Source organism: Zingiber officinale, chromosome 1B, assembly GCF_018446385.1.
Source record: "Zingiber officinale cultivar Zhangliang chromosome 1B, Zo_v1.1, whole genome shotgun sequence".
Classification (NCBI taxonomy): Eukaryota; Viridiplantae; Streptophyta; class Magnoliopsida; order Zingiberales; family Zingiberaceae; genus Zingiber; species Zingiber officinale.
Window position 1 is genome coordinate 153,418,506 of NC_055986.1, and position 72,089 is coordinate 153,490,594.

Consider the following 72,089-nt stretch of genomic DNA (forward strand, 5'->3'; position numbering starts at 1 on the left):
GGTGCATCCGAGGGACGAGGTGCTGCAGAAGAGTACATCGGTGGACGAGAAGGACGTGCGTGACTTTCGAGGGACAAGAAGCCGGGGAGAAAGCCTGCTCGAGGAGAAAATCGGAAGATGGGTCTGGGTGAGCCCAATTCCGGATAGACGAAATCACCCAGGCAAACGGAGCAGTAGAAGAGCAAAACAGAGCTGTTAGAGTTACAATAGGCGCCTCCAACGCTACAGGAGGCACTCTCGCGCCTTTCTGGTGGAAGACGCCTTCAAACTATTGAAGGTGCCTTCAAGCCTTCAATCACTTGAAGGCACCTTAGACTGGCAAAAAGTGGTCTTTAGCAAGGATAAAGTCTTATCCTCGCTTGCTTCGCTGAAGGCGCCTTCCAGCTTGTTGGAGGCACCTTCCAACCTCAGATAGAATTTTCCAGGAGCTATAAAAAGACCCCTGGAACTAGAAAATCAACAACAACTCTAGTATTAATTTCCTAGCACATTTCTGTGCATTCAACGAGCATAATAGGCTTCTCCACCTACACGAAGGAGATCTTTTCAGTGCTCTTTTCTATCTTGGATTAACAACCACCTAGGTTGTAACCAAGTAACTCCTTAGTGTCTATAATTTATTAGTTGTTTATTTTTTTTAAAGTATGCTACTAATCTAAGTTGGAAGATCGAGAAAGGTACATGTTGTTCTTGACAGGCAATTCACTCCCTCTTGCTGACCGCACGGGTCCTAACACAATCATGTGTCGAAGTTCTCGAGTAGGGTTAAGTTGTATAAATGTGGTTGATAAAAATTTTAAATTATATTTAGCCTATTACTTTAATGCATTTGTCAAGCAGTAAAAAAAAAGCTTTCTAGAAAATTAGAGAAGCTCAAAGTATATAAAATATGATCAAGCATGAAAAGATGATAGATAAGAGATAAATGAAAGATGCAAAAGCATTGGCAAATAGAACATGTCAATAAGTGGGGAGGGGGAGCTCAGAGGGGGCTAATAAAAGGGGGGAACCGAATACCCATGTAGTGTGAGAGCGATGAGAGTCTTAAACGATCAACCTTTGTTTGAAAAGAGTGCTAGGATAAAGATAGTTTGGGGCGAGATGTTGAAACGTGCTTGCCTAACCCGTGAGTTGACAGGGGGGGAGGGGGGTGCCCAGCCCAACCCACGTTCCAACAGCTCTCCCCAAACTATCTTTACCCTGGCACTCCTTCCAACTTCCAATCAAAGGTTGATCGTTTAAGATTCACACTATATGAATTTCCCCGCCTTTATCAATATCTTACGCCCTTTTTTTTTTTGCATCTATGCGCGACCGAGCCGCCTAAAATATATTCCAGTGCCTCAATTATAAAAATCAAATTTTTTTTTCCCTTTTTTGATTTTTATGAGGTGCCTAAGATTGATCTCGGCGCCTCAGTACATGTAGAGATTTTTTTGTTTATTTTTTTAGCTCCAGGGTTAAGCTAATTAGAATTTATCTTTAGGGTTTAAGAGTTAAATTATAGTATTTAAGTTAAAAATTTTAAAACAAATAAAATTTTAGGTGCTTATGGGGTATAGTATATAGTTTTTTTTACAATATGTAATTTTTTTTATTTTTTCTAAGCTTTTGGGTTTTGGATTTAGGATTTGGGATCTAGGAATTAGTATTTAAAATATAGTATTTAGAGTGTCTATTATCTTTTTTACGATTTAGGATTTTGAATTTTAAATTTGGGGTATAATATTTAGGTGACGTTTGGTAAGGTGTAATGTGTCTTATAATGTAATCAGGATTACATTATAAGGCTGATTATTTTGTTTAGTTTACTTTTAAACTTGCAATGTAATGTAATCTCAATTATAAAAAGTAATGAAGTTTTGTAATCTAGATTATAAAGCAAATACTATGTAATCTGATTACATTACGAGGTCATCGTTTAACCAAAATTTGAATATTAAATATATCCCTAGTCCGCCGCCCGTTGGTCGTCGCCCGTCAGTCGTCGTCCGACTACCGCCCGCTCGTCGCCACCACTGCCGGTCGACCGTCGGCGCCCCTATAGCCGCCATCGGCCGTTATCGTCGCCCGTTGGCGACAGCCGAAGGTTGTCGGCGGCGACGGCCGAAGGTTTGTTGGCGGCGACGGCCGAAGGTTGTCGACGGCGACGACTGACGGTTGCCGATGGCGACGACCGACGGTTGCCGATGGCGGCGACCGCTAGTTGACGATGGCGATCGCAAGCTCCAGCAAAGATGCAACGACGACCACCAGTAGAAGTCACAGGATATTTTTATCATTTTATAATAATACGAATTACATTTCTTATAAAAAATAATAAACATCAAATAAAAGAATGTAATCACCCTTGTAATCAAAGATTACATACATTACATTACCAAACGTAGTAATGTAATCAAGATTACATTACATTACATTATAAATTTGATTACATTACAAGCTCGATTATATTACACCCAACTAAACGAAGCCTTAGGGTGGTAGGATTTAAGGAATTTAGGATTATTTTTAAAAAAAAAATACTCTAAACTAAAACTCAAAGCGCCTGGATCAATTCCAGATGCCTCAAGCACATGTCGTACACATACGCGGATGAGCAATCACGCAACAAATCACTCCTATATATATATATATAGAGGAGTGATCTCCTGCGCACTCGCACAGTGCGCGACTGTGCGCGCGCACAGGAGATCGCTCGTTTTTTTTTTTTTTTTGATTTTTTTAATATTTTAAATTTAAAAAATCAATTAAAAAATTTAACATTTCCTTATATAAATTTTTAATACCTTAATATATTCCCTCAACATATTACAATACTCAATAAATACTTAAATTAATTTTATTTTAATTTTTTTTAAAACCAAACACTATAACCTAATTGGGAAGCCTAAACTCTAGAGGTAAAATCTAAAAAAAAAAATAACTTTAACACTATAACCAAAACCTGAACCCTATAAATAAACTCTTAAAAAAATATTTTATTTTTTATTTTTTATTAATTATTTTTTAATTCATAAATTTAAAAAAAACATTTGTTATCCTGCGCGTTGGATCATAAGACCTGAATATATATTATATATATATATATATATATATATATATATATATATATATATATATATATATATATATACACACACACTTAGTGGATCTACCACCTCAGCGCCCCCTAGAGTCGACTCCAGGGGTATGGAGAGAAGTAAATTCAGGTACACAAGTAGGAGATGCATGATCAAATGAATTTTAGGTTGTGAGTTCTTGCGAGATTCGACCTTTGGTTATTACACCAGAAATAGAAATGATACTCTAAGGATCTTATGTCGCACACCCCGTGAGCATCATAATTTTTTTTATTTAATTTTTTCTTTAATGTTATAACTTAATCTCTAAATTCTAAAAATAAAATCTTAAGTATGCAGTGGACCGTCCGCATCATAAATTTGAGAGAGAGACTTTTATTATTCTACTCATCTATCTATCAACAATTCACGACCCTTCGTGTTATTTTTTTTTTTATTGAAATTCTCATGTAGTTTCTTTAGTGTAATTTTACCCCTACACTTTATAAAGTGTTGTTGAAAGGTCCTCTGTATTATCATTTTACCACACCCCCATATTTCAATAAAACGGGAAACAAAATAATAGTAGTAAGGGTTGTTTGATTCTTTTTTAGGAATAGGAATCGGAATGAGAATCATAGTATTGTAGAATGGGAATAGATATGAGCATAAATATTACTCTTAAAAATAATATTTGATTAGTTGAATATTTTCTATCGAAATAAATTAATTTTTTTTTTACCCTTAAAAGAAAATCAGAGAAAAAAATAGATGTGAGAGAAAAACATGATGAAAGAGAGAGAATGATGAGAGAAAAAGTGTGATGGAAAAGAATGAAGAGAGAGAAAGTATGATGAGAGAAAATGAGGAAAAAGAGTGTGATGGGAGAAAGCATGATGATAGAAGATGAGAGAAAAAATATGATGAGAGAAAAAATATGAAGAGAGGAGATGAAGAGAGAGAAAGTGTAATGAGAAAAAATGAAGAGAGAGTGTGTGATGGGAGAGATTGAGGAGAGAGAAAGTATGATAAGAGAGAAAGTGTGATGAGAAAAAATAGGAAAGCGAATGTGATGGGAGAGATTGAGGAGAGAGAAAATATGATGAGAAAGAAAGTGTGTTGAGAAAAAAGGGAGAGAGTGTGATGGGAGAGATTGAGGAGAAAGAAAGTGTGATGAGATAGAAAACATGATGAGAGAAAAAGTGTGATGAGAAGAAAGAGAAAAGAGAGTGTGCATATTTGAGAGATTGAGGAGAGAGAAAGTACGATGAGAGAGAGTGTGATGAGAAAAAAAATAGGGAAGAGAGTGTGATGGAAGATATTAAGGAGAGAGAAAGTGTAATAAGAAAAGAAAATGTGATGAGAAAGATTAAGGAGAGAAAAGTGAGTGATAAAATGAGGATAGAGAAAATATGATGAGAGAGAACAAGGAGAGAGAAAGTGATATGAAAAAATAAATAAATAAATATATTTTGATATTTGATATTAAGGGGAAAATTTTTAATTTTGGATCAAGAGTATTTTTGAAATAAGGGAATATTTTGATTGTTGAAAACAGAGTAATGACTCATTGAAGGAGGGAGACATGAGAATAAATCATTATCCAATAATAAGAATTCATTCCCTTATTTGTATTTCCATTCTTATAATCCAAACATCAACAATGATAATCAATGATTGTTATCCTCATTCCCTACTTTTATTCTCCTAAACCAAACACCCCCTAAATTTATCAGAGACATTTAAAAAAAACAGTAAAAACCTTCTATTAATATGTTCAAATGAGCAGGACCTTAATTCATAAGTCATCGTAATTTATTTTTAAAAAAAACTCCTTGATCCTTGTCACCGCATAAGCAGAAAAGAAAGGGCAAAAAAATCAAAAACTTATTAGAAAATAGGGTTTTTACACTGCCACAGACTATGCATATGACTATAAGGTAGACGGTAATTTAAGACTGATGCTTTACAAACTAAACTCAGAAAGCAACAACTGTCTCAAATTAAATCTCTCATTCCCTTTAATCGTCAAGTATTTCCTCAACTAGAGAATAACTGAATAAAACAATAGCAGGACCTGTGAATTGAAGAAAATGAAGACTGCCCTGTGCTAGTGAAATGGATGCTTTGCTAAATATACAGGACCAGTACATCTCCATAAGATTTCAAATGATTACATACACCAGCTTGACTGAAATATGAATGCAGGAATTCTGGTACGCCCTTCCGTCACATATACAACGCCCGGTTGCAACATAAAGTTGCTGCCAAGACTAAAGTGTAGAAAGGCTTCCATCTGGAGATCAAGTTGACCTTTGGCCATTCCTCTCACTTTCAAACCCCATCCTACCTCTTCGTAAGGGATATCAGATAAAAACATCCCCCATTTTAGGATGCCTGAATTTGACTTCTGCACCTCCAACCAAACCCCTAGTTTGGTGCTGTCGTCGACCTCTGAATCTAGCATTATTGCAATTGCTCCTGGTGACTTTGTTAATGGAGTGTCAACTGATTCTTTTTTAATCTTAGATGCTTGAGCAACGCCACTAGATCCAGTTTGTTGTCTCACATTGTTGAGTGGCACGGCAAGTGTGCCAAACTTCATAAAGCCAGTTGCTGGACTTTGCCAAAGACCGGAAATGTTTACTCTCACCTCCTCATATGGTTGATAAGAAACTCTTGCAAATGTGCTCAAGAAAGTCCTTTCACTAGAAGAATCATGTGGCATTGCAATGCCAGAAAACAATTCAGCAAAAGAAGCTTTTATCTTTGATCTTTTAAATGATATACCAATAGCACCATCATGATGTTGGTCAAATAAAGGTGGCCAAGATGGAGCAAAACCACTACGACAATGAACCTGCACAAAGCATACACTGTAGTGTTAGCACAGATGTCATTAAGAGTGCTCTGACAACCTTTTTTTTCTCAATATCCTTCACATTTTAGATGTCACCTGCTTATGATTTTGATGGCCGGTGGCAAAGTGACCACCTTGTGCGCCTAACGCAATGAAGATTGAAGATGCTAATTTTCTAAGATGCGTTGAGTACATCAGATTTTCCAACGCCAGAGCATGACCATGCCCAGTCACAAACTCTGCAATTAGAGAATCTTTATGCCGGACAAATGTCTCAAATATTAACCTTGTATTAATGCCTGTCTTTATTCCAGCTCTATGTAGAACCTCAGATGATTGTTGGACATCATTTTCCCCAAACATCAAAAATCCAACCACATCAATTATTCCTTTCACTTGTGTAGTTCGTTTTAGGGAAGGCCATCCTTTGCCAAATTTAAAGGGAAGCATGTCTTCAATGTTGCCCTGCTTGTCGGCTAACTTCATTATTTCAGAAATTGCTTCTTGATGTAAATTCTTTACTTCCTTTATCTACAAAAGTTTCATTCGTGCAAAAATGGAGTTATTTTACTGACATAAGTATAAGGCAACTCAGTAGTTATATAATATAGAACTAAAATTTGTTAATATTGCATGGGAGAAATAAGAGGACCTGCTCAAATCTCTGATCATTAAAGAGGCTAGAATAGTTTGGTCTAGTGATAATCATGCTAGATATGGTGGCTTTTTGCCAATGTTGGGGGTTCAAATCCATAACAACATTGGCAAACTAGTGGAGAATGAGAAAGTCACACATCAATGTGACATAGGGACACCTCATAAGCAAGCTCAAAAGACAAAAGAACACCACTTTTATGGCCATTGATTGTAAATATCTTGCTTCATTGTAAGGATGGTTTAACATATTTGTACAAGCACTAAGCAATATTTGTTAGTGTAATCGTGCCCTTAGTGATTAGGACCGATCATGAGTTTAATGTTTGGACAAAGAGTTTAAGTTAAAATCATATTTGTATCTAATATGTGTATGAAATCGTGCAGAATTTGATTGAGATGCACATGGAGATTTGATGTGGCCAAAGTTGTTTATAACTCAATGACTCGAGGTCCATTGGAGATAGGAAAAGGATGGTATAGGGACATTCAAGGGGCCATAAGATGAGGAGAATCAAAGAGCAACTGAGTTGGAGGAGGCAAACTACAAGTGAAGCATGAAGGATAATACGAGAAGCAAGTTGAGGGCTCGGTGCATTCGAAGGATGGGTAGCCTAATAAGAGATGGCTCATTCTCTTATATAAGTTGTGAGTTGAGAGACTTATACCAAGGAGAGGATAGGAGAGGGTAGTATTCAATTTAGGCGAAGACTTGACTTTAAGATGGTCATAGTTGACGATCCAGCCGACTAAAGGTTGTCTTCAATTCAATTGGCGATTGAGTCAACCAGTAGTTAACTCAAGTGCATTGAATAAAATATTTTTATTAGTGGTTGAGTTAACTAGATAATCGACTGATCTGTTATTACCATCAGTCAAGAATTCCACTTGACTGATGGTGATAAAGTAGTTCAAGTTGATTAGTCAACAAAATATTTCTATTCATGGTTGGTTGATTGATCTAGCATCAGACAACTAATAATGAATTGCAAACGACTAATGACATAGTAGAACAACTACAATAAGCAGTAGATCTGACAAGGCAAAACATCAACGATTTCATAACCGAAAGGTTATAGTGGATGAGTCAACCAAAGGTGGATCTCAGTTGGCTAAAGTAGTCATTAGCAGATTACAAGCTAAAGTGATTGAAAAAAAGTATAGTGATGGTGGATCTAATCGATTAATCAGCATCAGCACACTAGTGTACAGGAAAGTGAAGCTGAAAAGGATTGAAGCCTATAAAAGGGACCAAGGGGAGCATTTAAAGGTTAATGTTCCTAAGATACGATTCTTGAGATACTATTCTAATTATTTAAGCTTTTTTATATATTCTTTCTCTTCATCTTTTAAGATTCAAATTGTAATTTTGCAAAGAGCTTTAAGAAATTTCTCCACCTTTGGAAGAAGTCGGAGAAGGAGAAAATTTAGTGTTTCTTTCGGGAGCGACATGCTGACAGAAGCTGAAAAGGCTATGCAGTAAGAAAGGTTTCAAACAATATTATTTCAAGGTGTTAGCATTTGTGTTATTATTTATGTAATTTCCATTGCATACTTTATAGCATATTGAATTTGTTGGAAAAAGATGATAAAGATCACTGAAAATAAGGAATAAAGATCATGATAAGGACCATTGGAAATAAAGGTAAGGATCACTGAAGATAAGGATAAAAATCATCTAATTAACCATGATGTAAATTAGGCCTAATTCTTAGACTTAATTTTAGGGATTTTTTCCTAAAGTTAGAGATAAGATAAAGATCATAGAGTTGTATATATATTTGTATTATTTTTCAATGGAAATACAAATTTCTTCATAATTCTTTTCTGATTTCATTGATTTTATGGTATTAGAGCAAGGTACCGATCATACCAAGAGTTCGATCATGGATTCGTCAAAGTTCCTTGGAACCATCATTGCAACATAGAATATGAATCATTCTCTACAGATTATCCAACACATACGAAATGGGTTAAATTTCAAAGAATGATTTCAGTCCATTCTTTTGGTGATTTGAGGAAAAGGAAAAGTGGGTTATCTAACTAGTGAGACGTCAATACCAAAAACCAGTAATGCAATGTACAACGTATGGGAAGCCGAAAATTACATTGTCATGGCTTTAATTCAATGGAGCCTCAAATTGGAAGGACTTACCTATTCTACAAAAATGGCCAAGAAATCTTGAATGTGGTCCAAGAGATGTACTCGGATTTTCAAAACACATCTCAATGTTTTGAAATCCGATCAATTCCACAAAACATGAAGCAAGGATCAACGTCCATGATTGAGTATTATGATTGGCTAAATGATCTATGGCAAGAATTGGATCTGTTTTACATAATTCCATGGAACTGGGTTGAGGATGGAGTGTTGTATAACAAGGCCTTTGAAAAAGATGGTATATTTGACTTTCTTCAAGGCCTCAACAAAAACTTAGATGAAGTACGAGGTCACATTCCAGGAGTCAAACCTCTTCCTTCACTCAGTGAAGCATTTTCTGAAGTTCCACTAGAAGAAAGTAGGAAGAAAGTTATGTTGAAGCCTTCCACTGTCAACGTCGCAGAAGAGCAAGCACAAGGATCTGTGTTAGCAGCCACTCGTCCACAACTCCATAAACAGAGGGAAAACCAATTATGGTGTAAGCATTGTGAGAAGCCAAATCACACCAAAAAGACATATTGGGACATTCATGGAAATCCCCTAGATTGGAAGCCACAGAATCAAAGGAAAGGCAAACCATCAACCCACATAGCATAATCTAGTGAGCTAAAGAAAACTCCTCCAGCACCTTTTACTCTGGGACAAATGGAGATTTTGAAGTCCATATTCTATAAAAATTCTGAAATTTTGGACTCCACTCCTAAGGCTGCAATCACCCAACGACGTAATATCTCATCAACCTTGTTATCACAAAGAAATGATAAAGATAAATGGATTATTGATACGGGTGCATCTGACCACATGACGGGGCAATGCATAGCTTTTTTGAATTACAAAATATGCACTGATGAAGTGAAAGTTTTAGTGACAAATGGAACTACAATTACAATGGCAGGGATTGGAGATATTCTTGTTCAAGGACATCAATTAAAATCTGTCTTACATATTCCAAGTTTAAAATTCATCTTATCTGTTAGCAAAATAATTAAGGATCAAGACTTGAAAGTAACATTTCTTAATGATTGTTGTGTATTTCAGGATTAATCTTTGAGAAAGATGATTGGCAATGTTGAAGAATGAAGAGGTCTCTACTATCTCACTAGTTCTTCCTTGAAACCAAAGCCACCAATTACTCTCTCTATATCTAGTTCAATAAATTTAGAGGTGCTCTTACTACCTAGACGTTTAGGACATCCGAGTTTTCAATATTTGAACAACTTGTATCCAAAATTATTCATTAATAATGATTCATCTTTTCCACGGTGAGTTATGTATCCATGCTAAGCAAACCAAAAAAAAAATTATCCAATGCACAATTATCAATCTTCTAAATCATTTCACCTTGTTCATAGCGATATTTGGGAGGCAGCAAGGGTGAAGGATTTAGCAGGCAAGAGATGGTTCATCACATTCATAGATGACCATACTTGTGCTTGCTGGGTCTATCTCCTTAAACATAAATTTGAAGTTGAGTATGTATTTCTGTAATTTCATATAATGATAAGGAATTTATTCCAATGTAACATCCACATATACCTCACAGATAATGGAGGAGAATACTTAGGGATTACCTTCTTCAAAATGGCATTTTTCATCAAAGCTGATGTCCATCTACACCTCAACAAAATGAGATTGCATAACGAAAAAATCGCCATCTATTAGAAGTGGCAAGATCTCTCATGCTCACAAATTTTGTCCCTCATCGCTTTTGAGGTGATTCCATCTTAAAAGCAGCCTATCTCATTAATAGGCTTCCATCAAAAGTTTTTAAATTCAGCACATCAATCAATTATCTCCAAAAAAAATTCCCTCATATTCGTATTTTTAACTCTCTCCCACCAAAAGCATTTGGGTGTCCAATGTTTGTACATGACAACAGTCCTAAACATGGGAAACTTAACCTAAAAGGCCTCAAATGCATCTTCATTGGCTACTCACCCACTCAAAAAGGATACAAGTGCTACAATCCTATCACAAGAAAAGTCTATGTACATTCTTGGAGAATGAGTCCTTCTATTCCAATGATTCTTTTCATTAGGAGAATTTAAGGGAAGCTAATCATTGGGACCCTTCAATCTCGTTACCTCTGTCACCCTTACTCATTGGGACTCCCCCACCTTCTTCATCATATGATGTAATCACATAAATTAGTCAAGGGAGAGAACCTTTAGAACCTTTGCGGCTTTTACAACAACCAAATGAACCAATTCTTTACTTAAGGAGGCCCGAGTTACTCACCAGGTCCAATCATCATAACTGATGACGGATCCACCACAAGATCCGGAAGGAAATATTCCTATAGATGATCTGATGTTCCCATTGCTCTAAGGAAAGGGACAAGGACGTGTACCCACATCCAATTGAAAGGTATGAATCTTACGACCGGTTTGTTGGATCGATGCGCCAGGAGAGTGAATAGCGCTCATGGCTTTTCATGTTCGTTTAAAATTCAGAGTAAAATGCAGCGAAATAAATAAAGAACAGAAGTAAGCTAACAGGTTTGTTTTTATTTGGTTCGGAGTCTTTGATGACTCATACTTCAAGGCCCGCGATCGTCGATCGCTTTCGTTGAACAATCCACTATCAGTTTGAATATTACAAGAATATTTGAAATACAATATCGATACAAATATTTTTGACTTCAGTTGTCAAAGCAGCGTTTGGGCATAGTCGAGCCGTTTCTGGAGCAACGCACAAGAGCGAAAGTCGTTCGAATTGTTGTCTTGAAGTTGCTGGTCGAACCCTCCTTTTATAGCCCACTCCGGGTGCCTGGATCCACCTCCGGGCACTCCCACTGGGCTGACATGGGTACACCTCATCAAAACTTCATCCTAGAAGTTTATTCATGTCCGAGCGCCCGGACCGTTGAAGTGGGTCGGCCAGTCGACGCATGACACTGCAGCGCGAACATGAATTTTACTGGTCCGGACACCTGGAGCAACTCCGAGCGCATGAACCGTCTGAGTGCCCATAGTGACGAAGGGTGGCCAAACTGTCCCGAGCGCCTGGTTCCCTCCCTGGGCGCTCAGACGTCCGGGCGCCTGAAGCCCTATTTTCCAGCCACCTTGCAATCTTAATCACCTGCACCACAGAGTTAAAAACAAGCAATAATATGTAAAGCAAGGTAATATTTGGCAATCTCCGGACTGTCAGGTCTTGACTTTGAATTTCACTGAAACTCTAGGTCAGACTGACACCTACTGTTCCCTGTTCAGAGAACACATCCTCTCCTACTCCTATCAGGAGAGATTATCTTTTGCCAAACCGGTCCTCAGACCATTTGGACTTTTGCTCAGCATCCGAGACTTCAGGACTTTCACCTAGTGTTCTCGGCCCTAGGATTTCCCACCTAGTGTCCGCAACCCCAGACTTTCACCCAGTATCCTCAACCCTAGGATTTCGCTCGACGTTCTCGACCTGCCAAGACTTTACCCAATCCCACGGACCAGGACTTTGTTGCCTAATCACAACTAGGACTTTCCACCTGCCTAGCCTCAACTAGGGCTTTCACCTTGCCTAAAATCACTTAGGACTTTCCTGCACACTTAGTAGATCTTGTTAGAACAACAACACAGCTTAACTTTGAACGTTTACCAATATCAAAACTCATGTTCGATTATCTGGTGCTCCTTGCACCAACACAGTTGTCTAACAATCATAAGGCATTTGTTACTCAACTTGATCATGTGGAGATTAGTACAAACATATACGATGCCTTAAACAATTCAAAATGGAGGGTTGCTGTTTTTGATAAATGATAATGGCACATAGAAAATAGTAAACTTGCCCAAAGGAAAGAAGGTAGTAGGTTGTAAATGATTTTTTCTATCAAAATTGGGCTCGAAGGCAAGATAGAAAGATACAAAGCACGTTTGGTGGCTCAGGAATGTACACAAACATATGAACTTGACTATGAGGAATCATTTGCACCCGTTACAAAGTTAAATTCTATAAGGGTGTTTATTTCCATTGCAGCAAACTTAGATTGGGAATTGCATCAATTAGATGTTTCAAATGCATTCTTAATGGGACTCTTAATAAAGAAGCCTATATGAAGATACCAGCTAAGCTCGAGAACAAGGAAAATTTAAGAAGTTCCTGTATGGATCAAAACAATCTCCAAGGGCATGGTTCACTCTATTCAGTACTATCATGAAAAGCTTTGGGTACACACAAAGTCAATCAGATCATTCTCTCATTGTCAAACCATCGAGGGATGGGAAAAAATTTATATTTATTGAGTATGTTGATGATATAGTGATCATGGGTGATAATAATAATGAGATTGTAAACCTTAAAGGGTTGTTACAATCTAAATTCAAGGTAAAAGACCTTGGAATACTTCGATATTTCCTTGTAATAGAAATAGCTCGAAAACAAAACTGGGATTTTTATTTTTTTAAAAGAAATATACTATTTATCTATTAAAAGACTATCGTCTAGTAAATACTCCAACAACAATCAAGTCTTATCCCACTAAGTGGGGTCGGATATATGAATCCTTTTACGTCATTGGGTTATACTTAAATAAATTTTATCTTATTTTATTATTGCTTGATATAACTCCGGATCAGCTCCAAGCCAATGAGACAGGACTACAAGTCGAGATGTACATCCCGAACCAAGAGGAGCATGAAGGGGACTTGCACGTGCTGAGCCGATAACGAAAGCAGAGGTCAAGCAAGTTCAACGTGTTGTACAAGCATTGACATCTCGTATCTTGGAAGGGCAGGCTATGGAGTCACAGTCGATGCCATGATAAATGATCAATTTTATACAAGTCGACCCTAAAATGGGTCAATCAGCTACGGAAGAGTGAAATATCATGATGCAACATATTCCTAGTCAAACACCATACTAGAATGCATATTGTTAGGTGGGAAAACACACCATTCTGGTTGGAATTGGTGTGTCATTTAATGCCACCTACATTTTGGACGAATTCTCAAGTTGGAGAACAGCTAGAGGGAGTGTGCATGAAGACTTGCATTCATTATCTTCTCTTTCCATGCCTTGGAAATTATCATTTTCAGTTCTATATAATGTCTTGAGTAGATATCAAAGGGGGCAGCCAACATTATATCTTGAGAGAGTTTTTCTCCTTGCTGTTCTTCAGCAACTCTACAAGGATTATGGGTGAGCACTTGTAATTCTCAACACTCTTATAATATTGGTTCTTGGTTCTGTTATAACCATTGGGTCGATATTCTCCATTTTCTCATAATATTGGTTCTTGATTCTCTATAATCAACGGGTCAATATTCCATCTCTTCGAAGCCTCTTTGGACGATCACGGAACTGAGTTCCAAATCTTATTGTTGCTGGGTCTCGCGGCATTGTTCGTCGAGGTTCGCATCATCTTTGGTATCAGAGCTTCGCTCCAAATCAGGTTTATCTATCTTTCCTAGTGTTTATATTTTTTTTATCATCACAATCAGTCTATACTCATCTTGTTACCTTCATCTACTTTCTAGTTTTGTTGCAAAAAAAAAAAAGGTAAAAAAAAGGGAAGAACAGGAAAAAAAAAACACAAAAAAAGGAGCAGAAAAGACAAGGAAGAACAAAGATCGTTTGATTTATTTTGATTGTATCTCGTGATATACATCCAGTACCATCTAAGGCTGCCGTGATTCCATTTGCATTTTTTTGCTTCTCAACACCGTTTACCATCTCCATTGTGCTGCTTTAAATTGATTTGCTTTATCTTATCATCAATTCTATTTTGCTTGCTTCATATTTTCTTCCATCATTCCGTAATTGACATCGTAACCTCGATCCAACTGAGCGTAGAAATCGGTGTTCTGAGTTTATTTGGCTGAATAAGTGATTGCTTGTTTTGACTTGCTTAGTTTCTCTAGAACTTTTTGGAGGAAAATAAGTGAGCAGAGAGAACTCAATTTTCTAAGTGAAACACGAGTGTTTGTGTGACATCCAACTGAGTACAAACACGTAAGGGAGTGAGTGAGGATCCTCCTTTGTTCGTAATATTTCAGTTGCAGCTCACTATGTCTCGAGAGCGCGGTGGCAAGGTTGATCCGAGTGATGGAGGAGGGGCTGATCAGACTACGATCATGCGGGTTATGCAGCAACAATTTGAGTGCATGAATGTCGTGTTCAATGAGATTCGAGATCGGCTGGATAGGCATGAGGATTGGCTCGAACAACTTCAGCAAGAGCCATTACCTAGGCATCGGAGACCCGACCAGCGGTCACATTTTGCTCCAAATGTCCCAGATGATGACTATGATGATGGGGAGCAATGAAGTGGTCTCCAATGTTACTTGGAGACGGGCTAGGGCTATCAGACTCGAAAGGCCAAGGCATGTTCAAAGGCAACACCGAGAAAGGGAAGTCGTAGATCGTAACATGGTCACCATCAAGCTGTCTATTCCTCCATTTCAAGGTAAAAATGACCCTGATGTTTATATTGAATGGGAGAGGAAAGTTGAGTTGGTATTCGATTGCCACAATTACTAGGAGGAGAAGAAAGTGAAGCTTGTTGCGGTGGCTTTCACCGACTATGTCATTGTATGGTGGGATCGGCTGACCCTGAGTAGACGTCGGAATCGTGAGCTTCCCATTGACAATTAGGAGGACATGAAAGTCGTTATGAGAAGAAGGTTTGTTCCATCTCACTATTATTGGGACTTACATTTGAAATTGCAAAGTCTGAAGCAGGAATCCATGACTGTGGAAGACTACCATAAGGAGATGGAGATAGTCTTGATTTGGGCTAACATTGAAGAGGACCGAGAGGCGACCATGGCTCGGTTCATTTGTGGCCTGAACCGTGAGATTGCCAATATTGTTGAGCTGCATCACTATGTGGAGCTTGACGATGTGGTGCACATGGCAATAAAAGTTGAAAGACAACTCAAGAAAGGAGTGCGATCATCTTCCAAGTATGAGGCTGCGAGTTCATCTCCTTGGAAGCGGAAGTGGGGATCATCAAAACCAACTGAGAAAGCAATTTCAAAAATCGAAGGGAGAAACGAATGTGGCCAAGACCCAATCTAGCAACAAGGATAAGGGTAATTCATCTTCCCAACCTTAAAGAAATCGTGACATCAAATGTTTTCGTTGTTTAGGATCAGGTCATATTGCTTCTCAATGCCCGAACAAGCGAGCAATGATCATGTTGGATAATGGGGAGATCAAAACTGAAGAGGAAGATGAAGGAAATAAGTCCACTCCATCAGTTGAAGATACTAGTGATGTTGAGCTTGTTGTTGATGGCCAAGCTCTTGTTGTGCTGAGAGCTCTTCATATGCAAGCCAAAGGAGATTATGACGGGTTGCAAAGGGAGAACATCTTCTACACCCGCTGCCATGTGAAAGATTAGGTATGCGGTTTGATTATTGATGGCGGCAGCTGTGTTAATGTGGCAAGCAAGTTAATGGTGGACAAGCTTGGCCTACCTACCTTGAAGCATCCAAAGCCGTATAGACTCCAATGGCTCAATGACAGTGGTGAGATGAAGGTAACCAAGCAGGTCCTTATTTCATTTACGATTGGAAGGTACACGGATGAGGTTTTGTGTGATGTTGTACGCATGTAAGCTAGACATTTGCTTCTTGGAAGGTCGTGGCAATTTGATAGACGGACCACACATGATGGGTACAAGAACCGTTACAGCTTCATCAAGGATGGTAGGAACATTACACTTGCACCTTTGACACCTCGTCAAGTATTTGAGGAACAGCTCCAGATCAAAAAGTCCGTTGCAACAAGAGGAAAAAGTGTGGCTAAGATAGAAAAAGAAAATGAGAGTAAAAATGAGAAAAAAGATGGTGGACTGAGAATGAAAAAAAAGAGTGGAAAAAAGAAAAGATTGAGAGTTCATCCGTGAAAAAGAAAGAAGAAAGAAAAATGAGCTTCTATGCAAAAGAAAGAGAGATCAAAAGTGTCTTTAACTCTGATAGACTGATGATCTTATTTCTATACAAGGAGGCTTATCTTTCTTTGGCTGACCATAATGTTTCTTTGCCTAATGATGTGATGTCTCTTTTGCAGGATTTCAAGGATGTCTTTTCCGAGGATATGCCACCTGGGTTACCACCCAAAAGAGGAATCGAGCATCAGATTGATTTCATTCCGGGGGCTTCCATTCCAAACCGACTAGCTTATCGAAGTAGTCCAGAAGAGACCAAAGAGCTTCAAAGGCAAGTTGAAGAACTTTTGACCAAAGGACATGTTCGTGAAAGCATAAGTCCCTGTGCTGTGCCTGTACTGCTGGTTCCAAAGAAAGGCAGGACTTAGAGGATGTGCGTGGATTGTCGAGCTGTAAACAAGATAACGGTAAAGTATCGTCATCCTATTCCTCGCTTAGATGATATGCTTGATGAATTGCATGGATCCATTATGTTTTCTAAGATTGATTTGAAGAGTGGGTATCATCAAATTCGAATTAAGGAAGGGGATGAGTGGAAAACAGCTTTTAAGACAAAACAGGGGTTGTATGAATGGTTAGTGATGTCATTTGGATTGACGAATGCTCCTAGCACATTTATGCGTCTCATGAATCATGTGTTGCGTGCATTTATTGGAAAATTTGTTGTTGTTTATTTTGATGACATTCTGATCTATAGCAAGAGTTTGCATGACCATATTGATCATTTGAAATGTGTGATTGAAGCTTTGAGGCATGAAAAATTGTTTGCCGACCTTAAGAAATGCAGCTTTTGCGTAGATAGGGTTGTTTTTCTTGGATTTGTTGTCAGCTCCAGAGGCATGGAAGTTGATGAGGAGAAGGTGAAAGCTATCATGGAATGACCTACCCCTAGCACCATCACTGAAGTAAGGAGTTTTCATGGTTTAGCCGGGTTCTATAGGAGGTTTGTGCCAAATTTCAGCACCATCGCTGCCCCTTTGACGGAAATCATCAAGAAGAATGTTGGATTTAAGTGGGGAGAGGCACAAGAGAAAGCTTCAACACATTAAAAGAAAAGCTAAGCTCTGCTCTTTTACTACTTCTACCAGATTTTTCTATGGCTTTTGAAATCAAATGTGATGCTTCTGGTATTGGTATAGGTGTTGTTCTTATGCAAGAAAAGAGGCCAATTGCCTACTTCAGTGAGAAGCTCAATGATGCAGCGTTGAACTACTCAACATATGACAAGGAGCTCTATGCATTGGTGCGAGCTTTGGAGACATGGCAACATTACTTGTGGTCCAAGGAGTTCATCATTCACACGGACCATGAGTCACTGAAGCATTTGAAAGGCCAAGGTAAATTGAATCGTAGACATGCTCGTTGGATTAAATTCATTGAAATGTTTCCTTATGTGATCCAATACAAGCAAGGAAAAGAGAATGTGGTAGCAGATGCTTTGTCACGCAAGTACACCCTTATCTCTACCTTAGGGTCAAAGTTTCTTGGATTTGAGCATCTGAAGGAATTGTATGTGAATGATGCTGACTTTGCTGATATCTTTAAAGCATGCGAAAATGGTGCATTTGATAAGTTCTATATGCTTGATGGTTACTTGTTTCGAGAAAATCGACTTTGCATTCCCCAAAGTTCTATGCGTGAGTTGCTTGTTAGGGAGTCACATAGGGGTGGATTAATGGGGCATTTTGGAGCTGTGAAAACCTTGGACATTTTGAAAGAACATTTCTTCTGGCCTCGTATGAAAAGAGATGTTGAAAGGATTTGCATTAGGTGCATTACAGGTAAGAAAGCCAAGTCTAAGGTGCAACCACATGGACTTTATATGCCTTTGCCTGTGCCTAGCCACCCTTGGACTGATGTGTCAATGGATTTTGTGTTAGGTTTGCCTAGGACTAGGAATGGCCGAGATACTATTCTTGTGGTTGTGGACCGATTTTCGAAAATGACACACTTTATCCCTTGCCATAAAACTGATGATGCTACACATGTGGCAAATTTATTCTTTAGGGAGGTGGTCCGTTTGCATGGGGTCCCTAGGACAATTGTTAGTGATCGGGATGCGAAGTTCCTCAGCCATTTTTGGCGAGTCTTGTGGGGGAAACTTAGGACAAAGTTGTTATTCTCGACCAATTGTCACCCACAGACTGATGGGCAAACCGAGGTCGTTAATCGAACCTTGGGAAATTTGTTGCGTTCTACCATTGGGAAGAATTTGAAAGCTTGGGAAGATTGCATATCATTCATTGAATTTGCATACAATAGGGTTACGCATTCTTCTACTAAGTATTCACCTTTTGAGATTGTCTATAGTTTTAATCCATTAACTCCATTGGATTTAATCCCATTACCTGTGGATGAGATTGCTAGCCTTGAAGGTCAAGCGAAGGCTGATTTGGTGAAAAGGATCCATGACAAGTCAAGGCAACACATGCTGAGGAGGAATGAGACTGGGTCTGGGTTCATTTTCGAAAGGAGTGATTTCCGAAACGAAGGCAATCCAAGCTGAACCCACGTGGTGATGGACCATTTCAAGTTCTGGAGAAAATCAACGATAATGCATACAAGTTGGATCTTCCAGGTGAGTATCAAGTGAGTTCAACCTTTAATGTTTCTGATCTTTCCCCTTTTGTTGTTGTTTTAGATTCGAGGGTGAATCCTTTTGAGGAAGGGGGGAAGATACAACTCCGGATCAGCTCCAAGCCAATGAGACAGGACTGCAAGTCGAGATGTACGTCCCGAACCAAGAGGAGCATGAAGGGGACTTGCACGTGCCTGAGCCGATAACGAAAGCAGAGGTCAAGCAAGTTCAACGTGCTGTACAAGCATTGACATCTCGTATCTTGGAAGGGCAGGCTATCGATGCCATGACAAATGATCAACTTCATACAAGTCGACCCTAAAATGGGTTAATCAGCTGCGGAAGAGTGGAATATCATGATGCAACATATTCCTAGTCAAATACCATACTAGAATGCACATTGTTAGGTGGGAAAACACACCATTCTGGATGGAATTGGTGTGTCATTCAATGCCACCTACATTTTGAACGAATTCCCAAGTTGGAGGGCAGCTAGAGGTAGTGTGCATGAAGACTTGCATTCATTATCTTCTCTTTCCATGTCTTGAAAACTACCATTTTCAGTTCTATATAATGTCTTGAGTAGATATCAAAGGGGGCAGCCAACATTATATCTTGAGAGAGTTTTTCTCCTTGCTGTTCTTTAGCAACTCTACAAGGATTATAGGTGAGCACTTGTAATTCTCAACACTCTTATAATATTGGTTCTTGGTTCTGTTATAACCATTAGGTCGATATTCTCCATTTTCTCATAATATTGGTTCTTGATTCTCTATAATCAACGGGTCAATATTCCATCCCTTCGAAGCCTCCTTTGGACAATCCCGGAACTGAGTTCCAAATCTTATTGTTGTTGGGTCTCGTGGCATTGTTCGTCGAGGTTCGCATCATTGCTAAACCAGTCTTTTTTTGTCTTCCACTTCCTCATTTAATGTGAATATTTATCATAATTTCACATCGCCTAATTGAAGCATTTATTGGTCGCCTAAGTACATATTCGTACCACCTTAAACGTGTCTCTCAGAATTTTTCCTCAATAGATATAACTTCAACTTTCTTTCTAATACTTTTATTTCTTATTCTATTTATCCTCGTATGTCCACACATCCACCTTAGCATCCTCATGTCTATAACTCGCATTTTCTGCTCACGTGCTCCCGTCATAGTCCAACATTCAGCGTCATATAACATAACTGGTCTAACCACCATTTTATAAAACTTCTCTTAAAATTTTAGAGATACTTTACGATCGTATAAAACACCCGACGCTCTCCTTCATTTTAACCATCCTACTTGTATTCTATATAAGACATCTCTCTCAATCCCTCCATCATGTTGCAAAAATAATCCTAAATATTTAAAAGCTCTCAGTTCCAGATAACTCGTTATCTCTTATCTTAACAATCGTCTCATTACATCTAATATTGCAAAATTTAAATTCCATATATTCTATTTTTACTCTGCTAAGCCTAAAACCTTTCACTTCTGATCATAGTTGTCAAAGCACAAGGCGCAAAAAAACGCTCAAGGGTCTTAGGAATTAAAGCGAAAAGCGGTAGGCAAAGCGCGAGCTTTACGGAAAAAAACCTAATAAACAAAAGGACTATTATATCTATTAAAAGTCTTTGAAAATGTCTTAAAAAATCCAAATAACCATAAACAAAATATTCTTTGATAAAGCTATAAATTATTTAAAAAATAAAATAAATCAAAAGTCTTTGAAAATGTGATAGATGAAATATCAAATATCAAAATGATCATCTTCTTCATCTTCATTGTTCAAATCTACGTCATCATCAGCTCCATCGCTTGATTTGTATCCATCGGTATCTTCTTCTTAGTTTCATCATTAAGGTTAATCTCTTCTTCATTTACAAGACTAGTTTGAGCTGAAAATTGCTTTCTTTTTGCTGAAGTAGGTGATGATGCTCCTTTTGAAGAAGACGCATTTCGAGATCGAAAGTCATATGCACTTTCACCAACCCTAGATGCTTGTGCTACATCACTCCAACGCAAATCTTCACATTCATAGACAAAATCATTATCATTGTCTTTACCACTGTCATCCAATTTTCCTAACAACCATTCATTACTATCATCTATCTCTGACAAAGTAATAGGATCAATCTTATCACGTATGTCATATCTTCGCCTCAATGTTCTATTGTACTTGATATATACTAAATCATTCAATCGTTGTTGAGACAACCAATTTCTTTTCTTAGAATGTATCTAAAAAAAATTAAAAAGTAAAAGGTTATGTCCATAATATAAATTTTAATATGTATTAAAAAAACTCCAACTTACATGTTCAAAAACACTTTAATTACATTCACAGCATGAAGAAGAGCATGTGAGGTTTAAAATCTTCATTGCAAATGTTTTTAATTCAAGAGTTGATGTACTATAAGAAGACCACCAATCAGTTTGAAATACAAAAACATATAAATTATAAGATTAACTTTATTACCATCCAATATTGATAGTGTACAAATTTACCTGGTGATTTTGAAGTTCTTTGTCAGGTAGTCATTGACAAACCAAAAAGTCCTTCTGCTGTCTTGTATTTTTCTAATTGATTTGTGATCTTATCTTGTAAATCCTCATCTCTCACCGATCTAGATATGCACTTATACAAACCCTCCATCATTTCTGTATCATGTTCTATGTCAAGGTTTGAGTAAAAATACCCTGGATTCAAGAAATATCCGGCTATGTGCAAAGGTCGATGGAGTTAAACATTCCATCTTTTGTCAATGAATTCAAAAACGCTACGATATTTTTCTTCATTATTGTTAAATGACGTAGCGATAGCTTCTTTAGCCCTATCATTGACTCATAAATATAACTCATAGGAAACTTTTTTTCACCATCTACCAGCCGCAATACTTTCACCAATAGGCCGCCAACTTTTAATGCAAAAATCATATTTTTCTAAAAAGAAGGCATCAACATCACTTCTGCTTCACGTTTTCTAACCGCCTCTTTAGAAAATCGACTATTTGTCCACTTTTCAGATGTAAACATCTTTCTTAGATTTGCTTGTTGTACATGAAACCGCTTTAAAGTCAAAAAAGCGATTGTGAAATGTGTCTTTGAGGTTCTTACCATGTCTCTTTGTCCAGTAAACTCTCTCATCATACTCAATACTTGTAGTCTATTGTAAATATAACTATTCACCATCAATATCCGTTCATGCAATTTTCTAAGATGAGGAATTTTGAATATATCCTCAAGCAACAAATCTAAATAATGAGTTGCACAGGGAGTCCAGTACAAGTGTATAAATTGGTTTTCCAAAAGATGACCTGAAAAAAATAAATTTAGACAAAAAAATTAAAAATATGATCCAATTATTAATTGGAAGTAACCAAAATTTAAAATATTACCTGCATTGACATTGCAGCTTGCATTATCTGTTACAATCTAAACCATATTTTTTTCTCCAATACGAAACACAAATTTAGAAAGTAACTCAAAAGCTGTGTGGGAATACCCTGAAGCATCAACTAATTCAACAAATACACTTCCTTTGGGACCATTCACCAAAAAATTTATAGGAGTCCTACCCTTTTTATCTGTCCATCCATCTGCCATGATTGTGCACCCAAACTTAGCATGATCTTCTTCACGGGATTTGAGAAGCAAGTTCATATTTGCCAACTCCTTCAAATACTCAACTCTCACTTCATGATATGATGGAGGTTTTATCCTTGATCCAAACTGTCCAATAGCTTCAATACAAGGCTCAAAAGAATCATATTTAACAGCATTGAAAGGAATTTCAGCATCATACATCCATCTTACAAATTTCTCAACCCCATTATCTCTTAGCTTCTTTTTATTTTTATCAAATTGTCCTTTATTTTTTGCACGCCTTTGTTTGACAATTTCATTGACATCTTTCATAAAATAAAGATTAATGGGTCCAGTTTGTTTACACTTTTTACCTTGGATCATAGGATGGATGCTTGGATCAGATATTGGTCGTTTTCCTTTCACTTTAGTTTGATGATCATCCTCATGTTCTTCCAAATTTTTCAAATCATCAATATCATCAGAATGAGGAATATCATCCATTTGATTCTTCAAATTACTCTCTTTTTTTTTGCATAAACTCTCTAATTTCTTCTTTAACATGCTTGGGACATTTCGGACAAGCTTTCACATTTCATTGCCCCAACTAAATGTACCTTGTGTTGATAAATTCCCCCATTTGTTATTTTACCACAAAAAATATAACTGACAATATTTGAATTTTTAGGATCCAAACATGTTGCATAATTCCAAGCAATATCTTTTCGAATAGATGGAATTGTTATATTTGACATGGTTAAGAATCAAGAGTCAAGACCGTTCCAATCAATAATAAACAATCAATAAGTAAAAAAAAATATAATAAAAAAAATTATCAAAATATAAATCTGATTTGTATGAATTAATTAAATTAATTAGAATTTTTAATTTTAAATATATATTTTTATATATTTAAATCTGATTTATATGTATTAATAAAATTTCTTAGATTTTTTTATTTTAAATATATTTTTTATATATTTAAAATTTAAATAATTAAATCTGATTTAGCATTAATAAATTTATTAGATTTTTTTAAAATATTTTTTCATATATTTAAATTTTAAATAATTAAATCTGGTTTAGAATTAATAAAATTTATTAGATTTATTAAATATTTTTTATATATTTAAAAATTAAATAATTAAATCTGATTTAGAATTAATAAAATTTATTAGATTGTTTTATTTTAAATATTTTTTTATATATTTAAATCTGATTTATATAAATTAATCAACTTTATTAGATTTTTTTAAATTTTTAATCTATTTTTTATATCTTTAAATTAAATTTATATGAATTAATAAAATTTATAAATTTTTTATATTTTTAATTTTTTATATATTTAAATTTGATTTTCGTGATTTAATAAAATATATTAAAAATTATTTTAAATATATTTAAATTTGATTTTCATGAATTAATAAATTTATTAGATTTTTTATTTTAAATATGTTTTTATATATTTTATTGGGATAAATAAATTAGGCTTTCTGAAAGGTTGTTTGAACTACCCATTTAAATTGGGAGTTGATTGAATTAATTAAATGCAAAGTTTGAAAATAAAAAAATCGCAATTCTGCAGCTCACGACCATGACACCGGAGGCATCTCCGACGCCACCAGAGGCGTCCCGAAACCCCTCCTAGTGCTACGGAGGCTTCCCGCAGCGCCTCCGATGCCGCCGAAAGCGGTCATAGGACGCCTCCGACGACGCAAGACCCATAATTAATGTCTATTGTCTAACCCATATGTTGCAATTAAAGACAAAATGAATTTATATAGTGATAGTAAGGCAGCTATAGCAATGGTTCACAATCTTATTCAACATGACCGAATGAAGCATGTTTGTATCAACGGGAACTTTATAAAATCTGAGATCGAACAAGGGAAGATCCATCTTTGTTATGTTCCTTCATAATCACAAGATGCTAAGTTTCTTACTAAACCATTACGGAAGAAAATGTATCCAAATTGGGAATGATCAATATCTATTCACCAACTTGAGGAGTGTTGGAAAAGGATGATAAGGATCACTGAAAATAAGGAATAAAGATCATGATTAGGATCATTGGAGATATGGATAAGGATCACTGAAGATTTGGATAAAAAACATATAATTAATCATGATGTAAATTAGGCCTAATTCTTAGGCTTAATTTTAAGGATTTTTTCCTAAGTTAGAGATAAGAGAAAGATCATAGAGTTGTATATATTATATATATTTGTATTATTTTTCAATGGAAATACAGATTTCTTCATAATTTTTTCTGATTTCATTGATTCTTAAAAAAAGATGGATCATTATTAATGAATAATTTTGGAAACAAGTATTTCAAATATTGAAAACTTGGATGTCCTAAACGTCTATGCAATAAGAGTACCTCTGAATTTATTGAACTAGACATAGAGAGAGTAACTGGTGGCTTTGGTTTTAAGGAATAACTAGTGAGATAGTAGAGGCCTTCTTGTTCTTCATAATTGCCCATTATCTTCCCCGAAGATGAATCCTGAAATACACATTACTTCAAGGCGTTAGCATTTGTGTCATTATTTATTTAATTTCCATTGCATACTTTATAGAATATTGTATATTGAATTAACCTTAATAAGTCATTAGCAAGTTCTTAAGCATAAATTATTGTAATGCCCATTATTCACTCTCCTCTGGCTTGTCCAGCATTATGCCAATTCTAACAATTGGCAAGTGGTAATAGAGCGAGGTAACTTAATTGGACTAGTCCTTAATGGATCATTGGATAGAAGAATACCCTCCGATTACCACTCTAACAAAGTGACAGCAAAACAAGGACACTATTGAAGGACTAACTGTTGAGAAATTTTTCAAAGCTTGAGGGAAATTTCAGCTCATAGAAGAGGAAGATGGCTCTCCTCTTTTGACTTGACATTGGCATGGCAATAGTCGTAGAAAAAGGATTAGTTTCTCACTAGATATTTTTGGAAAATTATTGTCAAAGAAGCAAAAGGAAGAGCTTGTCTTGGATACAAAAGTCAAATTGGCTCTTGCAAACACACTTTCCTATCAAGAGATGAATAAGATCAGAAAGTTACAAATGCTAAGGAATTCTAGGGAAAAGTGATAGCAATGCATGAAGGACATCTGAAGCTAGGATTCTAAGGAGAGATATCCTACTAACACAATTGAGCACCTTCAAGATGCAAAAGGAAGAAAAGTTAGCTCAAATGCATGCTTGATACAAAGAGCTTGTACATGGCGTATTAGCACTAGAGAAGTTTCGAATCTGGATCTCCTTCACAATGCACTCAATGCTAGAACCTATCCACCGTTGAGAAGTCAACCCTAATGGATTTTCCTAAAAACCTATTTTGTATGATTGACTTAATATTTTGTTTGGATTATAATAACATAATCACATAGCAAAGTAGGATTGCCTCATTTAATATCTCACACAAATTTAGATTGAACTTGAAATTTTGTATTGAGAAACTAAGATATCAAATGAGATGTATAAGATGATACCACATGGTTCATAATATTTATTATGATGCATTGAGTTGTACTATAGGTTTGTAGTAATCATTGATCAACTATGGGAAAGGTATATTCATTAGTATACATTTGACTTATAGATTATAGTTGGAAATTTCATTTTGAAAATATAATTGCATGTTTTAGAACCTGTGAGCAAATTATGTTTGTTTGTGTGTGGTCAAGATTGACCAATGGTTGATCCAAGCTAGTCAAGATTGATTGAATGCTTGGAAGTAAGTGAAAAAGAGTGAGAAGTTCAAGGTTACCTAGGCAAGAGAGAAAGGGAAAGTTTAGACAGGTCAAGACTAGATGTTTGGCAAGTGAAAAGCCCAAACATATCAAGGGTGACTGGATGCTTTGCAAAGGGAAAATCCTAGAAGACTAAGCCTTAGGTAATAGAAAGACTTAGAGAAGTGAACTCTGAGCAAAGAGAAAACCCTAAGGGAGTGAATCTTAGGTAGTGATAAGTATTGAAGAAGTGAACTCTAAGTAAGTGAAAAGTCTTGAAGGAGTGAATTCCAAGCAAATAAGCCCAGTAGGTCAGGTAAACTAAGTACTAGGCTTGTATGTTGTATGCATTGTGACTGTCTTGTAAGAAGTTGGAGCTAGATGAAGACTTAAGGATTCGGGAAGGTTCAAGGTGACCTGAGCATGTCCGGGAAGGTTCAAGGTGACCAAAGCATGTCTGGAGTCCAGAACAAGTCCAAGCGACCCAAACAGATCCGGTCTATAGGACAATGTCCGGCCAACCTGAACTAGTCCAGTTGATTAAACCATGTCTGGCTGACCTGAACTGGTCCTGTCAATCGGACCATGTCCGGGAAACCCGAACTGCTCTAGGCCACCGAACCATGTCTGGACAGCCTAAACTAGTTCGAGTAATCAGAACATGTCTGATCGACCGAAAAAAAGTAAGATTTAATTGAGCCCAAGAGAGGCGGTCAACGGATCAGGTTTGACCAAGCTTCAAGCGACCGGAAGTTGCCAAATCAACCTAATCCAAGTTGAAGTGGATCGAATTTGCCTCCGAGTCAGCGAAGGACCAGAGCTTCCCAACCAAACAAGTGTCGACAGGGCTCTATAAAAGGAGGGTTGAGGCACCTATTTCATAATCAATCAATTCCAAGATACTCTCATTCTGTGTTCAAAAGTCCTTAAAAATTCTTCTAGTAAGATCCAAGAAGCACCGAGAAGAGTGTCACCGCATTGAGGGCTTCCAAACTGGATCTACACTTTGTTTGTGACTATTTATTATTGTGGCATTGCTATTTTAAATGTTTATTGTGCTTGTAATTGTGACAAGTTTGTAATAAATTTCTCCACTGTCGGAAGGTGTCCGGAAAAGGGAAAACAATAGTGGACAGTGTTTTGTGCATAGCCTTAGACATAGCAACCCTAAGGGTAGTGAACCAAGTAAAAATAGGTATTTTTCTTGTCTCTTTCGTTATCTATTTATATTTTCGTTGCATATTAATCGTGTAGATAAGAACAACAACAATAAAAAATGAACACTATTCACCTCCTCCCCTCTAGTGTGAAGTCCGTCCTACAAAAAGTACATTAGATAAACCCATATGCAAAATTTTATAATTTTTAGAACGGCAATTTACCAAAAGGCATATTTAGGTTTTCGAATTTACCAAAACGCGCATGCTACTTTGTTATTTACCAAAGGGCGCACCTTTTTACAGTGTTTCTCCCATTCTACCCTCCTAACAAATTTGACTGCTTTTCTTTTTATTTTCTCTGTTATTTCTCTCTCTCTTCTCTTTCCTCCTATGCATGCAATATCTCTTCTCTTTCTACTCCTCTTTTTTCTTTCCTCTCTTTATAGTGCTCTTCCTATGCATGCATACATGATAACGTGAACTTAAAAAGCCTCCTGAGAAGCTGATTCCTTAGCCGATTCTTCTAAAGATATTTTAACATCCCTAAGAAGCAAAAATAAGCAATAGATAACACCGTTTAACTCTTTGCAACCCGAGAAATCTACAAGAACTAAAATGGATTCAATCAGAGCTCTCTAGGTCCATCAGTGGGTTTCGACCAAAATCCACTGATGGACCTAGAGAGCTCTGATTGCACCCATTTCAGTTTCTGTGGATTTCTGGGATTGCAAGGAGTTCAAATATGCTATCCATTATTTATTCTGAGTTCTCAGAGGTGTTAAAATGTAATAAGAAAGAATCGCCAAAATTCTCTACGTTAGGCCTGATATGATTCCATATCAGGCCCAACGTGGAGATTTTTCGTGATTCTTCCTTATTACATTTTAACATCCCTGAGAAGTCGAAATAAACAATGGATAACATATTTGAACTCCTTGCAACCCCAGAAATCCATAGAAACTAAAATGGGTACAATCGGAGCTCTCTAGGTTGATTAGTGGATTTTGACTTCTAGGGGTGTTAAAATGTAATAAGGAAGAATCACCAAAAATCTCCACGTTGGGCCTGATATGATTCCATATCAAGCCCAACATGGAGAATTTTGACGATTCTTTCTTATTGCATTTTAACACCTAGAAGTCAAAATAAACAATGGATAGCATATTTAAAAATAAACAATGGATTTTTACCAAAATCCACTGATTGACCTAGAGAGCTTCGATTGCACCCATTTCAGTTCATGTGGATTTCTAGGGTTGTAAGGAGTTAAACGGTACTATCCATTGCTTATTTTGGCTTCTCAGGGGTGTTAAAATATCTTTAGAAGAATCGGCGTGCAAAAGAGAGGAAAAAAAGGAGAGGACAAGGAAGAGATGTTCCATGCATAGGAGGAAAGAGAAGAGAGAGAGAAATGGCAGAGAAAATAAAAAGAAAAGCAGTCAAATTTGTTAGGAGGGTAGAATGGGAAGAGCACTATAAAAAGGTGCGCCCTTTGGTAAATAACAAAGTAGCATACGCTTTTTGGTAAATTCAAAAACCTAAATACGCCTTTTGGTAAATTGTTGTTTTTAGAAGTTTGTGTATTTTTAAATACATTTTTGAATTTAGCAAAGTTTTTCAATTTAGATCTCAATCAACTATGATAGGTAACTAGTTGATTGGCATTGTACAGATAACAAGTTGATTGGCATTGTATTTAGTCAATTGATGTATGTTGACGAGTAGAATGTTCAGATATAAAACATTCAACATGATTTTGATCATGTGATGATGTGTATTACATTTAGATCTAATATGGGGATTAGAAGTACTAATTAGTTATTAATTTATAAGTTTAGATTGTAATTAATATAATCTTTTTAATATATGTCAAGAGGAAGACGAGCAAATGGGCTTAAATTATATTTTAAAACTTATTCTCCTCTAGTGGTTTTCAAAAATTCCTAACTCAAGAGGAAGCTTTATTTATGGTTAACCTACCTTAAATATATTGTCAAACATAAAAAAAAAAAGAAATTATTAGTGCAATCATGCCCTTGGTGATCAAGTTCAATCGTTGGTTTTGATGTTTGTGCAAAAAATTTAAATTAGGATAAAATATGTATCTTACCTTATCTAATATGTATATGAAGTCGTACAAGACTTAATTGAGATACACATAAAGACTTGGTGTACCCAAGGTTGTTGATGACTTGATGGTTTAAGGTCCGTTGGAGATTTAAGAAAAGATGGTACAAGACATTTGAAGGACTACAGGACGAGAAGCATCAGATTGTAGCTGAGACAAAAGAGGCAAACTACGTAGGTGAAGCGTGAAAGATGGCACGCGGAACAAGTTGAGGGCTTGATGCATCCAAGGGACAAGTATCTTGATAAGAGAGCCTTGTAGCAAAAGAAGTGGCAAAATTCTTCAACGTAGAGACTTGAACCTGAGAGAATAGTCTTTAACTTAGGTGAACACTTGACCATTAGGATGGTCATAATCAATAATCTAGCCAAATGAAGGTTCTCTTCAGTCACCTTATGGTTGAGTCGACCAAGTAGTCAACTTTAGTGCATTAGAATGCGCTAATAGGATATTTCAATTGACTGATGAAGAATTTCAATTGACTGATGGTGATAGAATTGCCTAGGTTGCAAGTTAATAAGTCAATGAATAGAATATTTTTGTTCATGTCTAAGTCGATTAGACAATTGACTAATCTAACATACGTCAACTAATAATATAATAGAAAAGCTATAGAGAGACATTTATCTAACAAGGCAAAATGACCTAAAGTCTACAATGCATCAGTCTATTCCACTGATGATTGATTTTAGTGACTAAGGTAGTCATTGGCAAAGTACACAATAAAGTAATCAAGAAAAACATCAATTGAGGGTGGATCAAGTCAACTTATCAGCATTAGCACAACTAAACAAGAAAGCAAAGTTGAAAAGGAATAAAGGCTATGAAGGGGACCAAGGGGAGCATTTAAAGACTAATGTTCCTGAGATATTATTCCAATCATTTAGGCTTTCTTGTATACTCTTCTTCATCTTTTAAACTCAAATTATAATCTTATAAAGAGTTTGTAAGTGGTTTCTCCACCTTCAAAAGAAGTTTGGGAAGGATAAAATCTACTAGTACTTTCAGAAGTGATTTGTTGACGAGTCATAGATTGTGGAGTAGTACCAAAGCTCTAAACCAGGTTACATCATGGCATCATTGTTTAGTTCATTTATAATGCTTATTTTGTATTAAATTTACTATGTTAATGCTAAGATATTAGTAAGATCTTAAGCGAAAATTGTAGGAACCTTTTTTTTTCCCCCCCCCCCCCCCCCCCCCAAAACGGCTCCTAGCTTATTTAACAACTGCTACTTTGATCCTAACACCATTTCGTTCTTTATGTATAACATATATTAGAAAGACATAAAACGATCTGGTCAAACAAGCAAAAAAAATACCAAAAACATAACAAAATTAGCACCAAAGTTTGTATGCACAATACAACTAGGTTGATCCTCATGCAACATGCGCTAGAAGAGTATTATCATGTTAGAGATGTTTTCCTTAACATGCATATACATGTAGGGTTACTGATAAATGTTGTCATTCACAAACAATTAGATGTAACCATAATATAAAAATAAAACAAATCAGGATGTAATGAATGTCAAAAGGGTCAAACATATATACTAATTAGATTAGATGAATCATTTAAAATTAATGGTAAAATAAATGGTATAAATAAGGTTATTTAAATACTGAAAGTTTTTTTTTATATTACAAAGGTATGAATCAGATTAACAAACTCAGACAAATTTCAACAATCGAATATAAAAGAAGTAATCAATTTAGGTGGCCAATTGTCTAATGTTATTGTTAACTTTAATTGGAAAAAAAAAAAGTACAGTAACATGTGCTTTCAAAATTATAAAATGAACAAAAGACATGCAAACATGAAATCATGAAAATGAAGTTGATTGTTTATCAAAAAGTTGGCTACATTGTCATATATATTATCGGGCTATTAGCAGTAGGTGGTCTGAATAGAAAGCCTTCAATAGCAAGTTTGCTCCTTTTTTTCTTCAATAAAGATAAAGTGACCAATTATTAGTTTAAACTGGATTTAGTTTGAGATTGCTTATTCATGTTAGTCAGCTAATTTAATTCATACAACCAATTGCACAACTAAACACTTGGCAAATCGAGAAACCAAAAACATCATGTACCCATTAAAATCAGGAACCAAGAAAGATTCCACAAAGTCGAATCAAATACCCTACAGAAACCAAGGCATTCTTCGGCTGGTGTGAGTACAAAACAATGTGAGGAAGAAGCTGTGATTACCGGGTTGTGCCTAGATGAATCTGCGCCTTTGGGAGGGAAGATGCCCTTCACGACCCCTCCGATCTTGTCCGCTAGAGAAGCAAAGAGCGCCATTTCGGGCAGGAAGGAGAAAAAAATGGTCGACGCTTTCTGGTTCCATGAGAAATGGCGATATGCACTTTGAGTTGGATTTTGAGTCTTCCTTCGCAAGCCGTTTCTTCTTCTTTGGCTTTTTCATCTTTATTCTCTTTGTTTCTTTCCTTTTATTTTTCAACTTTTCTTTTTTCCTTTTTTTTCTTTCGATTTTTTTTTTTTTGCCTTTATTATTTTGATTTTGACAGTGTTATTAGCTGAATAAAAAACAGATTCTCTCTTGCTTTCTACTACTAGGAAATATTTTTTATCCTTAAATTTAATATAGATATTCATAAATACATCATCCTAAATTTAGGATTGAAATGATAGTTTGATCAAAATAATATTATATAAAAATATTAGTTGTGAATGTTATTTTAGGAGTTCATAAAATTTAGTATTTGAAGTAAAATTTTGAAGAAATGAGTCCTAGTTGAATGTTTTAAAATGATTAAGAAAAACTCATTTGGGTATTGTTCCAAATAGCAAGAAAGTATCCTATTATACATATTCAAAAATTTGCCTATAGGAAAAATAATCTCTCTCATCTTTTAGTCAATTAGCGATCGACTATAAGTTGATCTTATAATTTAACTTTCTTGATATAACATAAGATTCCTTCAAATAATATAAGGACGAAAGAAATATCTAAAATGAATATAATCATCAATTTACTATATACATATGCAAAAATCAATTAGTTAAATAAGTTCGAATTCAAACTCTTAACTAATATTTTAGTTTACAAGATATGACTCACATACCTTAGCAATTAGGATTTACATGTAGATATCTAGAAAGTTGTTTCATGAAAATGAATAATTTATTTAACAAGTAGGATCTATTGGAGTAAAAAAAAGTGACAGCGCTCATTTTAAATGGTTCAATATCATCGATTCTTATTGTGCCCGAAAAATATTTATATATCTTCATAATGACATGATATTATCTAATTTAGGTAAGATCTCGTGCCAATGAAGTATCCTACATCATTTTAAACTCATGATCTTTACTAAATTTTTTCAATGTAGGACTTTGATTGAATCCCAACAATCCTCCTTCAAACGAATGACCACAATTACTCTCATGGTCTGGGCCTCCCCGTGAGCATCCAATCACCCTGACTTGCTCTGGACCTCTCCGTAAGCATCCGCATCTGGTCACCTTTATCTACTCTGAGCCTCCCCACGAGCATTCGACCACTTTGACCTACTTCGAGCTTCCACATAAGTATTCGATTACTCTGACTTACTCCAGGCCTCCCCGAGCATTCAGTCACCCTAACTTGCTTCGGGGTCTTCCCGCAAACATTCGATCAACCTGACCTACTCGAGCTCATCCTCAACTTCGTTCAAGGCCATCGCACATGATATCTAGTCTGGATTATGACTCTGATACCATTTGATATGCCCAAAGGATGTTCACATATCTCCACAATGGTATGATATTGTCCACTTTGGGCCTAGGCCCCCAAAAGACCTCATGTCAATCGAGATATCCTACATCTTTTAAAATCTATAATTTTTACCAAATCTTTTTCAATGTGAGACTTTAATTAAATCCCAATACTCCCATAGTAAAATACAAACATGTAAATCATAGGGGGCATTTGTCTTAGCTAGTGGCCCATTGTATAAGGGAGATCAGGTACCCAACGAGGTATTTTACATCCACTGGGAATTGATCCCGAAACCTATTGGAGCAACCATCCATACATATACCAACCGTGTCAACTCGTGAAGACAAAAAGATAAAGGTCCTAGATAGCAAAGATTGAAGCCAATCTTGTACTTATCATTTTATTTATATATAATGATCAAATATGATTCATGAGGATTAGTATTTTTTTTTTAGATTTACCTTCTTCCTATATTGTATATGTATGAAAGATTTAGGTTAGTGATAACCATGTAAGATAATACTTTCAAAGCTATAAAAAAAAAAAGTGGATGTGTTGTTTCTCTGATCTCGAGGTAATGGTGCAACAATTAAGTCCTCCAAGTGGTTAACCAAGCATCTAAGGGTCGAATCTAAGTTTCTTCCAGTGGGACGATAACCCTAAGAATGTTGGCTGTTGGATGGGCCTCTATGAGCGCTTCTTGATTTACCCTGATGTTCAATGGAAAATTTCCATGGGGTCAGGCCGGTCACCTCCAAGATTAGTTGTTTCGAAAAGCTGGATACCTAGATTATTAACAAAAAAAAAGTTGATGTGTTGTTCCATCATCTATTAATCTACCTGTGGGTCTTGCAATCCCCTCCCTGTATATTTACCTAACGGGTTCATGCATGTCAACCATAGAAGTGACCAAGCGAGATTGTGTATGCAGGCTATTTTACTTAAGTCAAAGTCAAAGTTAGTGCCCCCCCCCCCCCCCCCGGGACATTGGTGAAGTGTGGAGACCACACAATCTAATCAAGCGTAGGTAAGCAAGGAGATAGATGAGGAAGCACATCCTTGGAAAAGACGTTGTTGCTTGGGAACACCCCTGGAAAGATGTTGCGGCTCATGAACATCCCTGGAAAAGATGTTGTTGCTTGGGAACATCCTTGCTCAGGAACATCCCCGGAAAGATGTTGCGGCTCATGAACATCCCTGCTCAAGAATATCCCCAGAAAGGCACAGCGGCTTTAGAACATCCTTGCTTAGAAATATCCCTAGAAAGTCATTGTGTTTTGGGAATATCTCCTCTAAGGAACATCCCCGAAAAAGACATTGCAGTTTAGGAACATGCTGATTGAAAACATCCCTGAAAAGACATTATAGATTGGGAGCATCCCCGGAAAGACATTACAACTTGAGGACATTCTCACTCAAAAACATTCCCAGAAAGACATTGCAAACTTACTGTCTTGCAACCTCACTACCAATTAGTGCACAGGAGCATCCCCGACCATGAATATCTTCTATCTATTGGCTCAGGTCACGAGAACATCCTCATGTAGGAATATCCCTCTCGGGCGAGACCCTTCTAATTTCTAAATCTAATTATCCTTGATAGCAATGTCATCAAGGAGGAGGGCAATGTTAGCAATCCTGATGTTAATACGATGGCAAACGTGTGAAGTCAACTCTATAAGCAACGTCCCCCATGCTATTTCATACTTCTAATAGATGGTGGTGGCAACCTCACACTAGCTCATGCCTCCAACAACTCGCAAGTGTACATGGCAACTTGTGTGGACAACCTGCTCCACAACTATAAAAGGAGATTCTCGGTTACTAAGCAACAGTTGAACTCTTCATTATTTAAGCCCTTCTCTCTTGAGAAGGCAACATATTCTCTTTCATCTTTATAATAACTTGGTCATCGGACGGGTTACACTAACCATATTGGGCCCTCGATGATTGATGTTAGCATGCAAGTAACAAACCCACCTAGGCACAAAGGTTAGGAGCTCTATCTACTCTGTAACTAGGTTAAAAGGATGATTACCAGTTAACCCCTATTACATGCAAAATCAAAACGAGCTCATTTGGGAGTCGACCGATTACAATTCTAAGCCAAAATTAATCGTGAACTTGTGGTTTGAACCGCCAATTCAAATTGACAGTTCTAATAACTGATTTTTTTTTAACTTTACTTGGCAGTTTTGACCGTCGACCATTGAAAATTATTTCTTTTAAATATTTGAGATTATTTGATCATTTTTTAATCAATGATCTGTTGGGGTTCAATCAAAGTCTCATATTAGAAAGATTTGGGAAAGATCATGAGTTTAAAAGGATGCATGATATCTTCATTGGCATGAAACCTTTTGGGGAGAGCCCAAGAGCAAAGTCATGAGGGTTTAGGCCCAAAGTGGACAATATCATATCATTGTGGAGATATGTGGACATTCTTTGGGCGCAACAAATGGTATCAGAGATATGGTCCAGACTAGATGCCAAGTGGGGTGCCCTTGAACGAAGTTGAGGGTGGGCCCAGGGTAAGTCAGGTTGACTGGATGCTTGTGGGAAAGGTCCCGAAGTAAGTCAGGGTGACCGGATATTCGTAGGGAGGCCCGGAGCAGGTTAAGATAACTAGATACTTGCAGGGAGGTCTGGAGCAGGTCAAGGTGGCAGGATACTTGCGGGGATGCGAGTAGGTCAGGGTGATCGGATGCTCGCAGGGAGACCCGAAGCAGGTCAAGGCATGATCAGATGCTCGCGGGGAGGGCCCGGACCATGAAAGTAATTGTGGTTCTTCGTTTAAGGGGAGGATTGTTGGGGTTCAATTAAAGTCCCATATTAGAAAGATTTGGAAAAGATCATGAGTTTAAAAGGATGCATGATAAACATGATCATGATTGAGTTGCTATTATTCTCCAAACTCTATAAATAGACAACTCATTTCATTATTTTTATACCAAATTCTCTACTCTAGTTTCTTAATTCTTAAATTTCGATCACTTTCAACTTTAATTTCTAATTATAATTGAAGGAGCTTCATCTCAATCTCGAAAGGGCAAGAAAATAATCAATTCAAATTTAGATCTCAACAATATTCAATTTATCGATGATGAACTTGAGCAACTTTGACACCCGAGAGATAAGAAAGTACCAAAATTTCTAAGGTTCGGGATACTACATCTTTAAAATCATCTATTTATACTAAGTATTTTGAGAAAATCATTTTTCCATTCAGAGAACTATGTGCAAAATATAAGTATTGTAAAGTCTCCCGTCAATGGTTATAGGTCATTAAAGTGATATGTCGAAATGAAGCACGCTATGGAATTTGGAATCAAACATTCTTAAATGTAATTGTTTAAAAGGTTCCAATTCAAATTTATTTAAATATTATGATAATAAATTAAGAAAATCATTAGTTAAATTTATTTATATAGAATATCTTTCTTTTATATTTGGGTCTAAATGTATATTTTAAGTTTTTTTTTTATCAAGAATCAGTTAACACATCTGTTAAACGTATTTCCCGAACTATACTTATTCATACAATAAAAAAATTAGAATAGGTAAGGAAAAGAATTTAGTAAATTAAATAATAAAGATTTTTATATTTTGATTTTGGATGGACGTGACTCGTTATTAGATCGATAAGTTCTAGACAATTCAAAAATATTTATTAGAATATCGAGTTTTTGAAAAAGCACAAACTGCTTATAATATCTCTCAATTATTATACTTAATTTTAAAAAAATACATATTACTTCTAAATATTTTTAATATCATTTAATAATGTTAATTCTAATACTTGCCAGAAACCTAAATTTATATGTTAACTCAAATTTATCTTTCTACATGTGTTCAAGCTGGATTTAATTTTTTATAAAATCAAACTCAGTCAATTAAAATTATTATTTTTTATTTATGGTTCCAACCTAGTGTAATGAAATAACAGGATATATTTTCTAAAATTAATAGAAAGAGATATAAAAATTTCCTATGTGATGTACTAGCACGTTAAATTTAACATATCAATTATTATAAAATTTATTTCAATATAAAAAATTATTATGTTTATTTTTTACATAAAATACTAACAATATTAATGTATAATTATTTTTACACCAATGAAATATATGTAGTAATATTTGTGAAAATTTAAAAATATTTAATGATGCAAATATTTATTATTCTACTTCTCATTTAGTTTTGATAAATTTTTGCAATATAACTTTAATTTTAAATGAATATGTTTTGAATGGATTTCTATATTTTGTGTATTAGCAATGAAAGTAAAATAGAAAAAATATTTTTATTATATTTTTGATATTTATTTAGTTGCATTTACTTTAGACCCTAGAGTTAAGTTAGATGCTTTACATAAAATGTTAGTTATGTATTATGATGCTTTAATTATATTTAAAGATTCTTCTCTTTGGATCATGCTAATATTATACGAAATACTAAAAATAATTTATTTAATATTTATAAATATTATAGTTTTTAATATAGATTAGAAGCTAATATATCCAAAATATAAAATATTAGTAGCAGTAATTCAAATTTATAAAAGTACAACTTTTATTAAGAGAACAGATGAAACATCCATGAGGATCCTCAAAATTATTTTATAACTTATTTTGATTTTAGTGAAACAAATAATAAGTTAGATTTTGATATTTTACGATATTGGACATAGAAGATTCAAAATTTTCTCATCCTCTCCATCATAGCTAAAGAAATTCTAGCTTGTCTATTGTTAATCGTTGTTGTAGAATAGACGTTTAGTTTTGGAGGTAATATATTAGATAAAAGGCAATCTACTTTGCCTCCTTACTCTTTGAAAGCACAAGAATTATTTGATGATGGGATGAAAGCCGCAAAAAAAGACAAAAAATGCAACTGTCAGATGAGAGATTGCAATATGGGGAGATTGGAGCTAGTAATTTTATAGCTTTGACAAGAATTGTAAGAGATGGACTTTATAAGTGAAATTAACAAATGACATGTGGAGCAAGCATACAATTGGTGCACTGAAGGAATTGAGGGCCTAGATGATGGAAAGTTGCAACAATCGGAAGATAGTGAGTTGTGTGACTTATAATTGTTGGGTTCATGATTTCAAGTTAGATATGCTTGATTGAGAGCTTTCAACAGGAGAACATGAGTTTTGGTATATTAGTCTAAGCATGAGCTTGATTTTGGATGGTTGTGAGGGATTAGAAGGTGTAAATCAAAAAAAAATCAGAGATTGAACTAGAATGCGTAGTCAATTTCATGGTTAACTAGAATCCTTTGCTCAAGCTTAGACTTGATCTCTATCTAATTTGATTGTAATGTCAATTGAGTCAACTCATGTAACCTTTGGACAAGATAAGCTTATTGTATCAGCTAGTTGAGTTAACTATTATAGGTACCGAAAGAGTAAACATGGTTGAGTCAACTAAAGCTAAAAGTCATTGATGGATAAGCTTACGATTGTTGCCGTAATTGTGCCTCAAACAATTTGGTGCAACCTTTGGTTTTAATGCTTAGGTAAATGGTTTAAATTAGTTTTTTATCTTATGAGTTGATATATGTGTTTGATTGTGTAGGGATTTGCAAGAACACACATAGAGCTTGGAGAACTCGTGACTTAGAGTGTCTTAGAGGTCCATAAAGATTAAAGGATGGTGTAGAACATTCGAAGGATCACATAATGAAAGGCACTAAGGTGGTGATTGAATCAACTATAGAGCAATAACTTGGCACAACCAAATTGGAGCTCAGTGGTTCAAGGTTCAAAGATATCAAAGAAAGTTACATGAGACAATCAAGGAGGAGCAACAAGGACGACAACCAATGAAGGCGGATTATATAGGAAAAGACATGAAGAATGACATGTGGAGGAACTAAGGGCTCATGTACATCCAAGGGACCAAGTAATTAACTAAAAGGTAGCTAAGGGGAAAAAAGTCATGAATGGTAAGATTTCAAGGTGAGTTGTGATTGGTAATGGCCAACAATAGTTGAACCGAAAAAATCCAAAATTCCAAAGGTTCAAGGTTTAGGACCTGTCAACTAGTGTAACAGTCAATTTCACAATCAACTATGGATAAGAAGGCCACAAACAAAATATTATATTCAGGTAACTAGTTGAGTTAACAATTGATTAGTGGCACATTAGCCAACTGATGGCAAGGTTCCAATCAACCGATGCCAAGGATGGAAAATAAAAAAGAGTTGTTCGAGCTCAACAATAGTAGGATCAAGCAAAGTAATCAAGTAATGGTATAAACTAGCTGATTGATCGACAACAAAGGCTTCAGGGATGCTTCAAGGTTGGTGATATATAGTTGAAAAAAATCCTATTACAAGCCTTTGTGCTTTCTCATCTTGTAATCTTGTTCTTGTAAGAGGGTTTTCCACCTTTGGTAATTGACTAAGAAGGAGAAAATTAGCAGTACTTTTTGAGAGTGATTTACGGACAAACCATGGACCGTGAAGTAGGAGTTTGGAGAACTATCTATATTAAGAAATATTTTAGTAATTGTTTAAGTGTTTATTGTGTTTATGTTTGTTTTTGTTATGGTAATGTTTGTAACATTGCTAGATCAATAGCAAGAGTTGTTGTAAATCGCAATCATAGGTTCCATATGCTATTCACCCCTCCACATCTAGCATATTCATCACCTTACAATCCTTACAACTGATATTAAAGTGGGTTCACTCTTCTACAAACTAACCACCATGAGAGCATCAAGGTGATGGATAGAGTGGTGTGCAAAGCTCCATCATATGATGAAGACTTCATTTCATGGAGAAGATGTTAGGATTGGTGATTTTGCTAGAGGGATTGAATAGATGCTCACTTTCATTCATGTAAGATTTAGTGCGCAGCAAAACAACAACTACAAAACCAACTCAAAACACAAATACAACATAAACTATTATAACGTGCTTTGGTCATCTTCCCTTGGACCCCTACTCCATGACTATGATCCTTAGGATGGATTACTCCCACAAACCCTCCATACTTTCTCCTTTTCACATATCTTTTAGAGACAGAGAAACCAAATACAACCTCTATTGCTCCAATACAAGAGGGAATACAAAAATATAAGTAATAACAAAAATAATACAAGAAATGGAAATTACAACAATGAAATATTTGCTTTGCTTACTTTCTTTTGCTTTGAATTACTCAAGGAGGCTCAAGAATGCAATAGTACTCCAAAAATCACAAACATTAGCCAAAAATCCCCAAGCCTTCCTCCATTTATAAGTTTCCTATTAATGTTGTATTTCACTAAGTAGTCAACTATTGTGCACCATTGGTATCCTAAACCCTAAATCCTAAACCATTTGTCGATTGGACCACTATAACAATTGAGAATTAGAGTCTTGACAACAATAACGACTCTTTCTAGACTTCCAGTTGTACCATTAGTTAACTTCTTACCATTACTAGTTAACTTCCAATGCACTAGTCAACTAATTCTAAATGGAAATATTCTATTTGTTGGCATTTCAACCTAAGCCGATTGCTATCCTCGTTAGTTGACTTCTCCAATCTTTAAATGCAACCAAATCATAATTTCTTAGTTTCAAGTTTATGAGTCAATTACTCTACTTTTTCACTTGAGTAGAACTTTGATTTCAGTCACTCTAAGGTTGAATCTATGTGGTGCCAAGAGACCTCATGTCTATGAAACTTTCTAATCTATCTAGTTCAAGTTAACCTCAACTTACCCAGACTTTTTCCTTAGCTAACATCTAATTAACCTCAACCTATAAGGACTTCTCTTGTCTAGAGACCTCCTTTCCTTTGAGGCTTCATCCATTACCTAGTGTTTAATTGACTTTGATCTATCAAGAGTTTCACTTGTCCAACCTCAGGTCAATTTTGACCTGCTAAGATTTTCAATGCTTAAAGTTCACTCTTATGGGACTTCATCACTTACTAAGCATCTAATTGAGTTTAACTTATATGAACTTCTACTTAGAATTAACTCATCTAAGACTTTGTTACTTGTCAAGTATTTAGTCTACCTCGATCTGCCTTGGACTACCATATTCCTAGAGTTCACTCCTCTAAGATTCAATCTTGCTTGACATCTAGTCCCTTGACCTACTGAGAATTCATTCACTGCTAGGCATTTAATCCTCTTTGACTTGTCTAAACTTCAACTTGCCAATACCTTATTAGACTTCTCTAATGGCAACTCCCTATTAGACTTTTTTATATCAAATATTTTATTGACCTCTACCCATTTGGATTTCATCTGTTGTCAAGTATCGGTTAAGAAACCTAACATAAATCTTGGTTTGTCAACGCTAGTTTAAGCTTGATTACAAAACTCTCATTTTGAGAGAACTTTTGAGCTATCAAGCCAAAATTCTCTTGATTGCGCTAAGTCAAGTTCGGCAAACTTCATATGTATTCTTTTGAGTCCTTGTAAAATTTATGCATACAATCGTAATATATTCAAACCTAATTTTCACTTTATGTCAATCACATTAGTCAAACATAAACACTTAAAGCACAATTATACTAACAATATTATCTCTAGTTTTAATGACACTTATTCTCGAAATAGTGGACAATAATCAAATATAAAAGAAAAGACAAAGCATTTGTTTTAAGAAGATAGTGGACAATTATTAAACATACAAAATGTAAAAAAAAAATGACACAAAAGGTATGAGGGAGAGTTTGAAATAGAACGATTTTTAAAGAAGAACCTTTAATACACAATTGGCGGAAGATCTATAGTTCTCTCAACGATGACTAAAGATGTGTTTATTTTGTCTACTTTCACTTTTACATTAACTCAATGTTGAATATTGGGGGTCATATACTTGATTCATTTTGTAGTTCCCTCACCTCTAGAGCGGTGGTGGCAAGCTTAAATTTGTACAAGAAATTGGATTTGAGCAAAGGTGATACTTATTTGAAGTTTGTGATTAATGTGGGCGATTTTAATATCCAAATTTTTCAATGTTTAAGTTTGTTAGAAAGGTAAATCCGCTACCTTAGCGGCTTCCTAGTGTCGGTCCTACGGATATGGAAGGAGGTACATGCAGGTACACATGTCATAGGTGCATGGTGGGGTAAACCCGAGGTCGTCAGTTCTTGAGAATCGACCCCTGACCATTACGCCAGAAATACTATGCACCCACCGTATGCGCTACACCTTGAGGGCAATGTTTAACTTTGCTAGAAGCTTGGGAACCAAGTGGACTATTAAAAATTATATCTGATGTTCTTAAATCTATCAAGTTTAATAGTTTACCATGTATTTGATTATTAATTATTGATGGTGTCTGTTTCTTGTTTGGGCTCCTCCTCTTCAAAAGCTAGATCCGTCTGTCTATGATCTAAGATTCGGCGATCTGAGAGGCAAACAATGTTAGGTTTGACTTGCTTTATCGATACGATCAATTTAACGCTATCAAATAAGATAAATCGAAAGCTTGCTAAAAGGAGAGAAGAAGAAAAAAAACTTTGTGGAGAAGAGATGTCTCTGTGCATGAGAAGAAAATTATATTTTTGTCTTACCCTTGGTGATACTTATATAACTGACAGAAGAGTATTATCACGTTAAATGTTGCATGTTTCTCCACCCAACTAGTAAAGGTTGGTATGGAAATCAAATCTGACAATCGTTAGTTGTTTCTTCAAATATCAAATGTCACATATTTGTAGGAAATCTCAAAGACCAAATCCAGCGGCTACTATAAGTTTCTCCTCTCATAAGATGCCACATATTCATTAGAAGGTGATTAGGGAACCCGATCTAACCAATGAAATCTCCTTGACTTAGTGTTTGGAGATGCCAAACCTTAGTGCTCGGGGGTGATCGATCTTAGCTCTCAGAGATACCAAACCTTAGTACTCGAGACGTCAAACCTTAGTACTTGGGGATGCCAGGAATCGAGCTTGGCCGATTGAGGTATTCAAGGACATCTGATTTCTCGATCGATCACTCTTCAGGGTACCATATTCTACATTGTTTATAATTTTTATTGTTTAAGATAATAAGTATGCTACTAATCAATCAATATGTTATTTAGTTGCTTAGCAGTAAAATTACAATTTGAAATAAAAAATGAAGATTGCATTTCTCAAGTCCCTAGCCGCATGGAGTTACGGATCTGCTGCAAGAACATTTCCACCGCTTCGCCACCAATATCCTTCTCCCATCCCATCCCATCCCATCCCATCCCATCCTAGCCTCATCTGGCCCTTACTTTTCAGTTTTAAAATCCATGTTGATAATATCCTAATACCGGATCCTCCCTCCACAACTTAGTTTTAACCAGCCCACCCTCCATTTTTTTTTCCCGCTCTATAAAAAGCCAAAAAAAGCAACGTTTTGGGTTCCGGGCGTCCGACCTGGCGCGGTGCTTAACGGCGTAACTTCCACGACATCGACTAAGCTGGTCCCTGTCAATGGGCTCTTGCCACGTCCAATTCCACCATCGGGGGCGTCGAGTCCGTTAGGGTTCTGTTTCTGATATCGCGTCGTTCCCAATCTCGCCATTCAATCCGCGCGGCTCGCTGTACACCAAAATATTGGCGCGTATCCTCGACGAATTCGAAAAAGGAAGGATAAAAAGTTATCGCTCTCGGATCTTTGTTTTGCCTCCTCCGTGGCAGCCGACTGCCTTTGGCTTGCTCCTGCCTTGCCGTGTTGGTTTGGATTTTAGGATCTCGGGATTTGATTTCTCTCAGAGTAAGGTTGTGTGGCATTTCGGCTGTGTTGCTTCGCTTTCTCCCAATTTTTTCTTTCGATTTCTTTGTTGATATTGTTATTGATATTTGTCAGCTTTAACAGCAGTCGCCAGCTCTTGATTTTTTTCGTTTCAGGTGAAGGATGCTGGATTTGTGCTAAAGCTATTTCTTATTATAAGCCATTTTGTTGATTTCTCTGTTCAAGATCGCATCTTAAGCAGTCGTTCTGGTATTACCTGTCTTGTTTTTTACTTTTTGATTGAAACGTTTCGTGGTTTAGAAAGTTTATTTGGTAGATCCAGATACAGGAGGGATTTTAATATGGAATACTTGTTTCCAAATAGGGGAATGGTTATTGGTTTTAGTTAAATCTATTATATTTTCTGCATGAAATTTATTGTTAGACGCAGTTTCATGTGTTTTGGTTTGATCATAATATTCAGATCCCGGATGCGTAGTTGCATACGGTGTTATTATTTACAAAATAGTCAGTATTAACTAATATTCATGCAAAGATAATGATTGACAGAGTTGTATACAATTTCTAATGCATACCAATAAAAACGGCATGTGTGATACTTTTGCCAATAGTATGAAATAGTTATTTCTTTTTTATTTATTGTATAGTTAAGTCAAAAAATATGTTCATTAGTGATATATGGATTCAATAAAGATGAACCGGATTTGGCAGTGTTTTTTTTGTCTACTCTATACTTAGACTACATTAAGTTGAGTTGTATTAGTAACTTGCTTTATTTGTAAGTTAATTGTAGATTAATTCAATAGGTTATCTGTGATGTGGTGATTCACATCGTAAGTACGAGGATGCAAATGCAGTTTCACAGAAATCTTTTAGAAACAACGATTTTAATAATTAGATTAATCTTTTGATAAAGGGACAAGTATTGAACTGTATTTTAAATAAATGCACCTGTTGATTGTAAGGAAGCAACCAGTGTTGAACAATTGGTTATGTAGGAAACTCAAGCCCACTGCCTTGTCTTCATTTTGGTGATGTGTGTTTTTTTTTTTAATTATTATTATTATTATTATTATTATTATTATTTTGTTCAGTTATGCTGCTTGATTTTAGTTTTAGCCACTGTAGATTTGGTTTGCTGCTATGAAGAAACATGATATCATCCATTGGTTTTATGTTACTTTCCTACATATTCCAAATTCTTATGATGTTCTACTATATCATAAATTCATTATAGAACTCTTTGCTTATCATTCTTTGACCATTCTATCTGCTACTATGTGTTTTGTGTTTGTGTTTGAATACTATCCCCTTTCAGATCTTTAGGAATCACAGAAGTTAGTAGCAGGTGAAGCATTTACATTTTTAAGTTAGTTCTATGAGTTTGGAACCTATGACTTTCAAGCAAAAGCAGAAAGTGAAGAAAAACAAGTACCTAAAACCCGGCGCACTTGCACAAATGCGTCACAGAAGGATGTCAAACAAATTGTGCACTGTTATAGGAAAGAAAAGGATAATATTGGAGACTGAGATGGCAAAAATTAGTCTGCTGAATCAGGCTGATGTTACTCAAGGTGATACATCAATGATCTCTCCTAACAGAGTTCCACCTCAGCCAATTGTAGATGAGGTTAAACGGCAGAAACTTCCAGCAACACCTAAAACACCACTAAGTGTTGAATTTGACAGCCAATCAAGACTTGAATCTCTTCCCATGGATATCCTGGTATGTCACCAGTGTGGGAGTTTTTCCTATCACCTGCTATACTTTGGTCCAAAGGTTTATGGTTTTTATTTCATAAATAATCACATTTTTCTTATTTTCTGTATAAAGATCAAAATTCTCTGCCACTTGCATCATGATCAGCTAAGAGCTGTTTTCCATGTTTCCCAGCGAATTCGAGCAGCTGTAAGTGTATTATTGTTTTTTGTATAACTGTTTAAATATGCTGTTGCAATAGCAATTGATGTTAAGAATTCATTTTTTTCCAACGAGTTTAATGGCATGGCAAGATTTAAATGTCTCATTTTGATGTAGGAGCTGTTTTAATTTTGGTAATAATGGTTCACTCATGTTTTGTGAAGTTGCATATCCTTGACCCTTGTTACAAGTAATATATGGCATTTATTTATCTATGTTTGATCTGAAGTTGGCAAGGATCTCATGACTTTTTTTTTTTTTTTTGGAGAATTCAATTCTGAACCACAAGCCCTGATTTCTAGGTGATTACTGATTTCACCACAATATAGTTGTGTCATATTAATAAATAAGCATGCTTCTAACTTTGGAAGTAGGCACTTGCCATGTTCACGTCTTTAGTGATCCCAAATTAGCAATAACATTTTGATCTTCAATGCACATGGGTTAACCATTACTTCAGTTTTTATTTTACATTTTAAAAAACAATTATGTAATAATTCTCATGCATATAGAAGTAAAAATAGCTATAAATTATTATCTAATAAAAACAATTATCTAGTAATAAAGGTCCTCTTACTAACACATAACCTGGTTATTATTTTCCTTTGTGTCTTGACTTTTGTGTTTATGCATATAACTTGTCTTCCTTGAATATGTACTTTAGATGCTCATCTATATTGTGCTCTGAGTAGAAAATTCCCTTAAATTGACCAATATTAGCATGTGTCTTAGAAAAAGAATCTAGTAATGAGTTACCCGCCTTTGTTCAACATCAAAATTCTCAATATCTAAAGATTTACCTTCATTGTCTTATTGTTCTGATCTCAAAATTGGATCCAAGGTCATCAACCAAAATATTCTATTTCTATTCATTATTCTCTTTCACCTTATTTTTGCTCCATATGACAGGTTATCGCGGCCAGACATTATCATTTCAATTACACAACTCCAGACAGATCACGGCAGGAAATGCTTAACACCAAGACTCCAGTGCCAACTGAACATTGGCCTTTTGCAAAGTGCATATTCTTGATCACATATCTTGCGATATACTTTGACTTGCTTGCAATAATTTTCAACCCTGTACATTTTCAGCAAGGCAGAAGGAAAACGTATTTGGGGATCTATCCCACATACACCAAAGGCTCCAAAGCATGGTGGTCCTCGCTCTCGCCTTCACTTGCTTGACATAAAGCAGATTGCAGCTGTTCTATTCCCAGATTCTGCATTACCTCAACCAAACATGTTGCCACCAGGCTTGCCAAAGCCCGTTCTCAAGCCTGTATCTTCTACAAGGGTTCTGTTTTATGAAGATGAGCTCTGTCAGGCGGTAGCCCAGAATAAGCTTCGCTGAGCCACCAACTTCCAAGTTCTTGGCCATTCTGCATGATTCAATCCATTTGTTGCTGTCATGTACATGTCTTTTTGTCTTTCAAATGCAGTAGCTTGGTTTTTGTGGTCCTGTCTTTAAAGGTCAGAATCATGCAACCTGAACCTGGTTATAAGTCCTTTACATGTTCTATGTATAGTTTCCCCATATATAGGGTATGTTAGTTCAGATATAAATGTCTATTATAAAGTTCTATGTTGTTTTTCTTCCTATACTTTTCTAAGTTCTGGTTGAGTTTTGAATTATTTTTTTTATAGTTGCCTCATTCTTGTAATTCCTCTAATGCCAAAAAATAACAATACATGCCTGTTGTAATTATTTTTAAGTAATGTAAATTAAGAAATATAATTACATCAAAGATAATAATTGAATAAATAAATTAATATTTACTCAATTTGGAAAAAAACATCTTTTCGTAATTATTTTATCTTTCATTAGATCAAAAGAGGAAACACGTTGATGTTTTAACTTGGCAAGTCTCCATTTTAGGATTGTTCAGAAGGTATTTGGCCTTTGGTCCAACACCAGTTAATTGGAGAAACCATCTCCTACCGTTACTTTGTGTTTAGGGGTTAAGTCTTATGATGATACGGTAGGACATTCAGATTGTCATTCAAGTACTCATGATTTAAACTCTAGTTATGATATATTTGTAGAAATTTTTCCTCCAAATGGAGAACGTAATCAAAGGATATTGGGCTTCTAAACTGATCGCCGTGTGCGTCGGTGGGAAATTTTTGTGGGACCGAATAGATCACCTCAGGAATAGTTAATGAGATTAATTGGGATTATCATTTTTTATGTTTAGGGGTTAATAGTTAATTTATTTATGGTAGCAAGATGATTATACTTATTAAGGGAAGGGAATCATTCAACCTTATTATATTATAGTAAATATAATAAATTTATTATCCTTTAATTGATCCCTATTATATTATAATAAATCTATCATCCTCATCCTCTAATTAAGTGGTATACGTGAGAACAATAGTTAGTTTACTTATGATGAGAACTAAATTATAATCATTTATTTATAATCTATTTATAAATGTATATATTTAATTATTTATATTAATAATAATCTATAAAAATTATAAATGTATAATAATCATTATTAGATTCTAAAAATATTATTATAATTGCATGTTTAATTAATAAAAATATTTTCTTATCTAAGATCTTTTTATTTTTATGTAATTAATATATTATAAAAAGTGATAATGATACGATTACTTTAGTGAAATAAATTATGATGTCAGATAATTCTAAACGAGAGGTGATACTACAAAATATTTTTAATTATAGTGATTTTAAAATATAAAATTGACTTTTTGTACTATCACTATATGCTATATTTTTATTATATGTTTTAAGAAGTAATTATTATAAGTAAATAGTTATTTATTTTTTAATTATTAGAAAATAGTTATTTATTTTCTAGTTATGAGAGAATAAATATTTTTATAAAATACTAAGGGTGCGTTTGGTTTGCACCGTTTTCATTTTCATTTTCTGGAAAACGCGCGTTTTTTAGAAAACAAAAAATGACTTTTTGTCATTCTCTATTTTTCTAGAAAACGATAGCCAATTTTTTAGAAAACGCGCGCGAAAAACGCAAACCAAACACCATTTTTCAGAAAACGCGCGTTTTCCAGAAAATGAAAATGGAAAACGCGCGTACCAAACGCCCCCTTATTGTTTTCCTAATTTATGTGTTTTCCTATTTTCACTTGTAATGATATTTATATATACCATATGCTATCATTAATAATATGTATGAATTCTATCATCGTTATGGTATCAGAGCAAAACCTTAGTTTTATTCTCCTTTCTCTGCCACTGACGACAACGGGATTCGTCATTGTTCACCTGTTGCTGCCTCCAAAGGAGGTGTCGTCATCCAAAGGCAATCCACCATTGGCCTTATCGCCGTAAAAAAAAAAGTTCTTTCTGTCCGGCCACTTCTGTGATCTCTATAATAATTTTATTTTCTTCTTTTAAAAGGTGCATTAATAGCGAGATTCAATTCATCCTCTTTTCTCTTTCTCTTCTTATTTTTTCTTATAGCAAGAGCAATATTATTATCTTTTTTCTTAAGTTTAAAGACATCAAATTTCATCCTTCTCTTCCTCCTCTCCTTTGTTTGTTTGTTTTTTTAAGCAGCAGCCGCATTATAGTGGTCTTTCCTTCATGAGTATTGTTTTAGCCATCTTCTGATAGGCCAAATAGCAATTTTTTTTTTTACAAGTTTTGTTCAATAGCAAATTTTCTACATCTGCTCCAGCATATGCAACCACCAAAATGCAGCATTCTTTCTCTGCTGCTCTTATTCCAATGACAAGTCAGATTCCAGCCTTCAAACAACAACACCTCGTCTCCTTCTAGTTGTTGTCTTCTTTCATCAAAGGCAAAGTTCAACAAATCATCGTTTCGTTGATCGCATTGGTGGATTTTGCTCTAAAAGAATATCCATCGGTGCCTTCTACAATGGTTGCCGCTAACGACATCACTCGCCGGCTATCTCTCACAAATACTCGTGATTCATCTTCCAAACAATGCACGGTTGCGTGCTCTTCGACTAAGGCTGAATATCGCGCTATTGCCTCTGCGGCATCTGAGATCTAATGGATTAAGTTACTTTTGACAGATCTTCTTCTTCCAGTTACCACGCATACTATGTTTTTCACTGATAATTTGGCCCTCTAAACTGCAAGTTACTCATATTTTTACTGAGGATTAGTTGGTTGATGCATTTACTAAGTCGTTTTCTCGACCTCGATTATTTCCTATTTGTAACAAGATTGATGTCATTTCTGGGACACCATCTTTTGAGGGTATATTAGGAAATAATTATTATAAATAAATAGTTATTTATTTCCTAGTTATTAGGGAATAATTATTATTAGAAAATAGTTATTTGTTTCATAGTTATTAGAGAATAATTATTATTAGGAAATACTTATTGTTTTCCTAATTTATGTATTTTCCTATTTTCACTTGTAATGATATTTATATATACCATATGCTATCATTAATAATATGTATGAATTCTATCGTCAATAATATGATAGCAACATACAATGAGATATGCAAAAGTTCAAGAATAATATATGAGATATGACTCCTTTGTCATAATTATTTGATATGTTATTTATTTATTTATTTTTATTATCCGCTTTTCAAATTTGTTAATTATGGACATAAGTGGCTCGATTCAGAAATTTTTGACTATCAAGATAAATCAAAAAGTAACCATAGATTCTCATCCAAACGATCAGCGTTCTTAGATTTATTATCCCACGAGAGGAAATCCCTACAATGTGCTGCAGTTAGAATTCAAATCTTAAATGTTTGTTTAACCACTTGGAGAATTTAACCGTTGCATTATAGCTCCGAGAGCATTAATATATTATTTATAGCATCAAAAGATGAACTCGTCATTTTAGCGTCCTTTTTAGGGTAGCTCCACACACTTTGAAAGATGATAAATCACGGAGGATATTTATCCTTTGTATAGAGAAGCTCAAACATCCATCTAAATATTTTCACACAAGTTAAAAATTGACCCTAAAATTATCTATTAGATCAACTATCTATACAAATACTAATTATGTCAACCCGGAAGAATTAGTTTATATGAGATAGATATATAGAGGGGCATAATTGATCATTGAACTTAACATTAATATTATAATCTTATAAGATGATTGATTTGCTGATTGTACCCTTAATTAAAAGGTTGCATATATTGCTAGCTTTTTTGAAGGTGAGTGACCTTGGTGACTTGGGTACATTGTCATTAGCTAAATGAGCCTACAAAGTCATATGCACATGACGCGAACTATATATATATATATATATATATATATATATATATATAAAATTATTTTGATTAATTAATATAGAATTTAATTTAAAAAAATTAAGGTTAATTTATTTTATTAAATTTAAAATATTAATTATAAAATTAACCATCATTCAATTTAATTACAAATCTGGATCCTTTAGATAAAGTGTAATAGTTATTTTCATCATTTTAATATTTGATATAAAAATTAAATTAATTTTTTATAAGAGAGAGTTCGTTATAGTAATTTGCTACTGGGGTCATCTTTGTATTGTACTATTGTATGAATCTGACACATCTTTACTAAGTCCAATTTATGAGTCTAACTAAAAGTTCAACTTAATTAAGACTTAAATTTCAATTTGAAATTTTAAAAATTATTTCAAAGAGTTATAAAATTTTAAAATTTGAATAATTTTAAAAATTAGTTAATTTTCTAATTAATTATTTGTTGAAATAAATTAGGGATTCCTTCCTAAATTTATTTAACCTCTATTTATAAGTTAAATATAAACCAAACATTTAGATGGCTAGTTGGTTAAGAATTATCAATTCAAGTCTAGAGACAAAGAACTGCCTAAAATTTAATATGACAATCCTTATGTTCTGTTTACTCTCAAGTATGGATGAGGAAGGGAAATGAATTTATAATGGAAAATTATCCTCGGAGGAAGAGAAGAACACGGGTGAAGAAATCTCTTCATATTTGCTTATCTTGATAGAAGAAGGTGGATACATGTAACGTAATTTTGTAAATAAAAAAAGGTACATATGTCATTTTTTAGATACATGGTATAATTTTATGAGTTAAAAAGGGTACATGCGTCATCTTTTTTGGTATATGATGTAATTTTGTGAATGAAAAGTGATACATACATCTTTTTTGAGATGATTCAATTTTGACTCCAAAATTATCCGTTGATTGATTATATTTCTCTTCCATCTAAAAGTTTTCATAAATTTTTCTTTAATTTTTATTTCCGCTCTCCCAGCATCATACAAAAAACAATAATGCTTCGGTTGCACACCACACAAAAATGGGTCATTGACTATTATAGTGCAGTTCTGTCAGATCAATTGTTCCTTCCTCCTTTCATAGTCATAGTGTAGTATCAATCAACTAGATCTTAGTATCAATTGACTGACTACATGCCAATTAATTGCTTGGTCAACTCATTCACAAATGAAAATATTTTATTTGTTAACTACTCACCCTAAGTTGTCTCCTTAATTCATGACTAAGTACTCTAGTGGACTAGACTCAGTTCTAGTTGATTGGAATTCGATTTTGATTATCCTAATGATTGAGTCTTGCAACTAAGTTAAGATTCTACCCTGGCTTATGTGTGTAGTTCTCTCAACTCCCATAGTTCAATGGAGTTTATCTTCTCAACTTGACTTAACCCTATGTCGATCTCCTATCAAGTTTCTCATCCCTCTAATGCACTGAGTTTATTGCTCGCTCCATATGTTATCCTTCACGTTTCACCTATATAGTATGCTTCTACAAGTTGTCATCAACATTGCCCTTGATGCTACTTGTCTCGCAGTCCCTTAGATATCCTATGAACCTTTATCCATTGAGCTGCCCACATGGTCACACCCAAGTCATGCTCTAGAGATACTCCAACACCACTTTAGTGTTTCCATCCTCCAGTCCTTCTGTTGCATGGTGTAATCTTCTCCAATCTACATGGACTTCCAAAAAAGATAGATCCGTTATCTTACTGGCACCCCTAGTGTCGGTCCCACGGATATAGAGGGAGGTACATGCAAGTACACAGGTCATAGGCGTATGGTGGGATAAACTCCAGTCGTCAGTTCCTAAGAATCGACCCCTGACTATTACGCCAGAGATGTCATGCGCCCATCGTCTACGCTACGCCCTGGGAACATCTCCATGGACCTCCAAGCCATTGAGTGCGTTGCCTTAGCCACATCATAATCTTCATAACTCGACTTTGTTAAGTCATACGCTCTCTAAGCTCCATATGTGTTTCTATAAATCCATACATACTTAAACATATCAAAACACAAGGAAAGTCATAATTTAAATTCTTTGCTCAAATATCAAAATTAAGATAGAATCCGACCACTTGAGGCACAATTACATTAACAAAGTCGATCGATTGAGTCAATTGAAATTATTTAGCAATAATGAATCAATATGATTCAATAATTTTTTTTTTAATAGTTTCACTTCCCTAACACTTGGACAAGATTCCCAAAATACTAAACTTCATTATTTGTAAATTTCAGAACTTTTTTAAAGAGGAAAACTACTTCTAAGGGAGAGCTAGAATTATCTATCAAGGAAGAAAATCACATTGAAAGGGGGACAACCATCTTGAAAGGGGGAAATACTTCCTTAAGGAAGAGAAATACTTCCTTAGGGGGAGACAATTATTTTAAGAAGTATGAATCAGATAACTCACCCTGATGGATGAATTACACTTGGCGAAAACATTTGGTCTCAAGATCTCAATTTTTTTTTATCTTCATCAATAGTTGGTATCAAGAAAATTCAAATTTTGAATTCAGTCTGATTAAAAATCATTTGGTATCTTAAGGGATGACTTTCATCAATATTTGGTCTTTCATTTTACACATGGTATAAAGATTCCAATATGGTTAAAGATTTAGGAGGAAAGTTGAAGTTTGAATTTTGTTTGTATTTCACCACTTGATCTATACCGTAACTTGATCTAATTGGTTTTATGAATGATTTTATTGTCAGTAGCATAAGCAATCATACAAGTGGTATAATTATGCATAAGTGTACAAGTGGTACATTAACCTAATTCATTACATTTGATATCAAGAAAATTCAAGTTTTGAATTTTGATATCCATGTGTACAAGTGGTATTTTCCTTTGTTGGTTGTGCCAAAGGAGGAGAAATATGAGGGTTTAGGTTAGAAACCATTCATTTTACTAAACATGACCTAGAAAGGAAGAGATTTAGAAATGATCAAAAAGGTGAGAAAATGAAGAGATGCAATTTTTATAACTTTTAACCGCCCTAATTTAAATAGATTGACACACACTAGAAAGAGAGACTATTATTGTAATCATGCTCCAATTGGTCAAGTAATGTTAGAGATTGCAAATACTGCACTCAATATCTCAAGTAATCAAGTTTGACTAAGTGCTTTTGATGTTTAGGTCGAGCTTAAGTTAGACCTATATTTTGTTTTCTAATAAAGTTTATAATGTAAGTGCAAAGTATTTACTTGTAGGTGCAACGGAAGAAGTTCAAATAAGTCAAGAATGGTCAAATATTTGGCAACCAAAAAAGTCCAAGTAGGTTGAGTGGTGGTTAAGAGTGATCAGTAACTTAATAAATATTATTGCAAATAGATTAAGATTGATTAAATACCTAATAAACAAGCAAGACTGAAGGTAAGACCTCCAAACATTAAAGATCTAGAAGTGAGGTTTCTTGGTAAATGAAAGATCTCCAAACATTAAAGATCTAGAAGTAAGGTTTTTTAGTAAATGGCAAATCTCAAAGGTAGAACCTTTTAGTAGTTACTCCTAGTGAGTTGTGAGAGTTTAATGAACTTGTATTTTGAGATTTAGGTCGAACTTGACTTAGGTGATGACATGACCTTATTTAGTTTGTAGTCAATGATTCAATCAATCAGTTGATTTCAGTCGACTAGTGTGTTAAGTCAACTAGGGAATTCAACTAAGGATGAACTATACTTGTAAACAAAATATTTAATTCAAAGTGGAATCAAATGGGCAGTTGATTAGGGTGAATTTAATTGACTGTACAATCTTTTGAATCTCTAATAGGAAAATAGAAGATCATTGATCCGATAGAAGAAAGATGAAGTCGACTTACATGATACAGTAGCTCAGTCGATTGGTATCTAAGTGAGTCAATTGAAGTATCCATTGTCAAGTAGAAGACTAATGCGATGACAAATTCAATTGACTGAAAAAAAAGTAGGAATTGATTGGTATAATGCAAAGAAGTTTTTTTAGGTTTAAGTGAAGCCAATTTGGATGCTAAAAAATTGGGGACAAAAAGTGCTCTATCTCAGCATCTAAATCTATCTTATCTTGGTTTTTTATTCTTTAATTTTATATTCAAATTTAAGGTCTTTATCTTTAAAGTTTAAACTTCGTATTTCAGTTCAATACTTGTTATTTATTTTCATTTTTTGTAAGAAGTAGTAATTATCTTTGTTTATTATTATTACTTTTATATTTTATCATGCAATAAAGGCTCTTAATTTTAGTTTACAGCTATTCACCCACCCTTCCCATTTAGCCACTAAGTTTATTGACAACACGAAAACAAATAACCACTAGGTCAATATTACAAGAACCTTTTTGACAACAGGAAAATAAAATTATTACGATTTGTTGTTGTTGTTGATTTCATTCTTATGAACCAAAGAAAATAACATATACTATTTTACTATTCTATTCCTAGAAGAATCATTTCTATTTTATTTTGTTGATTCCATAAACTAATTGTAACAGGTGCAAGTTTGGTCAGGTGGTTCAAAAACGAAAACTATACTAACGAGAATGATTGAAGCACGGTAAACATGCACCTGATATCTGAGTGCACGAGCTCAGGTCAATGCATCTAAAATTTGATTGAGTCGAGATATTTATTAAAACAGATCCATCACATACAACTGTTGTATACCACAATCGACAGCCATAAATAAAATAATAATAATAATAATAAAAGAAGAAGAAACATAATATGCAGCATGTTTCTACGTGATGAAAGAGTATAGACAGAGATGAAATATTAAACTGAAAGTCTAGTTTGGAGCGACCGGTTCCATCCCCTCGGAACACAACTGAAACCAATTCAGGCCCTTAAAAAGTAAAAGATGAATGGTTTGAACCCAAAAAAAAAAAAAAAAAAATAGAACGAGGAAACTTAAGAATGTGCTAATGACCAAAGACCGCCAGCAGTGGCAACACCTGTTCACCAAAGAACCTCATAATTATAGCTTGTATTGCTCGTATCTTGTTTACTTTTGCTATTCAAATTCCTTGTTCTATGGAATTTTTCTTATTTTTCAGTCATAAAAGTCCTGGCACGGCAAACCATACTCATTGTTTGAACGAAGAGTGTACTTCAAAATGTGTCGTTCCTCAGTAGGCTTCGTCCAGATGCGATCTGATCTGAATCTGTGAGAGGAAGGACTTGTCCATTCTCATCCCAGTTATGATTTGCTGTCACTAGTATCTGATTATTCAAATTCCCCGATGCAGATCTGCTAAATAAAATCTCACTACGATTTGAGATCCTCATGCTGTTCTGGTAACGGGCTGCAAGATTATCAATGTTTGGCAATGCTGAAGATTGACTATCAGCATTACCAAACTGGGACTCACTTGGTGGCAAAATCCAATTCATCCAATCATGACGCTTCCTTATTTTGTCACCCTAAGATAAGCATGTATTAGAACAGATGAAAAATAGTAACTACGTAAGGTAATATGCTTGCAAACAAAAAACACCTCTAGGAGAATAATCTTCAGTTTCTTATCAAGTAGGATTTCTTTTTTTATAGTAATCTAGGTATACATCTCTTACAATCAGACAAATACTTAAGGTGGCCAACCCAGCCAAACGGAAGTTTTCCACCGGCAACCAAGTAGAAAATATATTGATTGAGAAGGTAATGACGTCATGATCAAAATTGAATATTTCATCATAAGCATCAAAAATGATTGAAAAGTATTCAGAGGTTTATATCGTTAACTTCTAGAAAGCATCATATAAGCTGAGGTTTCAGTAGAAGATACCTGCATTTCTACTACAGTCGACAATTGCAGTGTATCCAAAATGAATTCTACGCTGTTAGTTAATTTCTTGACCTGCAAGACGTGATTTTTTTCAGTGTAAGAAAATAATCAAGCAACAGAATGACAGGAGAGATATGCAACATAAGATCAAATTCCATGAGACTAAAACTTGGTGATCAATGACAGATTAATCCCATCATTGCGCATCTTGGTACAAAAGCACAAGTAGTTTCAGACATAAAAAGTTGTTAGATAAAGCAACACAATAAACACAAACAAGAGAATAAGAGACAGTATTGGCTTAATTTCAGACAGTATATAATCTCATTTGTAACCTTAAGAAATTGTATATGCAACTTCTCACAAAGTGGCTACATGGCATATTTCAGTCTGTCAGAATAAAAATGTTAAAATATATCATTATTCTAAAAATATATATAGAAAAAGTAATGTATTTCTACCCCATGTAATTTTATTTAGTTTAATATAATTAACAAAATACAATAAATTTAAGTAAATTTTAAAATATATTTAAGTAAATGATATTAACAAAATATAATAAATTTAGGTTAAGCCTACTAAATGCAAAATTAGTATTAGAGAAGTAACCTTATCATGACACAAATGTCATTTGTATCTGCATGCAATTGTTATTTGAAGGCATCAATAATTGTACGAAACCAGATACTCCATTAAATCATTTCTGTAATAATGTCATCTTATTTTTCACAAAATATTATATCTACTGATATGAGCTTTGTATCAGCAAAGGACCTGACCAATCAGTAACAAGGCCTCAACAGGATGAACTAATCTGAAGAACTCAACCATGAAAGAGAATCAGAGTAACTATAATTTCAATGAGACACAATTGTAAGTTTTCCCTATAAAATGCCATGATGTACCACTACAAAGAACCCAAAAGAACATTTACTTCTTTTCATTTAAAAAAGGGATGCCCTTGCATATCCATTCAAATAGTACTTGTATTTGCATGCAATTAAATAATTCACAAATGTCATTTGTATCTGCATGCAATTGTTATTTGAAGGCATCAATAATTGTACGAAACCAGATACCCCATTAAATCATTTCTGTAATAATGTCATCTTATTTTTCACAAAATATTATATCTACTGATATGAGCTTTGTATCAGCAAAGGACCTGACCAATCAGTAACAAGGACTCAACAGGATGAACTAATCTGAAGAACTCAACCATGAAAGAGAATCAGAGTAACTATTATTTCAATGAGACACACAATTGTAAGTTTTCCCTATAAAATGCCATGATGTACCACTACAAAGAGCCCAAAAGAACATTTACTTCTCTTCTTGCTATGCCCCTTCTCTATCTTCCCGTTGCTATTCCTAAATAAGTGGGTATGTGAGAGTGTTCTGTGGGTCACTGCACTGTCATCACCCATCTCAACTCATCGCCTGCAACTCTATTTCTCTCAGTGCTTGTCTATTGCCCATTGCCGTTAGATGCAATAAATCTGTCTATGACTTCCCCTTCCACTAGACCAACCAGACAACAGGAAATCCAGACGAAGATAAACTACCAGTTCTGTTTCCACATCATCTCTGGACCTGATTCAACATTCATGAATAAACATTGGTGGAATCAAAGCTGACAACAACAACCAAGTCTTATCCCACTTGGTGGGGTTGGCTAATCAAAGCCGTCGAAAATTAAAAATTGTATTCACTCAAAACTTATCGAATAGAAAGGATTCTAACCTTCTATAGATTAGGATGACTTATTCTTCATAAAATAAACAACTTTCCTAATAAAAACTAATTATACTAATAAAGCTTGAAAAGTAGCTATGTTGTTATATCCCATAATTTACGAAATCATAATCATAATCCTATAATTTATGAAATAATTTCGGCCTAATTTTTAGAAACATATATGGTTATAAAATTATATTTCCCACAAAAGCCAACCATGAATGATGAAGTTCATGAAGAATGTCAAGGAAAAATATACCATAAAAGGGGTGGAATGCAACAGAATTGGAAGAATGTATCACCATGTGTACCACACAGATTAAGCATAGGACAACTAGAATGACCCCATGTGGATCAAAAGTCCTGGAAGGACAATGGTAAACTAAGATTGAGTGAGCAACCCAAGGTCAGGAAAACTTATCCTAGGGATTTCTCCCCTTATGAGCATTCCAATGGTAGGTGCACAATTCTGAGCTAGAAGGTTCGACTTTAATTATGGAGTAGAAGGCCTAGGCCATCAAGGTGTGACCACTTATTTAAACATCAAAGGATCCAAAAGGTTGAAAAGATAAATATTGCCTCCAACCACCTAGAAGCAGATGCACATGTATAATTTTTGAAATTTGAAAAAGATTTATTTGAACTATCACAGGCACAAGTTAAGAACCATTGCCACTGGCAACTATTTCAAACCAATGGATAGGGATAGGAATTCCAAAAATTGAACAAGCTCCAACAAGAGCTCACACTCAACAAATACCTATGCAAGTTTTAAAGCCTTATTGCTTACATTGAACCATTGATGGCAAACCAGGAGGTAGGCTTCTTTATCATTAGACTTTTACGTCACCAACAAGAGTAAATGAAGGCAAAACATTGCTAACGTGATCTGAGGAATTTGGCTGTCTAGTGTGCCTCTGAAATTAGAAATCATAGGCGCCCAGGGATCCACAACTATAATCACAGTCCAATCCACAACCTCACCACCTACACTTACCAACACTTACCAAATAGATAGAAGACATGTTAAGGGTCTGTGCTTCAGTTTCAGAAACTATTCTCAAATAGCTAGAAGAGCAAGTGCTTGTTAATTCTAGACGGAGTTGATGAAACCAAAAAAGTATAAGAACCTCTTGAACACTGGCTGATTGTCTGTCATCCATAAAGTCACACAAATTCCAACAATAGAAGTTCTGACCACCATCAAATTACACACTATCATTCATGGGGAGCAACTAAGGCTCAAGGCTCTATTGAAGTACCTACTAGTAAAAACCAAGGTCTAAGGCCTACTATTCCATTAACAAAATTTGATTATATACTAGGAACTGAATAATTTAGCAGGTAGAATCTCATCCTATTAGATGTCAATACCATAAGAATGGAATTCACTAAACAAGACAAGTCAAATTGCAAGTAAGACGAAGTTAACAACCTTTAAAGAAATACAACATGAATAATCAAAGGAATACATCAACAAAAGAGCTTGAACACCTACTTGAGAGCTAGGAGGATTAACACTAAACAAAAGACTCATGGAAGGAATAGGCCAAGTGCTAGATGAGAAGCTAAACCACATGGTTGAGAATGAGCATAATTTTTATGAGGTGGCATATGAGCTTTGAATCAGTTGAGGACCCAACAAATTGGGAATTGGTAAGATGAGCAAATCCAAAAATAAAAACTCAATAATGGAACAAATCAGCAATCAGAATTTTGTTAAGATCGAATGGCAAAATTTCTCTATAAAATGTCACAATGATAGGAAAGAAATTAGACACTAATAAATGCACTCAATTCTCTCTTGTCTCTGTTATAGTCTTCCCCTACCTTATCTCTCCGTCAACTTTGTACACGCACCATCACACCATTGCCACTCATCTAAACTAATCACCCATAACTATCTCTTTAAATGTGTATCTATAGCTCACTTCCCTTCTCCAAACCGGCCCAACGACATGGGAAATCTAATCCCACTAGTTGTTTGTCCACATCATATATAGTGATGTACCATACTGAATGCCACAATGAACAAGCCTTAGAATACTGTTGTCACACAGGAAAAAAAGGCTTCCGAACTTGATCTATCACCCTCATAAAGATACCACTAGTTGTTTCTCCAATAGTTTTTTTTAGTTTATGATTGACTTCAATGAGAGTAAATGCAGGTTTAGAAGTCGAGGACATATTTTCTTTCGGAAATAAATGTTTTTTTTCCTAGTTGAGCAACTTTTATCCAAAGAAAATGTCTTAGTTGACCCAAATCTCTAATCTTAAATTCAATAGCCAAATGTTTTTTTCAGTCTAGTCATTTCTTCTTGAATGTCACTTGTCGTCACTATATCGTCAGCATATACATCTTACCATTGAGATATTTGATATACATAGTATGATCTGCATTAATTTTCTTGTAGCCAAAAGTGATCATTGCTTTACTGAATCAGTCTAACCAACCCCTGAGGTCAAGGTGACAGTTTCAAACCATATACAGCCCTTTTTAAGTGACAGACCTTGCCTTTACTTTATTGACAAAAAAAACAAGTGGGATTTCCATATAAAGTTCCTCCTCTAACACACCATGTAGGAAGACATTTTTTACATCAAAGTGGTATAGGTCTCCTCTAAGATTAGCAGTACAAGATAAGAGAAATCTTATTCAATTCATCTTGACAACGAGTGCAAAAGTTCTTTGGTAATTGATTCCATAGGTCTGAGCGAAATCCTTTGCTTCCAACCTAGCCTTAAGCCTCTCAATAGAATCATTTGCCTTATGCTTGACTCTTTACCTTATGCTTCACTCTGAATAACCACATCCTACTACTAGCTTTTTGCCCAAAGGTAGGCCAACAAGCTCCCAAAGTTCCATTTTTGACTGACTTTCATTTCATCTCTTTCACTATGGCATCTTTCCATCTAGGATCATTTATAGCTCCTTCACCTATGTGGATTAGAGATAGAATGCAAGGAAGATAAAAAAACACTCTACAAGGAGACAGTGAGTCATAAGAAACAAAGTTAGAGATAAAGAAAGAGATAAGATTCTTAACAAGTATCGGAAGATGAAGGTCAAGAATTATGGGAAGGTGTTTTAGCAGATAAATCATGAGTAAAAGGAAGGTGGCTTTGATTCCACTAGAGTTGAGCCTGAGTTTAATGTTTGGCCACGTAGATTCATGATAAAATTATCATATTGTAGCAAATGAGGCCTATCCAATCTCCCAATTGCCACATTAGTTTGACCTTGATCTCTGTCTGAAATTTTATCATCACTTTCATACTCCGGTTGACCACCATATATAGGGAACTCAAGAATAGCTTGAGTCGCCTCTTCTCTTCCATGTGTTTATTCTTCCCAAAAAAATACAAGGAAAATATGCTTCAACCTCTCAAGAAATTCCATCCATACTCACATAAACATTCTAATGGGTGGACGATAACATTTATATATATATATAGTAGTAGAATACCCAACAAAATCACATTTCAAAGCTCTAGGATCAAGTATTCCGCTAATATGTTTATGCACAAAACAAACACGCCCAAATATTTTTAGAGGGATAATTTAAAAGTTTGTGCCCTTCAATGGCTGAGACAGGACGACTACGGTATGGATGATAACTAGGGTTTGGAAAGATGACTAGAGGCTACTTTGATATCGTATAAAAGTAGACATATAGGATTTTGGGAAAAAAGGCACAATTCCCTATTCCAATTATCTCTTATTTATAATTAAGTTGAGATATAAGACAATTACAAAAATATCCTTACTAGACAACTAAATAGAAAATAATAGTTAAAACATATGTCCCTGTGTCAACACCATCCATCTCTAATCGTAATCTTAATTTGGTGGTATTCTATGAGAGTTGACCTTGAAGAACCGAGTTTCTACCATCAAGTCAAGCATTTCGTTAAGCCTAGGTATGGGAAACTTATATTCATCTTGTTGATAATACAATTATCAACACATGTTTTTCAAAAGTTATCCTTTTTGAGGTTAGTAAAGCAAGGGCAACACAAGAAACCATGTTTTCCTTAATAAAATGTTTTTGTAAGTCCCTCAACTTGCTTATTCAATTTCACACACTTCAAGGCTTTATATGGTAGTGTAGAAGGTTAAACAATATAAACCCTAGGATAAGATCTATGGCATGCTAGATCATATGCATAGGCGAGAGTTCATTGAGTAATTCTTCACAAGTTGTGTCCTACAACTCGTCTAAACTTCCATTGACCTAAAGGGAAGGTCCCTTGGTAAGAAAGGTCACCTCTGAGATCTTGGGTCACTAATGCTACTATCACTCCTGACTCCTTTCTTTCTTTAAATTGAGATTATGTGAGGTGTTTGAGGGTTGAACTTTTAGTCAGTGCTTTACACTGACTCAAGCTTGCTAGGCTTCGTCGGTGCAATATACTATTCTAGCCATTGTGCATAAGAAGTAGGTATTTTCTTTTTTGTAGTAGCGATGAGATCATAAACCAGGCTAACCAACGATGACATAGGATATGCTCATGGGAAGGACATGACACCATATTTTGTCCTTCTATAGATATCTCGATAGAAACCAAATATCTTTGACTAACTAAAAGGAAAATCTAATCACATATACACATTATACAAGCATGAGTGTAGTGCAGGTGTGGCCTAAATTCTAAAAAAGCTCTATATGGAAACTACATTCATCTAACTCTTACTATCAATGACAATTTTTCATGCCTTCCTTCGGCACTTCGCATATGCATCGAAGATGCTAGTGTCTTTCCATTTATCATTTGATGCAAGCGTGGAAAGAATACAACGCACTACATTAAGTGTTATAATTTTTTATTCAGCTCTCTCAAGCTCGTGGTTCTTATAAAGGGGCGGGGTTTGACTTATGCATCACTACTCAAAGTTGGAAAGTATGTTACTTCATCCTCAGAGTTGTTATATCACGCGGCCTTTGGCATGATAATTGTAGCATCAAATATGTTACTTCATCCTCAGAGTTGTTATATCACGCGGCCCTTGGCATGATAATTGTAGCATCAAATGTTAGAATTGAGGTTTTCTATTTTCCTAAGAGATTGGTTCTCTTTATTGAAGACAATAATGATCTTGATGTGAATGATACCTAGGTAATTATTGAGCTACATGTGAGGTATAGTCCGCTCGAGACTCTTATCCTTTACCAATTTGTCGATTACGCTAGCAATATAATCCCTAACCTATTCTACGTTTTTCACGCTAGATCATAGTTTGTCTTTCAAAGCTCACACCTAGTGTCTATTTCTCTGATGGTGAGATTTCTCAGTGTAAAAGTTTGACAAGCAAATAGAATTATACAACTGAGATACATAATAAATTACAAAAAGAGGTGAGGAACTAGATAAAGGTGATGACAAGGCAGAGATCAATGTAACGTAAGGAAAACAAACAATGGGTAAAAATTATGTAATAATTAAATTAGAACAATACTAATTTTTAGAGATATATTAATATTGTTAGGTAAATGTGAGCTTTTCTGAAACAAAATGTGTTATGAAATCTATGCACAAGTTAAATCTCCATTACATGTCAAATGGATCCCTAGATGCAATCCAATAAAGGATCTTTTGCTACTATTGCAGCAAAATGACGACTTTTTTTATCTCTGCTATTTTTGTTTTGTTGTTGTAAGGAACCCCTATTTTTCAAAGGGCTATCGTGAAACTTTAAATTTAAATATTTTCTAGACTAAAATGAAAATGTTTAACAAAGTGATGACCGACTTGCTTAACCAAATGGAAGCATATGGCAACATGTGGGACACGTCGAAGGTAAGTGGGCACAACAACTAATTGAATGGGGCAAGAGTAGCATCAAGAAGCCCAACAATATAAGACCTTTTGACTCAAAAGAGATGAGAAGGTGACATTGGTGGTTGTGGCCATACTAGAAGCAACAAAAAAGGTGTTAGTTTGGAGCAGTATTACCTCAAGGGCGTTGATGACAGGGCAAATCTAGTGGTGGTGGGCTAGGAGGAGAGTTTGCAGCAGTAGATTGCATTTATCATAGGAACATAAGAGGTTGTCCTTTGTTGGAAAGAGAGGGGGTCATGGCATCCAAAGAAAGAATGGTGGTTGTAGTTGCTGACATGCTGAGAGCAATGATGGTAATGGAACAAGCTGTAGGTAGCAGTAGTTAGGGTTCTGCCAATTATAAACGCACCAGGAGTAGTGTGGGAAGCAGGAGGCATCGGGCTGACTAATCTGAGAAACAATGGGAAGCATCTTCATAATGAGTAAGAGGGAATGGACAGTAGAAGGAAAAGGGAAAAATTAGCAATCAACTTCTCTTAGTCAGGAGAAAGATAAGGGGGTAGCAAATGGAGATGTTGGGGAAGGCGGAGGAGGGAAGTGAGTGGCAATGATGAGAAGGGAAGGAATAAATTGAAGCAAGTATACAAACGAGCCAAGCTAGATTTTGGCTTTGATATCACTTGATGTAGCATACACACAAAGCACAAAATGAACTGGAAAAAATTATAATTGATTTAAAGATAATGACTACAAGGACTCTAGACCACTTTTATATGTCAACTCAACAAATGATAAAAGTAAAAAAAAAACACTAAATTCTACACTAAAAGAGAAAATGTGTCAATTTTTAAATTATCAAAGGATAACATCAAATTTAAAATTTATTTGCAAATGCACTAACTCGAATTTCCATTATTTGTAGATGTGTCAATCTTGGATTATTCTCAATTTATTTATCTAACTTTATGTCCTGTTCTACATTATTCATTTCCTTCTACACTACCAGACTCAATCTTACACTCACCATCATAGCATCCACATAACAAAACTAATGAGTTAATAAAAAAACAATAGGCAATTTTAATTATAAACACCATACACCAAGTTTATGATTCTACAAAGCATGAACACAGAAGGAAGCATTTGATATTTATGTATTTATTTATGAACACCATGGAACTGCAATCCATGTAAACAATTCTCTTCCCACCTTCTCATTCCTTTTTTCCTTCAATATATAATACCTTACGTAGCATACATGTTATATAATGTACACGGATCACCTAGTCTTGATCCACAAAATACCAACATGAGTTAGAAGTTACAGCAAAGGTAGGCTGCAACTGTTAAACTAATAAGCTATAAGATCTCGTGCAAATATTAAGCATCCACCCTCACAAAAAAGGTCACTTAGTCAAAGCACTGTCCTACTGTTAGGGTTATAGAACGACTAGTACATGTTGAGTGTTGAACTGCAAGTAGCATAAAACTAAATTAATAAGCATCGGATGACATAAAGCATGATGCTGATCAGACAAATTCATCGGACTAGAGATAAGCTATCAAAAAGTAAAAACAAAAAAAAAAGTAACTTAGTCAAATTACTTTAGGGTTATATAAAAACTAGTACGTGTATAATGTCGAATTGCTAGTAGCATAAGACTAAATTAATACAGCATGAGAGAACATAAAACAAAATACTGATCTGACAACAAGTTCAGCAGATCAGAGATAAGTCATTATGAAGTTAAAAAAAAAATGAATGTTTTTTCAAGCATTAGAACATATATGAGATAACTAAGGGGCATTCTCACCCATTCATTGCAAAAGAATTTTTTATAGCAACAAAATACATGAAGGGTAGTAACAGACAACAGGACTTAGTATATAATTCTGTAAATTAGTCATTATTACATTCATTAATCCTAATGTGATATTCCTCAAAGATAAGATATCTAGTCATCTTATCAGTAATAACAAAGAAAATCAGCCAAAAAAACATTTTGGGAAGTCTCTACAGATTACCTTGAAAGTATAATCTTTGCAGAATAATACATTAATTCAAACAAAAAAGACGCTCTTTTGGAATCACAAAATTCTTGAGTTACCACTATAAAGGAATGAGCCACTAGGTTCATCCTAGGCCCCATAGGTTTACTTCATTGTCCATGATAAGTAAAATCCTCCCTGAGTCACTTATGTGACCTCATATTAGGCAATGGAAACCACATGACATCAAGAAGCAGCACCGAGACAAATGATCTTACACAGAGAACCAAAACTCACAAACATAAATTGAAGTTTCATTAATTAACAAGAGGGGGAACAATTCTCATGCAAAAGTTTTACCTATTCCTAAAACAATTTAATCAAACTTGAACCTATTCCCCAAATAGCTTATTCCACAAAATAAGTCTCACTATTGGAACATCCGAGCCTTGTAAGAGTGGACCGATCATGGTTTTGATGGTTATGACAAAGAGTTTAAGTTAGGTTCATTTTTGTATTTGATGTCTGTGAAGGCATGCAGAACTTAGGCAAAACATATACGCGTTTGATGTCTTGATAGCTCAAGGTGTGTGAAGTTCGGAGAAGGATGGTATAGGACATCAGAGGGACCATAGGACGAGAAACATCTAGGCATTATTGAGCCAAGGAAGTGAACTAAGTAAGCGATGGTTAAGGATGGTATATGGAGTGAGCCAAGGGCTCAATACATCCAAGGAATGAATAACTTGACAAGAGAAGACTTCAAAGCATGGTAAGACTCCATGGAAGTTGTGAGTTGAGTGACTTACACACATGGGGCGAGAGTAGCATTTAACTTAAGGAAGACTCGGTCATTAAATTGGTGATAGCTAATACACCAGCTGATTGACGGAGTAATTCAGTCAACTAGAGATCAACTCCAACACGAACACATTGATCGTAATACACTAGTCTTTGGATACTAGTCAAGTTGTCAGTCGACTAATTCCTACAACCGGTCGACAAGTGAAGCTTGGATGAAGCAATTGTGGAAGAAAATAATTGTAATCCACTAGAATAGATCAGATCGGTCACTAATATATTGAGTGAACTGATGATGGCATATAGCAGTCATTGATGAGCGGTAACACAAAAGGAAGGTGTCAAAGAGTCATTTCGAGGAAGAGGCTATTTAATGGGTTCTAATCTTTGCAAAAACAATACATTAATTCAAAAAGAAAAGTTAGGCTGACTCTTTCAGAATCATAAAATTCTTGAGTTACCACTAGAGGTATGAGCCACTAAGTCCACCCTAGGCCCCATTGGTTTACTTCATTGTATATGATAAGTATAAACCTCCCCTAAGTTGCTTATGTGACCTCATCTTAGGCAATGGATGTCGTATGACATCCTGAAGCAGCACCAAGATAAATGATCTTACATGGAGAACAAAAACTCACAAACAAAACTCAAAGTTTCAGTAATTGGACAAAGCTATGATAAAAGGGGGAGCAAGTCTACTTAAAACATGGTAAAGTTCAACCTATTCCTAAACAACTTAATCAAACTCAAACCTATTCTCTAAATAACTTATTCCAAAAAATAAAAGTCAAAATTACCTAACCTTTTGTGATTTTGTCAGAAAAAATTATTACAACTTTTAAAACCCATAAAATATGAAAGTTCCTAATCTAAAACTCCCAGTTTAAATTTTCTAATTTAACAGCATCACCTCTGGTTTTAACCACATGCAAGCTAACTAATCCCTGATATGTTACTATACAAGATTTGTTCAAGTTAACATTTACTAGATCATACTAACTTAGCCAAAGAAACAAACAAGAAGCAAGTTCTATGTATTTCTTAGGTCAATATGTAAATATGGACAATGACAGGTATTGCTTAGATTCATACATGTATTCTTAGATTCATACACAAAATATGTAAACTAAATTAATGATTACTTAGCATAATTATCCTAATTATTAAGTGATAGATATAATTTTTTTCACATTGATTACTCGTGTTGATCCATATAATGTATTAAATGGTAGATGAAAACTATGCACCAGCATGAGTCTATATGTGATGTGTTATACAATGGCTCAACCCTATACTGCCTGAAAATTATTAAGGCTTTGGTTTACCGCATAAAAAGGAAAAAAAATAGAATGTAATTCAACCTTATTATATAACCATATATGGCTCCTTATTTTCCAACACAGAAAAGACAAGATAAACGGAGCAATGTTTTTGCACCTTCTAATCTATGTTTGTTCATCGGACTTTCCTATGGCTCTAACCTTGTCAAAGTATATCAAATTTACTAACCTTTAGCAACTCAAGCAAAAAACTATTACCTCAATGTTTATATCACATGCATTACAAAAGTTCAGGTTCAGCCATTAATTGATCCACGGTAACAATTAATCATATATACTATTCAAAAAAGGAATATCATTATTCTCGCTTTACAAGCAAAGGATAATTTTCTGCTATTTGTTGTTGCTAAATTTTGTCCCTTAACAAATAAAACCACCACCCAAATATGCAGATCATATGATTCCAAAAAACCTCATGCTAAACAATATAGATACTTGTGGTTTCATTAGATCACAACTTTAAATAGCATTCCAAACAAAGACCACTTTGACCTATCAAAATTCAAATAACCAGTAACTAAGGAGCAAATACAGCAGTCTATTATATAGCATACTTATGACAGTCATGCAGAAGAGAACATTTAAACCTCCAGAAATTCAGGAGCTCATGTGGCGATGACAGCAGGGTTCTGTCAGTCATGCAGAGAACTACTAGTTCTTCAATGATTAACAAGGAAAGTCAAAATTGCAGATGGCAGGGTATGTAAAAAGGATAAAACATAACAGAGACCCAACTCAAAAATATACTCCGCGTGCAAATGAACTATTGATAGAAAACATGACAATTATAAGTTAACTGACTCTATTAAAACCAGCGATTAAGGATATTGGGACCCATCCTTGTTGATCCATGTTCTGCCTCAAAAAAACATCTCTACACAAGTTTTCTGCACTGGAGGATGGAAAAAGGGAATAGCATTGAAACCAAACATGTTTTGGATTATGTCAAAAACAGTAATCAACTTGTGAAACAAATGTTGACCTGAAATAATAATCTATCTGCTTCAACAAATTAGCACGTTGTGGATCAATAGTTGGAATAAACATATGAGGAGGCAGTGCTGGATGAGTAACGAATGGCAGAGCTCCATGAGGTGGCTGGGTGGCAATGTAAAAGACAGGAGAAGGTCCATCTGAATGCAGGCAGAATCAGCGCTGTTATATGTGGATAATACTAGACTTGCAAAGGACATGGATGATATCCGAGATAACCTGATAAACTTACCAGGGAAGACAATTGGAGTGCCGTAAGGACCATCCTGAGGAGGGCTGAGGAATGGAGGTGCAACAGTTGTAGCTGGCCTTAGGTATGGTTGAGCATTCCGTGGTTGCATGCGGACTTCTCTTCCACCTGGATTCCTACGATACCCATCCTGGCCACCGCGCTCCCCATCACGGTGGTTGCCATAGTTATGGTACGAACTAGCACCGCCACCATTGTTCCACCTCCGGTGGCCTCCATAGCTTCTATGGTCGCCACCATCATAGGTCTGTGATCCCGACCTGCCCGTAGTATAACTACGGTGCCAATTTGTGGGCTTTTTGACAATTTGGTCTTGAGGTGAGACTTGTTGTGATGCAAGCTTCTCAGAATTCGCCGTAGGTGACGAAGAAGAAGGTGGTAGTGAAGACGGTACGATTCCACCACCAGCAGCTGCACCGCCGCTACTATTGCCGCTGCCGTTGCCACGTTTAAATGACTTCTGACGAGAAGGCATCGAATGGTTCCGGGATAGAGACGGATTCGAGTTCGGTTTTGGCGAAGAAGTGGAAATCGCAGGGCTCTAAGAAGAATACAGAATCACAAAATAGAAAAAATAAACAGCAAGGATAGGTGTTCGAACAGATTCCATCAGAGACATGAGATTTTGAAGCAAAAAAAAAAAGAAGAAGAAGCAAAATCCAACCGTGGGCGAAGAGGGTGGAGCAATAGAAAGGGATTTTAGGGCATCTGACGAGGACGACTTGGGGGAAGCCTTGGCGGACTCAGAGAGAGCAGGCCAGGATGCAGCCCCTCCGATGACGTCGGCACCCGCCTCCGTCGACCCATTGGAGGGCCGCTTCCAGGCGTGCTTCTTACCTCGGGCGGCATCCGAAGACTCAGGAGACACGTCCTCCGGCAGAGTCTTCTGAGGGGATCGATTGGAGGGCTCCGGTGAGGAGATCGCGGCGGCCTGCGGCAGTGACGAGGGAGACGGCGGCACCTCGTCCATGAGGAGGAGTCAGTGATGAGGGCTTCGGATGCGGCAGCTTCGCCGGCGATCGGATGTGTAGAAGATAAATCGGGGCGTTTTCTTCGGCCACAAGACTACGCCCGAGGGTCAAAAAAAGGCAAAACTTCCTCGAGCCATCGGGAGAGGAAGGAGGGATTGAGGGCGTCCAGCGTCTCGCTTCTTCCAAAGCGCAGCTCTGGCTGGATCAGCCGTCCCCGTTTTATTGCTTAAGCAAAGGGCAAACTTCCATACAAGATCCTCGCAATTTTTAAATTTGTTTTTTATTTTTTTTTTTACAAAATAATTAACTAAAATAAAATAAAATAAAATAAAATATTATCCGGAACTTGCTTCTTCCGCCTCCTCGCATTGCAATAGGCATGTACATTGACATGAACATGGGCGGTTACCACTTACCACCTAAGCCCACGGAAATAAAAACTACGAAAAAGATTAAATTATTTATCTTTCTTATTTATCAGATGCATAGATGGATTTATAAATTCATATACAGGTATTCTTTCATCCGTCTAAAGCGACCATAAAGCAATACCCTCCTTTCCAATAGTATTAGTATATCCGAATTTCTTTAACTTGTGATCGGCCCTCGTGCGGCCGTGGACAACAACCCTATGCAATCACGATCAATGGTCACGGACAGCAATCCCACATGACTACGAACAGCGACCGTAGATGACGACCTCCTGCGATCGCGATCAACAGACCTGCACGAGATCGCCTCGCGATGTGGTGTGGTGGTTCCACACGAGACCATGGATGAATCCTTTTAAGGGTGCGTTTAATTAGAGGGTATTTTTGATAATCTTAATTATTCATCTAAAATTATTAATAAAAATTTCATAAATAAATCCTTTTAAGGGTGCATTTAATTAGAGGGTATCTTTGATAACCTTAATTATTCATTCAAAATTATTAATAAAACTTTTATTTGATTATCGATAATTCTTAAATAATGTTTCATGTCCAACACGTCAACAAAAGGGACATGCAACCCTGAATCGGAAAGATTTTTCTTGATTCTAGGATTAATAATTTTTTTTATC

The 72,089-nt window shown here is 35.4% G+C and overlaps 3 protein-coding genes across 6 annotated transcripts; 1 reads left to right on the forward strand and 2 right to left on the reverse strand.

The window, feature by feature from the left end:
• Positions 1-4,967: 4,967 nt before the first annotated feature.
• Positions 4,968-32,234, reverse strand: LOC121985418. Of its 2 annotated transcripts, XM_042538858.1 has the most exons (4): positions 32,020-32,234; positions 25,166-25,291; positions 6,019-6,453; positions 4,968-5,922 (listed from the first exon to the last, which is right to left on the reverse strand). In XM_042538858.1, the coding sequence occupies exons 1-4, from the start codon at positions 32,110-32,112 to the stop codon at positions 5,236-5,238; spliced, it is 1,341 nt and encodes a 446-aa protein (XP_042394792.1). In that variant the 5' UTR covers positions 32,113-32,234; the 3' UTR covers positions 4,968-5,235. The 2 variants fall into 2 exon arrangements, with proteins under 2 accessions (XP_042394792.1, XP_042394797.1); XM_042538863.1 differs by lacking the exon at positions 25,166-25,291.
• Positions 32,235-43,962: 11,728 nt separating this feature from the next.
• Positions 43,963-47,745, forward strand: LOC121985429 (F-box protein At4g35930-like). Of its 3 annotated transcripts, none has more exons than XM_042538886.1 (6): positions 43,963-44,246; positions 44,376-44,469; positions 45,539-45,946; positions 46,055-46,129; positions 47,051-47,160; positions 47,237-47,745. In XM_042538886.1, exons 3-6 carry the CDS (start codon positions 45,599-45,601, stop codon positions 47,493-47,495), a joined length of 792 nt encoding a protein of 263 aa, XP_042394820.1. In that variant the 5' UTR covers positions 43,963-44,246; positions 44,376-44,469; positions 45,539-45,598; the 3' UTR covers positions 47,496-47,745. The 3 variants fall into 3 exon arrangements, with proteins under 3 accessions (XP_042394820.1, XP_042394836.1, XP_042394828.1); XM_042538902.1 differs by having other exon boundaries at positions 43,963-44,241; XM_042538894.1 differs by lacking the exon at positions 43,963-44,246 and having other exon boundaries at positions 44,282-44,469.
• An 8,316-nt stretch (positions 47,746-56,061) lies between these two features.
• On the reverse strand, positions 56,062-71,268 carry LOC121985447 (la-related protein 1B-like). Its single transcript, XM_042538913.1, has 6 exons — positions 70,720-71,268; positions 70,038-70,596; positions 69,795-69,945; positions 69,614-69,704; positions 57,165-57,236; positions 56,062-56,802 (listed from the first exon to the last, which is right to left on the reverse strand). Exons 1-6 carry the CDS (start codon positions 71,023-71,025, stop codon positions 56,491-56,493), a joined length of 1,491 nt encoding a protein of 496 aa, XP_042394847.1. The 5' UTR covers positions 71,026-71,268; the 3' UTR covers positions 56,062-56,490.
• Positions 71,269-72,089: the final 821 nt, after the last annotated feature.

Bases quoted from the DNA above. Each gene is read 5' to 3' on its own strand.
- LOC121985418 (XM_042538858.1), bottom strand. From the start codon at position 32,112: ATGGCGCTCTTTGCTTCTCTAGCGGACAAGATCGGAGGGGTCGTGAAG. The intron at 25,292-32,019 runs GTAATCACAGCT...TGTGTATTTCAG, and splicing joins ATTCATCTAGGCACAACCCG to GATTCATCTTCGGGGAAGAT. The intron at 5,923-6,018 runs GTGACATCTAAA...TGCTTTGTGCAG, and splicing joins GCCATCAAAATCATAAGCAG to GTTCATTGTCGTAGTGGTTT.
- LOC121985429 (XM_042538886.1), top strand. From the start codon at position 45,599: ATGAGTTTGGAACCTATGACTTTCAAGCAAAAGCAGAAAGTGAAGAAA. The intron at 45,947-46,054 runs GTATGTCACCAG...TTCTGTATAAAG, and splicing joins CTCTTCCCATGGATATCCTG to ATCAAAATTCTCTGCCACTT. The intron at 46,130-47,050 runs GTAAGTGTATTA...TCCATATGACAG, and splicing joins CCCAGCGAATTCGAGCAGCT to GTTATCGCGGCCAGACATTA.
- LOC121985447 (XM_042538913.1), bottom strand. From the start codon at position 71,025: ATGGACGAGGTGCCGCCGTCTCCCTCGTCACTGCCGCAGGCCGCCGCG. The intron at 70,597-70,719 runs GTTGGATTTTGC...TATTCTTCTTAG, and splicing joins CTCCACCCTCTTCGCCCACG to AGCCCTGCGATTTCCACTTC. The intron at 57,237-69,613 runs GTCAGTTAACTT...CACGTCTTGCAG, and splicing joins TAATCGCTGGTTTTAATAGA to GTCAAGAAATTAACTAACAG.